Source organism: Hippoglossus hippoglossus, chromosome 7 (genome assembly GCF_009819705.1).
Source record: "Hippoglossus hippoglossus isolate fHipHip1 chromosome 7, fHipHip1.pri, whole genome shotgun sequence".
Classification (NCBI taxonomy): Eukaryota; Metazoa; Chordata; class Actinopteri; order Pleuronectiformes; family Pleuronectidae; genus Hippoglossus; species Hippoglossus hippoglossus.
This window is the reverse complement of record NC_047157.1, coordinates 5,681,687-5,753,775: the sequence shown is the minus strand read 5'-3', so window position 1 is coordinate 5,753,775 and position 72,089 is coordinate 5,681,687. Positions and strand designations below refer to the sequence as shown.

The following is a 72,089-nucleotide window of genomic DNA, read 5'->3' as shown; positions in this document are numbered from 1 at the left end:
TAGGTTAGTGTTGGGGTTAAACAAGTAACTATGGTTCAAGTAAGTCTCCAGGAAATCAATGTAAGTCAATGTAAGTCCTCTGAAGTTCTGGATACACAACTGTGTGTGTGTGTGTGTGTGTGTGTGTGTGTGTGTTTGCTGCATGGCACACAGGGGGCCAGTGCTGTCTGTACAATCACTTTGGGCAATCTGTGACTAAGCTCTCGTCATCATTTCTCTCCGTGGTCGTTGCGCTTCCTGTCTCCCTCTCCGACTCTGACTCTCATTTACATTTATTACGATTGTGTGAAGTGACTCAAACAACTTCTCAACAGGGAGATGAGGTTTGTTCCAGTTTTGAGGAGGTCGGTGTGCTGTATAACTACAGCAATAAACTTCACTTATCAAATGTTTTTATTGAAGTTTGATGGAGAAACATTTTGCATTTCATCAAAGCCAAAATAAGGGATATTTTTGCCATGACTAATAGACAAAAGTGTGGCCTTGAATCATATGCTATATATATCGTCTGTTCAGATGTGAAAGATCTAAGTTGAACAAATCTCCTCTTGTACTGATCTTGAAACACAGGAAGAAAACAGACTATAAACTGATGTCAGTTTTGTAGTAAAATGTACAAACAAAAATGACTAAGAGAGTTACATTTTAATTAAATAGTTCCACAAAACCCAGAAGTATATTATGATTTCAAAGATTATTAATTGTTATTCATTGTTATTCATTGATCATCCATGTTATCACATGAAGTGTTGAACAAACTAAACTAAAGTATACATTTACATTGTTCCGTTTTAGTTAGTTCTTATCATACTGATGCTGTTCAAAGGCTCATGTTTCTGAAGTTTGGTTTTGATTAGTTATTTGATGCTAGAAAAGGGAAGCGGATCTTTATTTATTTGCCCTGCCTAGACTGAGCATGGTCTAAATCCCAAATAGTTATTCCTTTGTAATAGACAGGAGCTGTTACTTTTCTTTCTATCTTTTCCGTTTGTCTTTCAAAGTCTTCTGAATCCTCAGATGAGGGCTTGGAAAACACCCAGACAAAATAATGTCCGTTTCTAATCATCCCATCCTTTGCGGTCACGTCTTTCCAGAAGAATATAATTAGAAATCAATAATTTCTTCAGTTCTACTTTTGCCACCCGGGTGTTTGAAATGCCTCAACCTCAGCAGAGCTGAAGTGCCGAGGGACGGCTTGGGCCTGGGGGCCACATGAGTCAAACTGTATACTGGGAACTATTCAAGTGGTTTTACTGTGGTTACACAACCCATTTGCAACATGTGCAGTGCGCTTTGACCTTCCAGCAGAAGAAGCTGAAGCTCTAGGGATGAAATGCAGAGGCATTCCTCTGCCGTGGGCTCCTCCAACCATTTGGATAGGTACAAGTTCTTTGATAATTTGCTGTGTCAGTGTGGAGAACGGCCCCGTGACCAGACATGCCTCGCCGCACAGCTTCCACTTCTCTGTGCACTCAATGACCATGGGTAGAGAAATCACAGGCCCAGTCTGCACACTGTAACTTCTCCAAACTTGATTACATCAATTTAATGACATGCCCTGAGCCCTGCTATTGATGTGGCATCATAGAAAGTACCCAGGACATGACTGCCAAGACTTGGGCTCTCATTAAAGCCGGTGTGCCAAACCATTAGCTAAGAAGCAGCATGTGGAAGTACTCAGGCTGTGTTAGGGATACTCTCCTCTGAGGATCACCTAACCATGCTGGAGCACAGCAATTACTGCAGAAGAGATAATCTTGCATTGGACCACAAATTTCTTCAGCTTCTGTACACTTTCTGTGTTTGGGTATAAAGTCCAGAGTTTCACAATTGTCACAAAGAAATGATATCACAGCTGATAGTGTTTCTTTCTCCTTATACCATGGTATGAGGGGTGTTCCAACAGAAAACGGCGATCCCAATTTTGTGAAAACTTCTGTGATCGGCTATGTGCAGGAGACTGCAACGAAACCACCGCACACCCCCTAACAAGGCCCCATGCCTTAGCTTTCTGCAGAACCCATTGCAATTTAGAAGTTTGGTGGAAGTTTACTCTACTTACATTACAAAGATAGAACAGAACACTGTCACATTATTACAAGATAAAACACAGTTCTGGTTGGTCCATACCTTGTAATATGTATTTGAATAATTTAGTGTTTTTACTTTTATTCTTTGTCTCAGTTACCTCCTGGAATCATCATCGTTATAGGCATCCTCTCTGTGTCTGCATTCATTTCATCAGTGTCAGCTCTGTCTTTGGTGAAGAAGTGTTAATAGTGTAATCCTGCAACACGGCGATCCAGCTGCAGAAACACAGGCCTGTTACAGGTTGAGGTCATATTTGGCAGATGCAAGTCACATTGTTTAAAAATGTTGTTAGAAGGCACATGGTCGGATATTGTGTTGAGTTGTTGTTATTTTCTGTGGCCATGTTTGTTAAAGTGATGTAAGGCAGAAGCCCAGGGCCGATTGAATATAGGAATATAGGATTTCCCCCATACAGTGAGTATAAACAGTGTCATAAAATCACATCATAAATCTGAGTTGTAACATGTTTGGAACATGTGTAAGACTTTTACTTGAAGCACTTATTGTATAAAATATTTTATACCAGTGCTACCACAGATAGTAAAGACTTCACAGGGAACTGCAATTTATAGCTGTTAAAATAAAGGGTTTCAATGGCAAGTGTTTAATATTTTCCTTTTATTAGGCACTGTCAACTTGTGTGATGGTTTAGGCTGAATTGTTCCACCATCACGGGTCACACCATCAACATGTGCTGAGAGGAATGTCCTCCACTCAGGAGAGATATAAAAAACACATTTTCATTTCAATGCACAACAAGAGGAGAAAGTGATGTGAGTCTTTTGGTGTCTCCATCGTAATGTCATCATGATTAAAGGCTGCGTGTGGAAGAGGAAACACCCACCCTCTTCAGCAGTCCCTGGATGAAGAGCCGATGAAGATCGGAATGTAATAATGAGTGGACTCTGCTGGGCTCAACCGGGGAACTGGATGGTGAATGGGACGACAGCAGAAAGGACAGCTGACAGCGAGAGAGAGGGGCATTAAGACTACAGAAGGAAAGACATGTCAAATATATTGAAAAAACAACAAATTGATCACTGGCTACATTCTGATTACTGTACTGTAAGAACAACTTTCTCTCCCTCTCTTTCTTTCTTGCTGTGCAATTGCTTCCAGCCAGGAACTACATCTCCGACTATTTTCGGGAAAAGGTTTGGGATATCAACTCCTGACTATGTTTCAATTGTGTAAGAGCCACTACACTACAAACGACTCATGACGAAGCTGATAAACAAATAAAAACACAGCCCAGAACTTTCAAAGCATGTCAAGTACAGCTTTCTCAGAGTACAATTCTCATATCTGTTACAAGATGCTAAATGCATTTTCCAAAATGCCAATTTTTCTACGGATCATACAAGTGAGATAAGGCTTTTTAACTGCTGATGTTGGGCTTGCATGGGTAGACTTTGGAAGGGCTTGCTCTTACCCTCTGCTTCCAGTCTTAAACGTGAGCTGAGCCAATTGCCTGCCGGCTCCAGATTCATATTAAACAGACAAACACGACAGAACGATAATTCCTCTCAAGTAACTCTGGCAAAACATATCGTACACATTTATTTGCCAAAATGTTGGAAGACTTTTGAAACTCAAACCTGCCATGGAATATTTCATGTCATAATGGAGATGGTGGAGAAGAGAGTGACAAGAAAAACCTCAGAAAATGTAAAGATTTGGAATCTATTTCTACGAGGTAAAACCGGCTTGTCCTTGAGTTTATACAATTTAAACTGTAATTGTCAGTCTCAGTTGGATTCTATACTTGTTGCAGAACTCAACAAATCATCTTGCTGTCTTCGCCAGAGAACCAGAGCCAAAAATCTAATACAGCACATAAAGAAATCCTCTGGGAAAGCTTTTATGAGGAGCGAGCATTCAGTCTACAGCTCATAGAATTCCCAAGATGGTCATTTTTTCTACATTGTGGTTGGTAGGATTTTAAGAACTCAATAAAGTCTAATCCTGATTTATGTGTAAGAGAGGGAAACCTCTGTCCTTTGCCCGGTCGCCTCCTTAGTTCGGTATTTTCATAGTTTATCTTTCATTGGGGATTTTCTTTCGCACTTGTGATAACAGGATCAACCAGGTATTTAAATGCCAATTCAAATGCCATATTTTCAACACTGACAGCTGGGCTTTGAGGAGGAGAGCACAGGAAGGACTGGTGGAGAATCATGTGGTGCACGTCGTCGTGGGGACCATGCCAAGACCTTACATTGTGTCAATCACGTTTTCAAACTGACTCTGAAACTTCTGTCTGTCATTAAAGATCTCGAAAAAAGGTTTTATTTGTGTTTCAGAGAGTTGTTAGAGCATTCAGAGCCGGACAAAAAGACAAGTAGCGGCATAGGTAATTATTATAGCTAATAATTGCGGCATAGGCATTGTGTGTGTGTGTGTGTGCGTGTCTGTGTCTTTGTGTGTGCTCTTATACTGCCATGAATGAGGGTTATAAATTACAAAAAACACTTTCGAAAAATATGGAGTGGGTGTACAAAGAGCTTGACTTTGCTTCTATTGGTCTTCATTTATTTACTACTGTTGAAGGACAGTACTAACTGATTCAGCTTCCACCACAGTGGAATTTGCAATGCAAGGTTAAATCTTGACTCATTTTGTTGGCAGGAACACAAGAAGCTACTACATGCTGAAAAGGGTGAGAGGCTCTAAACCAAGTCAGACCAATCAGTCAAACAGGACAGTCAATGCAAACTTCTACAAAAAGTGATGTTAACAGATGCTTCTTGGGTTTGAAGAGAAGAATACATTTCAATGAATATCTGCTGCCATTGACTTTCATAGCTGCAGAGCTGTCAGCGCATTATTCTTAGGAAATACATTCATATTGGATGTTTCTGCGCCTCAGGATTTCTGTCCACTACCCACTTTCAGAGCCAATACCGGAAACAGTTTGCCCATTTTACAGTGAAGTGGAAAGGGAGGGTTTGGAGGTTGATCGGCCGATGGGTGTGACACCGCTAAACTTTTTTTTGCTGGTTTCCAGATTTCTAAGAGCATGATTAGAGGCTCAGCATTGTGAAAGTCTCCTTTTTAACATTTCTGTGAAAGAAACTTTCCCGCTGATGGAGCAGATTCATTATGTTAATGGGTGAATTTCTCACAGTAAAAGAGGTTTGGGATGAGAATGCAAATATATTCTTGCTTATTGCCACAGAATGTAATCTGTGGTTTTGAAGAATTCAAAGACATGAGCTGGACACCATTAGAAATGTCTGGGAGAAATGCAGATTGAGTGTTTGGCAAATTAAACATTACTTTCCTGAGGGTGAGGCGTTGGATGGGCCCTTCGGTTGTTTGTCAGACAGGATGTACTGACTGAGCTCATTTCCTTAGAAGTGAAACTCAACACTGGCGTAATGCACCTGCCTCTCCTGCATGCTGAGCGGCAGCAGCTGTTTGAGTGCAACTCTTCTAACTTTGAAAACCTCCTCATGCTCCTCTCCTTAAAATAGATGGCAAGTTAAGATCATGATACTTTTAACAATAACAATGGTGTAGATTTAACAATGTATGAAATAGCTGCATTACCTTGTCTTAACAAACAGTGTTGGTATTGGTATTCTTCTATACTTTTTGTCCAGCATCTCCTGCATCCTGGACTCCATCCTGGAGAGCAGGGAGCGGTTCCTCTCAGCGACGTCCTGCTCCCTCTCCTGCAGGTTCTGCTGTAGCAGCTTGTTTGCGTCTCGCAGAGAGGCCTCCTCCTCTTGCCACTCATCTAAATGGACCTTCAACAGCTCCTGTGTTTTCCTCCGGGTAGCTGCTACTTCAATGTTCACCTTTGTCAGGTTTTCCAGCTAAGCACCGTAAGAGGCTTTGATTGTCTCAAAGTCTTAATGAGCTTCAGCTTCAAGTCGTTTTTTGAGCCGATCAAGTTCACACTGTTTCTTGCAGTATTGTTGCTGTGATGAAGCTCAGACATTAGTTCAGTGTATCTGCAGCGCTGACCTTCTCTTTCAGCTGCTGGATTTCCTCCAGAGCGTTCTCCCTCTGTACGATGGCTGCCTCCTCACACAGCTGCTGTAGCAGTTTCTTTGGACTTAGATCAGCGACTTTGTTTTCTGAACCCCAGCTGTAGCTGACAAAGACAATGTTTCTTTTGTCAAGACAAAACAAGTAAAAGAAACTAGAAAGAGCTAAAAAAAAAAGATATACAATACTGCATTCTTATGTGTGAGGGTACTGCTTCATCATGCTGTGATGAATATAGTGCCTTTCATCCTTATTTCGTATATATCATATATTTGGTGACACTGTCTGTATATTGAGTTGAAAAGACAATGAATTTCATCACAGGAAATGTCTGGCAAACATGTGGTTTTAGGTTGAGATTGTGAATTTGAAGTAAAAATAATAATAAAGAAATATATGTTGGAAATGTCAAAAAATAAATGTAATATTCGATGATATCTTGCTTTATTCTAACTGGCTCCAATAAACCTTAATATGGGACATTTGCCTCTGCCAACTTAGTTAAATCTAGTCTCATATATGCTTACAATAAATATGCAATCAGTCTGTTTGGTATACACCAAACTTCAACCTGCCACCACCACCCCCGAGGAAACGCAGGGCCGGTCTGTTCTCACTAAGCTCATTCATGGTGATTTGAGTCTTGGTGGGAGTCAGCTACTGCTCCTAGTCTCCCAGGGCGACAAATGGCCAGCAAATGGTTTTGATGACCATGAAAACAAAACAGAAGAAAAACACATGGCGGCTCAGATCTCGACCCAGCCGAACACTTCACAAAAACTCGGCCTTGCCACGTGAGAGATGGTATTTTTCAGACGTCATCGACAAAACATCAGATGATGGCTTTTGGAGGGATAGCCTTGTGCCCCTCCAGCTGAGTTTCAGACACATATTGAAGGTGTCCTGGCATCTTTTGATAGTGCAGCACCCTATTAAGACATGTAATTCAGTTTTGTTTTGGCACTTGTCTGCGAGTTATAAAAACACACAGGTTTATGAAGCCTTCAAGAGAAAGACCCCAAGGAACTGTTAGCAACATGTCTGTGGAGCTGTTTGCTTAAAGTTGTCTACTTCAGCGTTTAACATGCACCATTATACCTATAACAGCTGAAAGGAAATGAGTCTGCACACACGCGCGCACACACGCGCGCGCACACACACACACACACAGTGATTCATGCTTTCCATGGTGCAAGTAATGGGTCAATAAAATTGTTTTCACAGTCTCTCTAATCTCCTATAGGGCAACTAAACAGCCTCATCAGATGGAACAGAGACAGTAAAATGAGATCGGGTCACAGCTGTTAACAGTGGTTGGAGACCTGGGGGGAGGGGGGTGTCTGGACCCCAAAAACTTGTTTTAAGAAGAATCTACTGTAAGAGGGCACCAAGTTCTACTCCACTTCTTGGGTTGTATATTCATAAACATATTACTAAGTTAATTATAAGTTAAGATCTTACCACTACGAACTGGTTTAGTAAAACAGTTAGCAGAATTAAAACCGAGCTGGTAAAGCATATGTAAACTGGTTCCTAAGAAACATCGGAACTGTACAGATGAATTCAGATTTGACCCCAAATATGCTGAGTGATGGATTATTCTAAAACTGGGTCAATTTTCTGCCGGATCAGGAAGTGTGGTTGGCTTCATTCAGTGTGAGCGTGTATGATTTCCCTCGTGGCTGTTGTCAAAAGATGCATCATAAACTGTAGTCAGCTTGCTTCAATATACTACAGTTTACATGTTGTGATACAGGCTAAAACACAACTCTGCAGCAGACAGTATTTGTCTGCACTTCTCATTCTCCATTAATGGTTAATCAACAAACGCTATCCCGGCCTGTCTCTCTTTTGTCACAGTGTCATTTTGCTGAACCAAACAAATAGTGTGAGTAACAGGTTTTTGCTGGTTAAAATGTTTTGTACATGTACAACATGAAAATACCAGTGGCTGCTCTGCTTCATGTTAGCGTAATGTTGTTTGGTCATTTAGTCACACGATAATTTGGGGGTGAGCACATTTTTTCAGTTTACACTATCATTAAACAACATTTTGGTCAATAATAGGTCAGACTATGTACCATATATGCTTGTTGTACTCTTCAATCCACTTACGACTTTATTTCCGCAAGCTGATGTTAGACATAAGCCATTTTCAGAAATGAACTCCAGAATGTGTGATTTCTGTGGGGGTGAAGCAGCTCCCTTTACTACAGACTTTAGTCTTTTTAACTTTTCAGACATTTTCCATACACAAAAACCTACATCACACGCTATACCACACTGTCAGAGGTAATGAAAAACAGAGACAGAGGCAGGTTCAGGCCCATGGTGTTTAACGTGGAGGTTCGATACACAGGAATGTGTCCAGAAAAGCAGAAGTACCAGGAACGAGGAGGTTGAAGGTCATACACATAGGACATGACAAACAAAATGCTGGACCGCTAAACCCTAAGGTTACAAGACGAACTGGCAGATATAAGAGAGAAACACAGAGAGTAAATATTAAAGGGGAGGGGAGACAATGAGACACAGCTGTGACACATGAGGACAGGAGTGGGTAACAGAGGAGGGGGAGACACGGGAGGGAAGGGACCTGAAAAAAGACCAGATGTGAGTTTCTGAATAAAACAGGAAACAAGTCAACAAATCTGAGCAATGACAAAAAAGACACTTAAACTAACTTAACTTAACATAGGGATGTGACAACGAGAGGAAAGAGAAAGACTGAACAAGCATCATATGTTTCCTTTAACTGATCATTAATAAAACAATATACCAAGTGTGACAAAGCAACCCCAACACGGTCCAATACAAAGTGATTATTTCAGTGGTGATGATGCACCTACCATTAAAAGTACTCAATAGAGATGCACGGTTCGGCTCTGACGTCCTAATCCGCATGTATGCTTGACTCATCCACCCATCACCCACCCAAAGGAATTATTTTCTCTAATTTAAAGACCCACAACCGCATGAACATTCCAAAAATAGAGTAGCATCCACTGTGCCATGGTTTTGGGGACTCCGCCTCACCTCAATGATGCACCGGCTGCGCTGAATGAGCACTCACTTGCAGCATTTGTTGCAGGAACGCACAAGATTCACTTAGAAAAAAGTGCTGCAGCCGTGGGAATGAGCGGCCTTGTTTCTCCCAAAACGAAAGCAAATTGTCATCCAATTGGCCTATTTCACCAAGCCAAACCCACCCACTATTATTCAGATATGTTCATTTTCACGAAATTTCCCACCTGACCTGCGGATCAACCACGGGTAAAACTGCAATCCGCTCATCACTAGTACACAAACTAGATTCAAACATGAAGAGAAGACCTACACAGTGTTCGGTAGGATTTTAACCCCTATGACAGATGTGACAAAGACAAAGCCCCTGCCAGTGTTTCAACATGACGCCCACATGTGCAGCAGGGCCCCCTCTGCATGTTACATGTTTACATAAGCAGAATATTTTGGTCGTATTGATGTTGCCCAGATTAGTGGCTTGCCTGCATCTGAAAGGCACATGGTCATTACACACTGAACATTAAGTACAAGCAAGGTTGTTCTTGTCATGGGGTTTTTGTGGGAGTTTTTTTCTTCTTCGTGTTCTCACTTTGGCTCGGAAGAAAAAGATTGATTGAGGGAGGATGGTTTTAGGGTTTTGAAGCACTTTGAGTCTGGAAATGTGAATATGCAGTGAACCTGATTTAGACTAGCCTTTCGGAGAAGTGAGTATCAAATTAAAGCGAGGCCAAGAGCTATGGTCAGCCGACATTGTACAGTGTGATGACAAATCTACAAAATGCCCTCTATGTCTCTCTCACTAATGTGACCAGTTGATGGCTGTTTGAAACACTGCAGTTGGTGTATTACAGGCTGCCTTCACAGGCTTATGATTAAATCTTTTCTAAAACGGACTCATTTTCATGTCCAGGAAAATGTCCCTGCTGTGAAGCTTGTTTGAAGGCTCTATTATTGTCCTTCAGTTTTACATGGGATGTCTCCACACTAGTGCCAGTCAACCCGGCCCATCCCAGCACCACAAACAGAAAACCATATGAGATCAAAGGCTGGTAATGAAGTCGACCGCCAACTGCAGGTCTTACTTCACGAGTTGGATGGAAAAATGCAAACGTTTACTTCAGTTAGGCATAAATTAAATACACTTTAAGACTGTGATTTCTCCCAGCTTGGATTCATTGATGTGCAATCAGGGCTCTTAAATGACAAAATTGCCAACTATATTCCACCTTTTATTTCTTCAGCGATTTGGGGCTTTTTTTCAACTTTGACTGATTGTCTATGTGTACGCATCATCCATCTTTATATACAGTGTGTGGTTTGGGCCTGGCCAAGACAAAGAAACAACACGATCGGAGATGGAGCTGCAGTGTCAAGGTCTCGCTGGTACGCACGCTTGGGCAATCGCATGTTAGTCTTTGCTGTTAATGATGAACTTTCACAAAGCTTTGGGTAGTCAAACCACTGTTTGGTAATAGTTGTGTGGCAAAAGCTATCACTGGCCCAAACAACTACCTACTTTACAAGTTCATCCATAAAAAAGCCCGTCTCATTCTTAGGTCTGGGATCTCTGTTATGTGTTTCCAAGGAACCCAGCAGGCACTGCAGGTTGTAGGTCTAATGACGGGCGTGTGGATAATTACAGCATTCTTAGATATGGCAGCATAAATGGCTGTGTTACCCGCTGACCTGGCATTGGCTCTGTTTCTGCCACGTCTGGGACTTTGAACAGGTTAAATCCTGCCTCAGGAGTAAGCAGTTTTGTATTTAAGGGTAAATCCAGTTCTGACACTGACATTGCAGCGCTACAGTACATCTTACTACAGTACATCTTCTTCACGAATGAAAAGAACCGCAGTCTTTTGTGAAAATTTGAATGAAAATCAATCTTCTTCCATACCCTAAAGCTAACAACACTTTGGAATTTCCAATCATTTTCTGTAGATACTCTGTGCATTTCTCTTTGTCCAACTGCTTCCCTGTCTATCCTCTCATAGACACAACAGTACCAAATGTTTATTGACAGTTGTAAACATTTAATGATGTACACAACAGGCATTTAAGTGCCACAGCAGGAAACAATATAACCTGTTTCATGAACAATTGCATCATTCGATGTCTGTCTAAAGGTGTTTTTCTTGTGCAAAATCTGTGTAGTCACACACACACAGACACAAAAAAAACGTGTTCAGTGTTTAATGTTTGTGACACTGTTGTCACTGTGTCTGAAATATGCTATATTCAGTTAATTAAACTGACAGACATGATATGTGGGTAAATGGGGTAAAGGGCATTACCCACTTGAATCTTGAAACAGTTATTGATCACTCTGACAGATTTAATCTACACATTGATTTCTTTGGGGTCATTTGTCATGATCCTCCATTATTGATGGCTTACAGTTTGTCAAACACATTTCCCTCTAGTGATGATGGGGTTGTAAGTGTTTGCAGTGTGAATGCTGCATTAATGTCACTCAGACCTGTGTATGTGCTCATGTTCAGAAGGGAATTATGATTCTGGTATAAAACAGCATTTGAAGTCTAGGAATTGTATGGTTCTTTTGTATTGATTTAGCATGCAAAGACTTTCCACTGCCTCAAGACATCAATGTGCCTGACTGCTCCTCATTTTAGGACCAAGATGCTCCATATTGGTCCTAAAAGGTTTATATGCTCATGTGCGAGGGCATTTGATGTAACAACATTGATACTGGACTGGAAAATGGTAGTTGTGTCAGTCTGAAATTAAAGCAAACATTTGCATCCTGCTTTACACTTAAGAAGCAACTTATGAACTCTAAGCAAAAAAGGAGTTATTAAGTTCATCATCATACAATATTTGATGTTAGTAGGCATCAAATGTCACATTGAATGATGCTTCCAAAGCCAGAGGAAAGAACTGCAGCCATTGTTTATGTTTCTAACAGTGACACACCAGGAGCACACACTGTTCCCTGCTGCCTCTGGGAATACAAAATAGTTTAAAATGTGACTGACATGGATTAGAGATATCTGACATATTGAATTTCACATCAGGTGAAAGCCTAGACCAGTAGTGAGCGTATTCACATAAGCTAATATTTTAGTGTATGTTTAATATGGAAATTTCACGCAGGTAAATTTTTAGTAATTCTTCTCACTTTTACTGCCAATGACTACTAATACTAGTAGAGTAGTACAGAGCGCGTGAACTGTAATGATGCCTTCAGGTGCTCCTTAAACCAATGCTTTTCACCTCAGTTTAGCTGCAGACTGTAATTTAACTAGCCGACAGTGGGCAAACTGTAACTTACATATATATAATGTAAAAATGTATAATGTATAAATACATATGACTGTTTTTTCTACAAACTAGTGACACATTTTCCTTGCGCAGTGTTTTAGATACACAAAACACCAAAGAGCTCGGTTGAATATATTCACAATCAGACTGTTTAACCCGAGCGACAATATGTCCGACCGTTCTTGAAGGCAGCACAGCGGCCGGTGAAACGGGCAGAGGGCGCGCGCGAGAGAGAGAGAGAGAGAGGGGTGTGTGACGTCATGGCACGGTGCCCCCTCCATGTTTGAGAAGTTTGAGCCGCTCCGACAAACAGAGAAACTTCCACACACTGAACCCTGTGTCTCCTCGGGACCTGTCATGGCAACGCGACGCTATTTCATGTTTCATCTAAGGTGGCCTCGCTTCGTTTGTCATTATTACTGAGTCAACCCGGTCCTTTTGAACCCGGCACAGAGCGCAGCGGGTCCTGGACTCATGCCCCCACACTCACGTTAGAATTAACGGATAACTAACGTGAAGTTGCCCGGTTCAGCGTGACTCCTGGGCTCTTGGTGCGTTTAACTTCCCCCGCAGTCAACTATTGGGCTCCGTGGTTCCTCGGAGAGTCCCCGCATCCTCGGCCGGCTCGTCCCGCATGAACCGCGTCGAAGCAGCGACGAGGGGTCGGGGGCTCCGCCAGCAGAGCCGGGCTTCAGGATGAAGATGCCCCGAGGAGGACGCCTGTTCCTGGCGACGTGCCTCGGCTCGCTCCTGGTTCTCGTGCTTTACTTCCAGAGCATCACCAAGCCAGGTGAGACCTCACGTGCTGCCTCGAACGCATTAATACAGTAGTAACATGATTTAAAGAGCACATCCGGGCGGCTTTAGGAAGCAGGGGGAACAAAGAGGGTTGAACTGTAGGGTCCACGCTCAGGTACGTCTGCTTCAGGTTGTAACTTTAACTTCACCCCTGTGCACACAGAATGCTTTATTGTGTTGAGTGCTGTCAGTCAAAGTGCATTTATGACTATAACATTATGACTTGATATGATAATATTTCATTAAATTAGTGTTATATGGCTACTGTACAATATACAAGTAATAACTACTTAATACTATAGTGTAGTGGCCTTCCCTCCACCTTTAATGCAGCATTCAGGTTTTTAAATTCTTGCAAGGGTTGTGCATCTGGGGTAAAAGTTAATATACAAGTGTGTGCGCGTGCACGTGTGAAACTGAGGGCATGTGCACAGACATAATGAAACGTGAATGAAATAAAGTATGAATACGCTCACTGTGAACAGTGGAATGTTTTGAAACCCCCCTCCCCTCGACCTCCTGCATTCCTCTGCTGCAGCCCTCCTCTCTTCTCCTCTCCTCTCCTTACCTCTCCTTTGTTTCCCGGGCTCAGCCCATTCTGGACATTGACAGACAGATTGGCCCCCGGGGGAAAGCTCAGTCAGAGAGAAAGATAGGAGCGGTGGAGGTGATGGCGTTGTGTTGACCACACATGCCAGAGCAAAGTGGTACATGGATAAGCAGAAGAGAGGGAGGAAGAGGTGTTTGTAAAGAGTACAGAGGAAGAGGAGATGGTACAGAGGGTTAGTCAGTATGGCTTTTTGCTGAGATGGAAAAGTGTTCTGATGAAATCTGCACAGCATGTTCAGGATGATGTTTTTCAAGGGAAACACACCCTTATACAGAATCAGATGTGTCAGGTATGACAAATAATCATTAAGGATGTTAAAAGCATTACCCCCATAGTTTCTCTTGAATAGTTTCCAGCTGGAAAAGCACAAAACCACAGTAATAAATCACTGAGCATACGGAGAAACCTACAAGTAACACACTTACGCACTCCCATTGACACCCCCACCCCCATCTAGGTGCATATATCCTTACTGTCTGACCTGTTTAGGCTTGTCGGATTTTCAGCCCCACCAGTGGCCATGCAAGCCACATAAGAGAGGACTAGTTCAGAGGATAGCAACAAAGCACAAGGTGTCCTAAAATTACTGTATATCTAGTCAGACTGGCTTTGAAAGCCAAATTTCTGGTTTACTTCTACTTTATCCAATTTTTTGTATTCCTTTCAATTTCCCATTTCTGCTCTGTTCCAATTCACTGTGACTGGAGTACAGTGTACTGAAACAAGAAAGAAGGAACCAGCAAGTAGTATAATAATATACACTGTATCGTATAGGTTATATCATAAAATGTATTCCTTACTAATAAAAATACATTTTATTCCTTGGATTTTAGATACATTTCAATAGATGTTTTTATAGTTATTCATGAGGTATCAAATTTTTCCATATTTGAGATTCAGACCACTTTCTGTCGAACCCTCCTGTATAAGTTATATCCAGTATAAGGATAGAATACACAAGTTAGAATCATAAAGGAAACTTTTGACAGAGGCTTTTTTGAATTGGAGACCTGACACCAACACCTGATACTTGCTTTCACTGTCACGTGTTGGCCCATTATATCCTGACCTTGACATAGTGTCACAGCCCAAACTGGAAGATAAGTTAAACTGAGTAAGAGTCAAGAATATATTTCCTTTAGGTCTGGAAATGTATATTTTTAGTGTGTTCATATGCCAGATTCTCATACATCTTGAATAACCACACAGCTGTGATCAGCCTTAGTGTGGGCGCCACATAAGCAAAAGAGAAATGTGAGTGTCCTTTCTGTAATGTTCCCTAATGGAGTCTGCAACTCATCAAGCCTCTCTAATTGTGTCTTTGAAGAGTTTACACATAGCGATTGGCAACTGCAGCTCGAGTGCATATCAGGGGCTTTTGTCTGCGACCAGCAAAACTCGTGGGCGACTGGTAAATCGGGCTGAAATCGTGTAACGTGAACTAGGCTTTAGCTGTCCATGCAATACTAAGGGAAGTACAAGAGAATTTAAGTCCTCAACCAGATAAACAGATCAAGTTCACCAGCTTCCTCTGGCTCCTCTCTTCAGGCTCATTTTGAGATTAATAGTCAGGCAGGACCTGTATTTACATAAACGTGATTTGATTGGCTAGCGTCTGCACTTGAATATTTCTTCAATTGTGATTTGATTGACTTGTACTTGCACTGTTGGCAAAGTTTAGTTTTCTTCCTCAACTTCTATCTCATGCAGCGCAAGTGTGCAGTTTGATATTTCAACCATGTGAGAAGGACTATGTTTAGATTGCTTGAAGGTAGTCTTTTTTTTCTTTAATTGTGTTTATTTGTGTTTAAACTGCAAATTAGTTTCCCAGTTACCCAAACATAACCTGGTGATGAATGACAAAAGCTTGTCAACTATATGGCAGGACTTTTCCATTGTTCCTATGTTCCTCTTTTGCGATTTCATTGTCGTCATAAAATTCCCCATGTAACACTGGGCTAAAGCCTCCCTTCCCAAAATGAGAGTGATACTTGCTGTTGCTGCATAGACATACTCCTGTTTTTGTAAGTTGAGCACAGGGACATTGTAGAACTCATTTGAAAATGCCCTAATGTTTCCAAACTACTTATCTGACAGAGCCACATCCCCCAATTAAACTCACTGTTTAATACCGGACACACAGCAAAGAGCATATTATTTTGCTGCCATTGTCTGACTTCCTGGGTTTGGCACTTAGGAATGAAATCCAAGTAATGTCTGTTGTGCTGTTATAAACTAGTAAGTTAGAAGATGTATGTGATGTTAACTTCAAGTATCTGCATTAGTGCGATTCGGATGTTAGATTATTATAAACTTTAGTTAACATAAGATCAGTTATGTTCAAGGTACTCCTCACATGGATGGCTAAATAAAAGACGTAGCATGCTGCTTAAGGCTAAACCAAAACAAAAAACATTTAAAGTATACTGAAGCTCAGTTACAGGTCAATGGTGTTGGTGAACTTCTTGAATATGGCTACAACCCCACTGATTCGTTTTACTTTGAAACACATCATATGTGCTACATTTACCATTGTTGTTCACACTGCTCTGGAGTTTTTGAGGTCATATAATGGAGGCTTTTGGAAATGCTGCTGGGCTAGTCCCATTTTAGTTTGAAAACCCTGGGGTTTGCGTTTTAGTCTGCACAGACAGAAAGATACTTTTGCAAATGTTGACACAGACACTCTCCTTTGCTTCCTGGTTCTTATCAGTAATGACTAGGGTTGGGTACCAGAACTTGAGGGAATGGTAACGGTGCGCACACACATCTCTCTCTCTCTCTCTCTCTCTCTCTCTCTCTCTCTGTCACAGACTCTGCTAACGTATCTGATCTGCTACGTTTAAACATTGATTTGTTTGAAATAATGACACAATATCACCACATAATGATCGATACTTTTCTTCAATGAGTCAAATCTTTGTCATAGCTGCGCATTCATTCATAATTCAGCTCGTCACTCACGCTGTCACACACTCACACACACACAAACAGTGTGATCGGACCCATGTGTAAACTCAGACTGGGTAAAAGCAACAGACTTTGTAAACTTAGTCAATGTATGGAGGGCCAGAGGAGATGGGGGCGTGCTTGGATTGGCTCGAAGTGGTTGGCTGCGCGAAGCGCGAATGATAGAGACACAGAGGGGAGCAGTAAATTACTGACAGGGCAGGTAAAAACTTAAAAACAATCCATTTTATACCATCCAAACATGTATGAAAAGATCCAAATAAAGACTGTAAGCGAACATAGTGGAGCTGTGCATGGCTCCCTGGGTGTCTGCCTTGATGGAGCTGTGGCCGGGCTGTGTGCACTCTGACGGCCCCTGGGTCCATGCCCTGGCGCCGTGCATGGCTCCCTGGGTGTCTGCGCCATTGACTCACCATTGATCTGACTGTGTGCACTGATCAGAAATGAGCTTGGCTTGATCACCTTCCAGGGGTGAGTCACATGGTCTTGCTCTCTCTCCCTTTATTTAGCATATACTCTCTCCTTCACTCTCACTCACGTACTCACAGGTTCAGAAATTTGGCACCGACTGATTTAACATGAATGGGTACCCGGTAGTATAGATGTAGTTCGGTCAGTACCCTTAAAAGTACTGAATTCAGTACCCAACCCTAGTAATGACTTGTTGATAATAAATTGCCAATCTTGGCACCTATTGGCATTCGTCCGACAATGAATTTGCCTCTGGGGCAATGGCCAATATTTTGGGGCTTCCATCGTAGACCATAGAAGGCTTTAGTTATCATAAGAATAACTAATAGTTAATACAAAAAAATTATACTATTTGCAATTATTATTTGGGCTGCATACTAAGCAAATCCTGTCTCTTTCTCTAACTAGTATTTTCAGTGTAATTAATTTGAAATTAGCTGATTAGCAGGTGTTGAACATGGTTTATCTAATTTTAACTTGGTGATTTTTTTCTAAGGTTACTGAGGGAAAGAGGGAAAATGTTTTAGACATAATGAAGAAATCTCTCGAACATGTGCCATTTCCTGTCAGCCTCTCTTATTAGATACATCATAATTTGAACAAAAATAGAGATGCACACCCACTCCCTTTTTCCTCTCACTCTTTTTTATGTGGTTGTGTTGACCCAGCAGAGCTGTGGTGCTGTGTCGTTCGAGTTTACGTACTGTATGTGTTACTGTGCCAAGTAAGTTTGTGGAAGGGTGTGTGTACAGTGTGGGTATTTGTCAAAGATGGAGTAAAGTTGTCAGCATTTAAATCCACACTTGCTGTTTGACACAGGAAACCATTTTCAATCGTCCGCCTTTTGCACCAAAACCAAGGATTCTAACTTTTAAAGTTGCAGTGTGTAGAATTTAGTGACATAAAGTGGTGAAGTGTCATGTTGCAGCTGAACACCCCTCACCTCATCCTCCCCTTCCAAACATGAACGAGAACCTGTGGTAACCTTCAGTTTTCATAAAAACTCAAAGGGTGTTTAGTTTGTCCAGTCTGGGCTACTACAAGAAACATGGCGGCTTCCATAGAGAGGACCCCCCCTGATGTAAATATAAAGTATTTCAATATAAAGGGCCCATTCTAGGGTAAATAAAACAACAATTTGTATAATTTAGATGAAACACACTCGTGAAAACATCACTAGGACTATTTTATATAAAATGTCTGTCAATAGATCCCTTTCACCTAAATCTTACACACTGGACCTTTAAATGTAGTCTTTCTATCAAATTTCTAATTTAGTTAAAAAACTGGAGAGAGAGTAAGTTTAGTTTAAGAGGACTTCATTCTTTTGTCTGAGTTAATCAACCTTGTAGTCATCATATATGTAGATACGGTGTAGTTGCCATCATTAAAATAAGATTGTATGACATCACATGGCTGTATAAAACGTCTCCATACTCAACTCTTGCAATGTTTTTTCTCATGTGGCGAACCTGTTACTACACCTGCACCAAGCCATGTGTTGTTGTTATTGTTTACTCTGTCTGCCTTCCCCCTTCTTCTTGCCTTTGTGTTTGACATCAGACAGGATCTCTCGCAGGTTTCACATCTCCAGTACCAACCACATCTGTGGTACCCTCAGCTGCCACGATACCTTAGAAAAACAAGCACCATCATGCTTTCAGAATTTATATAACAAAGTTTTGCTTCACTAGTTTGTAATGGTTTGTTCGCATCATGGCATGAAATTCAAACTGACATTAAAAATGTTGCTCTTGACCACAGCTAGGGCTTGAATGTGACTGAGGGTTGTTTAATATCTTGTTGGGTTCATTTCTGAATCATGAGCATATTCTCCGTTGATGGTGCAGTTTGCGCTGCATTCACCCTGTCCAGCTTTGCCACTTCATTTGTTAGGCAGCTGTACACGACTTCAGATACTAGAGGGTGAGAAAACTCTTCCTTCTCTTTCCCAGCTATGAGAAACAATAGCGATTTGTCTGATCAACAAGCCAAACTGCCCGCGGGCACCTAAATAACATATTTTGAGGCTGCTTTACACCATGCCAGTGTTGTAGGTCTCAACTGATCTATCACAACTGTTGTCACATACGCTGATCAAATGTGGGATGAATTAAAAAATGAAATGCCACAGATGACTGGCAGGTTTTTGTGGGTGGTTTTGCCAGACGTCTTCAGTCTGCTGGTTCCTCAGACAGCGACGGAGTCCACCTCTCAACTCTAAGCAGAGACAACATCAATGCCTGCTCTGATGTGTTTGCCCACACACAGTCTGTGCACGATTCACAGTGTAATTTTTTTTTGCTAAACCTTTCGAAGGCACACAAACACACTGTAATCTCTGTCACTGAACACATGTATTTACCCACAAATACTTTTACTCACCCCCGTACATGTCTGCTCATACACTGACACGGTATCATCCTGTAATTGAACACATCAGTGCTACGTTATGGGCATGCATGCATATTGCCATTTGTAAAAGACAAAAAAGGTTGCGATGCCTTTAGGGTCTGTGCAATGCTGGCAGCTTTTTAGAGCATGCTGTACACCACATCCTAAACCTACTGGCTGTTTGTCCTGCGTCATGTTGTCAGATCTCTAAAGGTCTATTTGTTTATATGTCAAACATGCTCTCTCTTGTAAATCACAGAACCTTCTGGCTTCTCCATTTTTTTAACCGACAACACAGAGGGTTTTGTGAAGAGGAACAACTAAAGCACTAGTTGATTTATACGCAAAGATAGGAACTGGAGGCTTGAGTTAGTGGTTGAAGATGATATTGTGGTTTCAGTGCTTAATGATTTGGTCAGACTCTGCCTCTGGTCTTACTTGTTCTTTTAAACCAGTAGCACTGGCTGGGATTGTCACAATTTATTTTGGAGTGGAGCTGTTATCTCTTTGTGGCAACTTCTATACTTTGTAGCTTCTCTGTTATTTCAGGTATGAAGGAGTTTAGAAGGAGATTATCAGGGAGTGTTATGGTCACAGCAAAAAAATGGACTCAATCTTGTGACATGCTTGAATGCATCCATTATCTATACTGCTTATCCTCTTGAGGGTCGCAAGAGGATCTTGAGCCAATCCCAGCTGACATTTTGAGAGAGGCAGGGTACACCCTGGACAGGTCGCCAGCGTATCGCAGGGACACCATGTAGAGGCAAACAACCATTCACTCTCACATTAACACCACCACACAGTTTAGACTCTCGAGTCAACCTAACCGACTGTGGGAGGGAGCCCATGAAGACACAGGGAGAACATGCATCGAACCCTGGTTCGGCATGAGGAACCTGGAACCTTCTTGAAGTGCTAACCACCGCATCACTGTACCATCCAATGTTTCAAATTAAACGTTATTGATTTCTTTAATATCTTGAATATGACAACAAAGAAAATAGCTCGACAGCATATTGACAAATAATGACATCAGAGAAACAAAGTTATTTTCTCACCAACCCACAGTCGTTAAGGAACAGACAGCATACCTCTGAACATAGGCAGAGCAGAGTTGACTGAGTAAGTCAACACCCCAGGAACAAACTGCAGCACAGCTATGGGTTTAAACATATCATCACACATGCTGTAGTTTTAGAATAAAAAAAAAAAGACATGGTGCCAACAGGTACCTTCAAAAATGAATGACCCAAACTAGTATGAGGTGTGAACAATTTACACTTTAGAATATTTAAAGACTTATGATTAGACTGAGATTATAAAAATGTCATTTTATTTTAATATACTTTAGTTGTTTAAATAAGATTTTCTGTTTGTAGCTCACAAAATAGGTCAGTGTTCAAAGGTTGACTGTACTACTAGGTAATTTTAACTGACACCTTTAAGCTGAAATAGTGACTTAATTATTGTGAATACAGTGTGTTTATTGATTAAAATGACACAAATTACATAATAATTACATAATTACCTAAAAAATCAGTTACAGGCATGTTTCCTTCTGAATTTTTAACCCATTTTAAAGAATTGTGGAAGTGAACATTAGAAGGGTATGAAGGAGACTAAAAGTAGGTTCCTGTGCCATTACTAAAGGATATCACTGATCGTTAAGTCAGCCCATCTTGTTGCCCTAATTACCACCAGCTCGTAGCCTTTGGATGGTGTGACACTTTCAAATCAAGCTATGCCCAAAACAAACAGAACGTCTGGCGGCTTGACTCTCCTAGTAACCCCCTTTTTCTTTATTCCTTTCATTTGTGTCATCTTATTTTCTCTTTCAGTCACTTGCAGCTTTATTTTGAAACTTTTGCATACCTCAATCAAAGTAAACTACATCGTGGTTTTGTTTTAGCTCATGGAAACTTCCATCACGTGGGCCTCATGAAAGATAGTTGTGCAGTTAAGTGCAGTTTTACTTAATTGATGTCACAGAATCCTCTGCTCCGTTGTCACATAGGGGAAGACCAAAGCAAAAGAGATTATTATTATTTGCCAGCAGAGGAGAGCAGAGATGGTCTTCAGCTCTACATCAGCTTAAATGTTTTAAAGGATTTGGACCCACACGATCAAAGTGTTTTAGTTAAGTTCTTGGCAAACAATGTCACTGCCTTCCTGTCAACTGATTAGTCATTAGATAGTGCTTTCTGTTTATAACAATTCAGACCAGTATACAGACTTAATGGAACCTTGTTTGTCTGGGAGTATAACAGCAGTGCAGCCTCACACGCCAGGCAGACCGCAGGTTGAAAACGTTTGTCTATGTGTAGTGAGACTGGGGCCTCTTGTGCTCTTCGTCAACTGCCAGTTGTTGTGTCACTTCCTGGAGTCTGAGAGGAAGTGGTGGTTTTCTGGCGTATGTGATAGAGCATGTAACACAAAAAAATATGTGGTTTGTGATGAGCAGATCAACAGAGAAGATGCTGACAATTTAAGTGCAGGTAAAAGCTTTGATGCATATAAAGGATACGAAAAGTCTTTCCTGAGTTAAACCTTTTATCCAACAAAAGATAGCATTACTAATGGAGGTAAAACTCTTGGCGGGCATATAACTTGTAGGGCCACTAGCCAAAGAAACATTTATGTATGCTACATTTCAAGAGAAAGGATCAGTGAAGCTAGACTTTATAGTAAACTTTGTAAAGTTATAGATCCACAAATCAAGCACCATGAGAGAAAGAAAATCCCTCTTCAAAACCGGGACAAGATGCCATCCACCCCTCAACAAGCCCACTCATTTACACCTATGTACACACGTTGAGAGATGTATCCAGACAACACACAGCTGGTGTCACAATCAGAATTATCTGCACCCAACATAAAGAGTCTTTACACAGTGTCAGTTTCACCACCTTAGTAAAAGCAGTAAAAGATAAAAGACAAAAGCTGTTTCCCAATTCAGGGGCCGGATCCTTCGCAGGCAGAGCACAGCGGTGCAACTAGTCAGTTCCCTTCTTAAGGATCCTCCAAACATGGCCGACAAATGAGTCCTTCCATTCCTGCAAAGAAGGATCCAATGAGGGGTGCTTTTTTGGTCCAATCTTCCCCAGGATTCATTGCATGTGGGTGGAGGCAACATGATATCTTTGTTGGCAGCTGAGCTGCAGTAATTGCAGCGGCCCAAAGTAGTTAACGATGCAATGATAAGAGTAGGACAAGCTGGAGATGCAAATAGGAGACCAGATAGTCTAATTTCTGTTAAGCCTTTGTGGTCTACTAGGTCAAAAAACTAAAAATGCCTCCATACTGCTCATTTGGTGTCATACAAGTGTCCGTAAGGCCGACATTCAAATTCTACTCGAAACAGCATCATTTACCCCACGTGTTTAGCCTAAATGTTCGCTGATATCCTCCTCCTAGTTACTGCTTCAGTTCTCATGAGAGCTTGTGAGCATCGCGAGAACTCGCGATAGCTGCAGTTACTGCTGCACAATGCCATTTTGAGTCGAAAATGAATGTCAGGGCTTACGGACACTCTATTATTACTATTTTTTATCACGTTTGAAGAAGTGGTCGCCAGTAACTTCAATTGTATTGGATTTGGCTGCAACACTGTTTACCCCTGAAACTATAGTGTTTTGTGGACTAAATCACCTCACCCACCCTCCATCAGTGGTGAGTAGATAATGAGTTTTTAAAAGAGAATTTTCATTTTTTGCTGAACTATCCCTTTAAGGTGGCTAAAATGTGTTAAATCCTTGGGTACTTTGGGAACTGTTTTTCCTTTTTAGGATTCCCAAGAGATTAACACACTCAAGCACCCATGTTGTCGGTACCAAGTTAATGGTCACAGGGTGATGGGAATTCTCCACAGGCTGCTACTACATGGAAAGTACAAGCTACATGACTTCCTCTTCTTTCGGAAAATATACAGATTGGGGGACAGCGTGGTCGAGGTCCAGACAGGATGTGAATTCAAATGTGATCCGCATTTGACACACTCGTGCTTATGTTGTATTTGTGTGCAGCCCCATTGGAATATGAATTTTGTTCCTTTTAAATGGATCATTAGCATTTTGAAAATCACTACATGTTTGTAACTAATTCAGTCAGAACCAGGCAGACATGTTACACAAGAAGATACATAAATAATGAATGACCGCATGGTGGTGTCATGTAGTGATTTTGTGACAAAACCAGTGTTGTTCAAATTTTAACTATGTTACCTATACCGTAACTTTGAAGTGCGGAATGTTTGACTTATTCGCCAAATGGTGTATTTGTCTTAAACTACTCAATCTTTTCAATCTTTTAAAGAAAAGTGCTCCTCTGGTGACTTCAAGTGATATCAGCTCTGTATGTAACATCTACTCTCCCCTGCCCCTGTCTTCCCCTGATGATATCAGTATGAATGATAAACGTAGATGTTTCCTCTCCATCGTGTAGTGTTTATACTTGAAAACAGACAATAAACCTTTCATATGAGCAGAGCCTTTAAGTGTCTCTTGACCTACTTTTCCAACTTCCTGAGGAAGCGTCTTGAGTTTGCTGAAGGCTTTTCTGCTTCAGATGTGAACGGCTGTGCTGTTGACTGAGACCTTAGCTCTTTCTTTATACTCTGTGCTACCTGGCGATGACTTTTCTGTCTGATATGCCTCTGAGTTGTTGCACTGTCACCTCTTTCCTTCACCATTTTGTCCTAATCATTGCTTTGTTTCTCGGAGTGCTGTAGCTTATATAAATGCATGTAACTGCGTGTGTGCCCTGTTTAGCCTATGATGTGAATTTTATACGTATCAACTAAAGCCTTTCAGCGGGGCCCAGCGCGACTTAGATGTCTATCTTTGTGTGTTCAGATGATGTGGCACAGCTTTACCCGAAGGAAGCTGAGGATTTTTGGTGATTCAAGTGTGCTCACGCAGAGGAAGGATGGTCAGAGGCAGTATCCCGGCAGTCTCAGGCTGACTGTCTATCTCAGATCCTCTTTCATGACACGCTCGATCCATCTGCTGACTAACCAGCTTTCTGATTGTTCTTCTTTTCATTTTGGTTTGTTCTCCAAAATGGCAGGAAGCTGTTATGATTTAGAGCTTGTCGCCACAGTCCCCAAGCCAACACAGAGGGTTACTGTGATTCTGTGCCATATCAAAAAACATAATTTTTTAAAAACCAGCCCAGCAGAGAAAAGGGACACTGAGGCAGACACACAGCCTCTGGTTCCTTTTAGATTCCATTCCTCTATAGAATAACCCCTCACCTTTGCGTTTTATTGGCAGCTGATATGCTTTCCATATGAAGTACTTTCCATGTGAAGTGGTTTCCCTCATGCAAATATCTATATGAAGCACACTCCCCCCATCTCCCTGCTCCCCTTTCTCATTCCAGCTTTGTGTAAGATGTAAAGAAATCCACATGTGCAAAACAAATCACTTTGTGCTCAGCACCATGAGCTGCAGACACCAACACTGACTGCCATCAGGCCTGGAGAGAAGGGGGATGGGAGTTGGGTGGTGGGGGGGTAGTGGCAGGAGAAAACAGATGTGTTTATAGAGGCTGGAGGAGGGAGGGGACATGATAACAAGGTCCCCATCCTGATATTTTAACCTTTTCAACCCAGCAGAGCCTCTAGCAGGTACCAACATTACGCATGCTCAAACCCTCAGCTAATCAGCAATGCATATTTATTGTTGTTTGGTTGTGTAATGTTAGGAAATGGGTGGTGGGAGTGCTCCACATGTGCTTTGTTTTGTTTTGTCCTGCAGTTAATTTACTGTGGATGGTTAAAATAACCTTAAAAAACTGATTAAGACAAATAAGTTGCAGCAAGATCAGAGAGAGACTGAAAGGAGGAGGAGGCGTGTAACTTATATAAGAGCTACAGAAAGAGTTTGGAAGGAACACAGTGTTCCTATAATGGAACCTATAGATGAACAGAGGGAGGATTTTTTTATACGAAGGATCACGTCATGACAAAGGCAGAGCAGATGGGTGGAAAGTTAACTCTGACCGACCCTCTGCAGAACTCCATCTTTACAGTGTCATTCAAACCTGCAAATCCATGAGACATTGTGTTTCTCATTTGTACTTTACTATGAGAAGTGTGAAATAAATTTCAGTTCATTATTTAACTGATGTTGAACGCTGGGCTTATGAAAAGCACCAGTCATGCGGTCAAACTTAAATCAGTCATGACAGCGCTCACGGTGAAAATCCACTAGACCGGTTCTCTTGTTGACATAGAACCAACAACATGTAACACATTTACTGTGGTGTTACCATTTCAAATTAGTCGCATCAGATGGTAAGGACCAAAGTGAAACACTTTTAAACACATTGTGTAAGGTTGTTTGTCTGATGCACAGCAAAGAAAAATGAATCTTCCCCTGTTCAACTGTAGAACCTGGTGTGAAGACTGTCAGCAGACCAGGGAAAAGCAGGAGAGGTCCACTGCAGACCCTCTACAATGGGGAGCAGGTGAGAGCATAAACACACACACACACACAAACACACAACCTATATGTCTGTTTCTTCGGGCCAATTTATAACTCTGCATTGAATCATTGCTGTAGTCTGACATGTGCCTCCCTTGAAATGTAACAACACATCGTGGTGACACAGACCAAGAGAACTGTGATCGCTTTGCTTGGTTTTAAGTCTCATCCATATCTCAGTGGTCAGAAAAAACAGCAAACCTCACCCTCCTTCTGCCTCAATCAGTTCAATAGTCGTACACATCATTCCAACAAAGGCATAGGCTACAGCATTTGAGGGCAGATTGCATCACAGTTGCTCAACTAGGCGGTCCCATTTCGAAGGATCCTCCAAATTCGGCCGACAAATGCGTCCTTCCGTTCCTGGTTCAAGCTAACCCAGATTCATTGATGAGACATCCAATGCTTGCACTTCAGATGTAAGTGACAGGCTTCAACCCAACAGCTAACGGTACTCATGTTAAAAAACCAAAGGGATTTAAACTGCAGGTCTGTTGCTAGGCGGCTTCGGAAAGGGCGGGACAAGCTGGTGACGCTTATGGAAAACTTTCGTAAACCAGACCTTCTCATTTCAGTTCGGCCTTTGCGATACACACACCCCTGAGTTGGGACACAGATTCTGTGTTGATCCTACACAGAGATGTAAATTGGCAGATCCTACCAGCTTTGCATGAGCGAATAATTACTGGTCACACCACAAATCCTCACACAAACCCTGAATAATAGATGTGTATTTTCATTTAATGGGTCTGTTGTCTCCAGATCTTTATATGTCCTTCACTTGTGCTCTAGCAGAATCATTTTCAGTTTTTGGCAGCAGATACCTGCTGTGATGCCTGGGTTTATCTAATTCATATATGCCTGTTTATGCTCTTACCCAGAGTTTGATACCCTCTTACGTCTATAGTTTCTTCATATCTTCATCACATCTGTGAAGCTACAGCTAGCAGCTTAGCATACATACTGGAAACAGAGGCAAACAGCTATAGCCCGGCTAAGTCCAAAGGTACCTGCACCTGTAAAGCTGATTAATTTACAAGTTGTATCTTGTTTATCTGCTATGTACACAAAACTAATGTGTAAACGTTTCAGCCTGGAGCTCTTTGCAGATGTTAAACTCAAATATTACATTTCCTGTGGAACAGACGTTGACATAGGAAGAGAAAGGGTTTTAGTACTTATCCTAGATTTCTCTGAAACTATAATTTGATGAAAGATTTGGCATCTTAGTGAAGGTCTCAGCTGTGGCATATGAACATTGAGGATCACAGGAACTTGAACACTGGTTATCTAATGATGCTTATTGTCACGCAGTGGATGGCTGATTGGATATGATGGGTAGAACAGATTCAAGGCCATCACAGAGTTCACGCCGCAGCCTGCCAGGCTGGTTTAGCATGCAATACGATGGAGAATACATGTAGCCATCACATTAAATAACATACAGTCACAAGCTGTAAATGGATTCATTGGTATATTTTTCTAAATTTGTCAGCTTTAATGAGAGAAGGGCAGATTATGTGTGTTCCAGCAGTTTTCTGTTGTTTAATATTTTTTATATTAACGGAAACTTGGCATATGCAGTTTTTATACATGATTTAAAATTATATGTAGATAAATACATACTCCTCTGGACTGAAATTTCTAAAAGTTGTTTCTGTTTTTTTGCTTCTTCCTCCCTCTTCGGTCCCTCTTTTCCTGCACACTACATTGTCCTCATCCCAAGCAGCTGGAGCTGTTGGCAGCTCAGAGGTCCCTCCAAGGCCGCAGGGAGCTGTTGGAGCAGGCGTGTCTGAGCAACATGAGGAAACGCCGGGTACTCTCGCCCGAGGATCTCAAACACCTCATTGTGGATGATAAACACAGCCTTATTTACTGCTACGTCCCCAAGGTTGGTTAACATGAAGAAGTGCAGCCAGAATTCTAGACCGCAGGTTTTTTAGACCGTGTTAGATGGGGCTGGGGATGGGGAGGGAGGGGAGGAGGGTTACATGCTTGATATCTAATTACAAATGGATCACAATTATTGTGGTTTGGATGTATTTGAGACTCTCCCTCTCAGAGCCAAGACTTAAATCTGAACACGATATATGCATATTGTTTGTTCATTTTGACTTGCACTTCACAAGGTTCATGAGCCTGCTTTGAAATGATAAAAAGCTGCTTCTTAAAAGAGTTGAACTTGCTTGTGAATCAAAGTGAACATCCACACACACTATACTACAAACAGAAACTGCTAATACCAAAGCTGATCTGGCCATTTACAAAAAATGTGCACACAGAAAAAGAAATAAAAAGTTCAGAGTTCAAATTGTAGCCAAGAGTGTTAGCCTGTTAGGATTAGGGATTAGGGCTGTAACAGTATCAGATATTCACTTAGTAACTACAGTGTCCAAAATAATTCACAATTACAATATCACAGTATCAATTGAAAGTATTAATAAAAGACAATGATGCTTTCAGTCAATTTAATCTTTAACATAATTTTTTCCACCAGGAGGTTGTGTTTTCAGCCTTATTTGCTTGTTTGTTGATAAGATTACACAAAAAACTACTGGACTGATTACTATGAAACTTGGTGGAAGATATGGTTCAGGTAAGGGAAGAACTCAATAATTTTTGGTGCAGTTTTGAATCGGGGCAAATCCATGGCAGGCACATCTATGGGACTAAAATCAATGTGAAATTTGGGGCAGCTTGATAGAATTTAAGGGGACTGTTGGGCCTTAGTGGTGGTATGCGCTTTCCTGAGGGCCATTCTACTTTATTGTGGGTTTCATTATAGTTTTGGTAAATTAATTATCTTCAATATACAACAAAATACTACAAAATACTCATACCTACTGGGGTTGTGCAGATAGATGATGCTCTCATTGATGGTCAGAGCAATTATTGTTGTTGTACTGATTAACACTAATCATTGTTTTATCAACATTATTTAAATAATGAATTTTTTTAATATAATGATTTTTTTGTCAATATGTAGATATTATGACATCTCAGTGTGGTGCAGTGAATGAAAACAGCAGCTTTAAGTGCCTTGATACATAAATGAAAATGTTCCTCGCTTTTATGACTTCCAGGTAGCCTGCACAAATTGGAAGCGTGTCCTCATGGTCCTCACTAGTGACGGTCGCTACACTGACCCCCTTGCCATCCCTGCCAATGAGGCGCACGTAGCTGGTAACCTCCGCACGCTGTCTGAGTTCTCAGTCTCTGAGATCAACCAACGCCTTCGCAGCTACCTCAAGTTCATCTTCGTGCGAGAGCCCTTCGAGCGTTTGGTGTCCGCTTACCGGAACAAGTTCACACGTCGCTACAACACAGCTTTCCACAAGCGCTACGGAACCAAGATCATCCGCCGGCACCGGCCCAACCCAGAGGCAGAAGCACTGGAGAAAGGGAATAATGTGTCTTTCCACGAGTTTGTCCAGTATCTCGTGGACCCTCGAACCCAACGGGAGGAACCCTTGAACGAGCACTGGGAGCGAGTGCACTCGCTCTGCCACCCCTGTCTCATCCACTATGATGTGGTGGGGAAATACGAGACCCTGGAGCCCGATGCTCAGGCTGTGCTCAGTTTGACTGGAGTGGAGGGAATGCTTCAATTTCCAACATCTGGTAAGAGCACCAGGACTGATGGCAACATGGCTGCAAGCTTCTTTAAGCAAATCAGTCCTTTCTACCAGAAGAAACTGTTCAACCTGTATCGCATGGACTTCCTGCTCTTCAACTACTCCACGCCAGAGTATCTCAGGACTCGGTGAGTGACAGAGAACAAGTGACGGACGTCAGTGCTAATGATGGATCGGTCGTGATAGATTTCCTTTCACATCTCATTCACACTTTTTTACCTAAGATGATTTTTGCACTTTGCGGGTCCATCAAAGACACAGACTTGTAACTACTACTCTCCAAGAGAAAAACTGACTGGCTGTGGAGAACTTGATTTTTTTAGTTTTCTATTTTTTGGTTTTACTGAACTTTGTAAGTGGAACCAAATTTCTTCCTGGGAATGAAAAAGACAATTTGTGCTTTTATCTACCAAGAATATGTCTAATTTGCTGCCAAGGGTGTAAACTTTATTGTTTAGATTTTTAGCAGAGCAGAATTTAGACAGTGTTCCCAAAATGTGTTTGAAAATGCAGGTGACACATTAACTTCCCACATCTTCACAAGCAGGCCCTTCCTGTCAGGGCTATAGGTTCTGATAGAATCAGTATTTATTTTTTTGCCATTTCTCGCCTAGAAGTAATCGAGCAAACCTTTCTCTGACTTTAATTTTTTTAAATATCTGTTCCAAGTGGTTGTGGAGTTGGTGTAATGTGCCCTTACCCTTGCAGCCGTGTCCGCTGCAGGAAAAAAAAAAAAGTTTTCCCATGGCTTGGTTTTCTGAGCCATAAATTCAAGTCCCACCTCAGAGGAGCAGGTTCTCCTCTCACATGGGTTTACAGGTGAATGTGCTGACACTGAACGCAGCAGATCATTTCAGAGCACCAAGCTTGAATTACTCTGGAAGGCGTTTATTTATGTATGTCAGAGCATGAAGTATTTATTGTGGGAACGTGTGGATTTGGGCTCCTGATTTTGTGAAAATGAATTTTATATGAAATGATGAGAATTTATTTTCCTCAGAGTAAACATTTGCTTGCATGGAAAGCTACTTGCTGTCTTGGCTTTTGCACATAAATTGATGCCAAATAGAAATCTTTCAAGCAACTCTAAACGTATCACATGACAGTCTTATTTTTCTGATCAAACCAAGCTGGATAACTACATCCAGAGTGTCTTGCTTTCAACAGCACTCATTGACACTATCTGATATTTCTATCTGAGTTATTTCCAGGGAAATACAGCCCCCGTTGAGTTTCAGTAAAAACTTGCTGCCATCCCTCCTCTATCGCTGTCTGTATTTAGCTCTGGGCAGGTAGACTGAACAAACAGCTGCATAGCTGTGGTCGGGGGCCGGGTCCAGCCCAGCACAGCTCCTGCTCAGAGCTGCCCTTGTTAGGGTGAAGGCTCTGGCACATGACGGGTTAATCCACACAGTCATGTCCACGGCTCTGAACAGCCCCGTTCAGCAACTGAACTGACTTTATGCTAATAGCTCAGAGGTGAATGGAGGAAGATGTATGTTAATGACCTGCACTGCAGGAATATCAGTCTGAACAAACAGCTGCATACAGTGTGAATGTTTAAAGGGAAGCTTCAACAATTTTACACATCAATGTGTGTTGATAGTGGTGTGATACAGAGTGTAAAGCCTATTGTCACTCAAGGCCACGTTAGCCAAAGGCAGCATAACATTCCTGAATCTCTGATTAAACTGTCAATGGTTGAGTTGCATTGTGAGTAATGCAGGTTTTTACAAGGAAGAAGAATGTATAGAATAAAAAAGATGATATCTCTTGTTCTGCTGCATCGTGTTTCAGACTGTCCTTTTATACTGATATCATTATTTCATGAAAAATGCAATATGTTTATGTAATTTCATTTGATGCAGTCATATCTGCTGGTGCATGTGCAAAACCAATATCTTTTAGAAAACTAGTGCAGTTAGCTAAGCTACCTTGTTTTGACTGAAAAAAAAAAAACAATCAAAGAAAGTTGTTCAAGGACAAAACGAGGACGAAGGTACTGTTACATTTTTTTAGTGCTGTAAATTCCTAAAAAACGTGCCAAGGTTTTTTTTATATTTGTGACTTAGCACTAATTGTGAGCGAAACAGAAACAGTGGCTCCAGTGAATTCAGTTCAGATCAGTTGAAAATGCAGAAACTGTTGTACAGGAGAGAATGAGATTCAACCTAAAAAAAAGATTTCCAATAATAAATGAGTGATGACTAAATATCAACTTGGGTTAAAAAGAACTGTCTTAACGAGGAGATTCTCCGGAAATGCTTTTGAACTAAATTAAAGCTTCAGTGTGTAAGATTTAGCTGAAAGGGATCTATCGGCAGAAATTGAATATAAAATAATCCTAATGATGTTTTTTCGAGTGTTTGATCATCTAAATTGTACGAATTCTTTTTTTCTTTACTCTAGAATGAGGCCTTTATATTTAAATACGTTATATTTACATTGGGAGCAGGTCCTCTCTACGGTGGCAGACATTTTTTTTTACAGTAGCCCAAACTAGACAAACTAAACACCACAGGTTCTCTTTCATGTTTGGACGGGGAGGATGAGGTGAGGGGTATTCAGCTGCAACATGCAACTTCACCACTAGGTGTCACTTAAGTCTACACACTGAACCTTTACCTGAAGTTCAGGTAAAATCCAGTATGAAAGATTTGTCTCTTTTCCCCACAGTTATTTTGAAAAAAAATTGCAAATCATCAGGAACTAAGGGAAACGCAAAATACTGTTGCTGTAAAAATAAAATGGCATGGCATGGAAACACTATCTGTAATGATCATTCGTTTTTACTTTCTTGTTTTGCAGGGAAGCGTCATATCTACTTTTCTGCAGCATGTGTCTACATCTAATATCTGTAACTAACTAATCTGGACCTGTCATGTCTGTGTTCAGCTTGATATTCCTGGAAACAACAAAAATCGATGAAATCATACATTTGCAGCATGATCAGTGTGAATAATTGTGCTACTGCATGTGAAGACAAGTCGGAGCAGGTCGGCACAGGTCCACTCTGGAAACATTATCTGCAGGAAGCTGCGATTTGCCAAAACCCAATCACACCCTTAATGTTTCTTCTTCTTACTGACTATGATGATATGCTGCACAAAATATATGTTTTACCTTTTAATTTCCTTTTTCTTTCCTGTAAAATACAGAATACAAATAACAGGTCATTTTCTCTTTGATTACACATTCTGTATTTCCATGTCATTTCCCAGACGCTGCTGTGCACACGCACAGCTAAGTCACACGTCTCAAGTCGTTTACTGTTGAACTGTCTCTTTAGTCAGACCAGTGACTTGGTGAGTCATTGTTTAACACACCCATTACTTGTGCCATGAAACTGTGAATGTGTTAACCAAAGTGCACTTGCTGATGTGGTGATTGACTGGCTGGTTAACCTTGAAGTCTCAACAAATACAATCTCTGAACAGCAGCATCGAGCGTCTGTCGTCTTTTATCGTTTCTCATTACAAACACAGATATTCTCTCCTAAACAGTTTACTTCCTTTGCTAATGATGGAGGAAGCTTCTAATTGACTTATAGTGGACAAAGATAAATGCCCTACTTATGGCTGCAGCTTGCAGCATTGGACTAATGAATCATCCTAAGAAAACCAAATCCATGCATTCCAAGAGCCATGTTGCATAAAATATTTTTTTCAAACTTTTTTTCTTGTATAGTGTAGCATATTGTGATAAAATCACACGATTTAAGAGATCTGCAATTTATCATTTATAACTCTTATTTAGAGTGTGAGTATGGCATCTTATTATTATTCTGACAGTGTAGATGTTCATAAAATAAGGAACAATCCCCAACTAAAAAAAATGATGATCAATTGGTGGATTTTGATTTTGCACCCACACTTGGGCATAAAAATCTGAGAAATCACTAGAATATTGTACAAAACCTCAGGTGTTGCAAAAAATGTGGCTGAGGTGTAAGACTCGTGTATCGATCATCGATAAAGCAAATTATTGTTCTTTAAGACTTAAAAGACAATGAAAATACACGAAACAGCTGCAGATAAATGTGGAGCAATAATGAGAGTGTGGCCTTTCTGAAATGAAAACAAAACAAATATAATAACTGTCTCCATCATATTTGAGTCCATGGTGCACATTGAATTACTTTTCACTTGTTGCAGCTCTTTGTCTGCAGGGATTTAAAGAAACGTGGCTGTGGAATTAGTGCCACAAGCTTTTTTTCTGGAAATGTGCTTCATTTTGATGGAAAACTGTGAAAGTAATAAATTATAAACCATACACAGGCCAGTAGTGGCTTTAATGTCTAACTTGTGTCTTGGCTGATCCAAGTGATGTTGCCACAGGAAGACAGATGTCGTAGCACTGTTGGTTTTTATTAAAATATAATTAATCGTAGCCACAAAGTCACAGAAACACTCACCAAACACCAACATGTTTTTGACTCCACTCCTGATCTTTACACAGACTCACATAAAGACAGTACAGCCGACTGTAGCTGTGGAAGCTCTGGTGACAGTGAACACAGCGAGATTAGAATATAAAGACATTTGAAACGCCCCTTCAGTCATCATGTGGCAGTGTCAACACTGAGGTACAGTACAAAGTTTTGCCTAAAGATAAAGGACTGAAGCTACTAAGTTTTAACATTGACACGGTTGTCGATGATGAGATTTCAGTGAAGACAGTTGACATTAATTTTGTTTTCAAGGCAACTATTACAACAAAAGTGAAAGTTTGCAATTAGCCATCACACTCCTAGATGTAGTGACTGACAGGGCTGGATGATAAACCTCATATTTTAAAGGAACCTTTTGGGAAACGTAAAATGCGACATGCAAGACCCATCTACGGTGACCAGAAAGAACTCGTATGTGTCTTCAGCCAGTGGGCAGTTGGTTTAGATAACTTTACTTAGCTGACCACCAAACTGAAGGGGGAAACATTTCCAAAGTAAAAAAAAACATTTGACCAATAAGTACTATTTATCTTTTTGGTTGAAATGTTATAGATTGTAGTTTTACATGAGTTCCATGCTGGAGCTTTTCTCAAGTGACTGTGTATTACAACAACATAGTTACAGCATGAAATGTGGAAAAAAACACTGCCTGTGTCCTGTCTTTTTAAAATTTCCAATCTAGGTTTAGCTAAACTTCACTCCGAAATCCAGTTAAACTCAGCTTTACCTTAGACTGTTTCCAGTCTAGGCTTACGTATCTAAACTCCACTCCCAGAATCAGGCTAAGCTAAACAAGATTATTATTAGATTAGTAATATGCTCAGCTAATTGCACATTGGTACAATGGTGTAGAAAACCAAAATGTCTGGGCTACCCTCTGTTCCACGATGAGATGTTCATGGGGTTACATCCACATCAAAACTCCTAAACTGTTCCGTCCATATGTGCTGCTGTTATTACAGAAATGGTTGAGCGAACCACACAGCTCAGAACCACATGGCCTAGTGCTTCTGGGACATGGTGTAGCCTATAGTGTGGCGTATAGTACGAAGCACTATATGTGTAGAAAGGCTATTCCTAATCTGAAAATGTAGTTATTTGCATCATTTGATATGTCAATGGATTTTCTTTACTAATGGAGCAGAACCTGAAGTTGTGCTTTTCTTTTGGCTCTCAGGCATTCGTCTCTTCTAAATCTTGGCAATAAACGAATACACGTATTTCCCAAACAATGAGCTATTTCTTTAACCTTTTACTATCTCCATGACAACACTATTCCATGTATATAATATAAGAATAACTACAGAAACCAATAAGCTACTGTATGTCCTGAGGCCTAGAATCTATCAGATGTGACCCAACACAACAATGGAAATAAATCCATTGATGTATTTAAATAAATATTACATTCATTATCTACAGATTTCAGGTTATTTCATTCAGCCGCACTGATTAAGACACACTTACTGCATGTTCTGGTACACGTCTAGTTATCACAGTATCACAGTTAACATTTGAATCTCATACAGGAAGCTCAAGTGAAATAAACTGTGATTCAATTAGTACGTAATTCTAGTAGAAAGTACTGTGTAACAGTGTCACAATAAAAGCTTTTACCAAAGCAATATTCACACTGAAATACCTCACATACATATTCAGTCATTGACGAGCAACGCCTCCGATTTCAGTGTTTATGAGGTTTGTCTCTAACAGCGAAAAGGTTCCATGTGACTTCATGAGTGCATTTCCACTTTTGTATTTCAGTTATTTCCAGATACTGTGTACATTTTTTAAATGAAGCTCATACACACTAAGAAATGCAAATATGCGAGTACCATAGCGAGATAGAGATGTGTACTTCAGACTAACAGTACTGGTTCCTAAATATTATGGTTTCTGCTGTAATGGTAATCTTTTGTGTAGTCAAGGGACGATTAGACACATTTTTACCACAGGATGGTGTCAACAAATGCGTAAACATCTGTGTTGAAAAAAATCTCTCAACCTTTTTCCGGGGTCAAATCTAGGCAAATAATGCAAGGTCAAAATTCACTTTCCTGTCTGTCTGAACACCCTTGAGAGTAACGTGTGCACGTACATGCACTCACTGCAGCACTGATGAGGTTTTATGGTTCATGATGAGCAGTAAGGCAGGAAGTGAGGAAATACCCAAGATCCTCAGCAGCTAGACAGTCGATCTAAACACATAAACCTGGGCTGATCATCTGAGTGGCAGCACAAAATTCACTATAGATAAAATACTGCTAAATATGTTTTGAATATTGAGATTGCTATACAAACACTGGGAGGTGTTGACACATTTTTTGGGAGGGGGGGTGTGCGTTGGAAAAGTGTTGAGGCCTTTATATTTTTATGATCTATTATGATGTACAATCTGAAAAACAAACTCATTGCTTATAAGTATTACTGGTATTATTTGCATGTGCCCGTTTAATGGCGTTATTATACATGTATCTACTCTATGTGCAAACTGAAAGCAACATATCATCTGCATATTAGACATTCTGGAGGTCGTGAGGCCTTTCAGTCAGAAATAAGGACACAAAACAAACTTTCTTCAACCTGTGATTGTTTGGTGTTTTGGTGACTTTGCTGTGAAACTGATTTCTGCACAGTGTAAGAATTAAGAGCAAGCTGGGACTTTGTGCAAAGGAAAATTAATATAGCTTTACTAAGGGATTTCTACAACGCACAGATCCTGTTTCAAACCTTCAAGAAAAAGTACTTATTTGATTTCTTGCCGAGAGTAAGATGAGACACTGACACAAGCGTACACTCATCCTTGGAGAGTGGAATGCTTATTAGTTAACATGTTATATGTCCTTGCTTTATCCTAAATCAAAAAACATAGACCAATAAATCATCCAAATGTTGTTTTTACAGCAACAAGATGCATGCAAAATTTTTAACTTAAAGGGATAGTTCATCCAGAAATGAAAATTCTCTCATTATCTACTCACCACTATGCCATTGGGGGGGTGTTTGAGTCCACAAAACACTTCTGGAGTCTCGGGGGTAAACTTTGTTTGAGCAGAATCCAGTACAATTGAAGTCAATGGTGAGTCCTTCTTCACATGTAATAAAACAACAGAAAAAACATAAAATGCCTCCATACTGCTCGTGTGGTGTCATCCAAGTGTCCGGAAGCCCCGACGTTCATATTCGACTCGAAACGAGTTCATTAACATCGTGTTTTTAGCCTAAAGGTCCTCTGATAGCTTTAGACGAGGTGCATTCAGGCACCGTCGGAAATGGTGACGTTCGCTAGCTTAGCCACTTCTGGTGGAATTTTAGGCTTAAACACGATGTTAATGACCTCGTTTCGAGTCGAATATGAATTTCAGGGCTTGCGGACACTTGGATGACACCACACGAGCAGTATGGGGGCGTGTTATGTTTTTTTCTGTTGTTTAATTACGTCTGAAGATAGGTCACTAATCAACTACACTGTTTACCCCTGAAACTCCAAAAGTGTTTTGAAGACTCAAACACTCCTTTAGTGTAGAGCCATTAAGCGTTTTCATTCTCCTCATCTAGCTCCAGCAAGAAAACAGATACATTGATTTTCCAAAATGTCAAATAACTGGATTTAGATTTTATTGCACTAGTAAGTACCATCAGAACAGCATTTCTAGTCACAAACACATAAGCTATAGACGTCAAAAACTTGCTGGTGTATGCCCCACACTAAAACAGTCTGTATGGTCAGTTTTGTACGGCTCCTCATCTCATTTCACAAAAAAATAAACAAAAACTGATGTAATGGTTCTCTGACAAACAGAGTGCATGAAACTGCAAGGAAAGATGTGAATCCATTCCACTCCAACCACACCTACTTAATAATCTCCCTCCTAATCACACTGTTTCCACTGAGCAGCCAGGCCATTTGGCTTTGGCCCTGAAACTACCTCATGCCATCCGTCTGTTACAGCAGCATCTCAAAAAAGCATAGAGGGGAAAACTTAGGAAAATGAGGGATTTTGTGCATGAACACAGCATCTCTCGTGCATGAAAATTCCAGTTGGCTACTACATACATCAACCTCTGATCTTAAGGTATAGGACAGCCCGTCTAAATGTGGACTGCTTTAATTCTCTTTGTTCCATACAAGTTCCAACTAATCTCCACAACTTCACCACTTTTTCACAGTGCAGGCCATTTTAGATAAATCTACAGGCCAACACATTTGATATTCTGTCATTACGCCCTGCTGCTGTGATGTCAAAGTTGGTACATATTTCAGAATAGATAAGCTATGAGATGAGGTGAGCACAGAGCCACCAAACTCAAATCTAGTTAGTGCAGCAAAATTAAAAGACGGATGAATAAAGAGGAATGATTTTTAACTAACTCCAACATTCTGTAGTAGATGTACTGAAGGATAGAGAACTTAAACTTCTCGTTTGCACTCGAATAAAAAAAATCGAGACATGTTTAGGGAGCAGACCCTGTTCACCCAGACGATGGGTGTAAATGGGTGGGTGTCACATGTGCTGTCTCTCAACCAGTGTAAAGGTTTGAATTTGTGACAAGGAGAAATCGCTTGGTATGAACTGGCCCAGTGATCAGAAAATGCTTTACCGTCCAATCAAAAGCATCTCTGTGCTAACAACACTCGGTGCAACATGACAGTGGCTGGCTAAGAGTTCAGGGTAAAGGGGTGAACATTCATAGGCCCAGGCTCTGAGTCCATGAGACGCAGCGGAAGCACAGGGCCAGGAAGCCGGTGCCCAGCAGGTCCCCCAGGGCGGTCAGGTATGGGATGGAGAAGTTGTCAGGGTCCAGACTCCTCCTCCACATGAACCGGACTATGAGGTCAGCAAAGTAAAGGAGGATGGCCACCTGAAAAAGAGGAGAAAACAGAGGATGAAAGTGGAAGAAAAAGAAAAGTTAGATTTTTGAAGCTGCAAGCTCCAGCATATACATAAAACAAGGAGCATGGAAACGTGTGGCTGTCATGTAATTGTGCATTGAAAAATAATGAGAATCTCAACTAATTTGAGGGAAAAAAAACAAATTATGATTCAATCAATGAAAAATCAACATTGCATATTTATGTTAAAGAGAAAAAAAACAAAAACAAATCGGCCTGATGCTAGTCAGTAGCCTAGTGACAAATGATCAGCTATGAGCTACAATCGGCCTATTTAACAGTATTTCCCATCAACCTGATTCAGTGACAACAGCATCACACCACATACTGGGAGTGTGTAAAAAACAGATGGAAATAGTTACTCAAGTAATGGATCATGGTTAAAATAGGTCAATACAGAAAAATCCTTCCCACATCTATTAAGTGTCAGGTGGAGAATGGGCCTTCCTGTTGGAGACCAACAGCCACCCCCCAAGATGGCTTCTCTTTCTCTTTGTATCAGATACAATTTGCCTGATAAAGGTCTAGTATCGAAACGTTGCAAATAAATATTACACTGTAAGTAAAACAGTGTGCAAGAGTGTTTTCGAAAAAAAGTTTAACAGCAATGGATAAACATTTTGATTGGATATTGAAGGTAATGGACAAATTGAAATAGTATTCAACTGGAATTACCGCACTGTGGCTGTATCCCCCCGCCAACCAGTGCAGTTTACGTGGACATAAGTTTACCTTTGACCAATGAAATCTAATCAGTTCATCTTTGATGGGTTAAAAAGTGGAATAAATTCCCTCAAAGCGTTCTTGAGAAATCGCATTCAAGAGGCCAAAAACATGTTTAGGGAGGCCTCGTCCTTTGACCACAAAAAAGTTAATCAGTGAGTCCAAGTGAACATGTGTGCCGAATATAAAAAAGAATCCCCTTGAAGGATATTACATTCACAAGGCCAAACATGTGTTTTCAGAGGTATCAGTAACTTTGAGCACCCAATTTTTAATCAGGTCCTCCAAGTGAATGTTTGTACTAAATTTGAGGAAATTCCCTCAGGGTGTTCTTGTTCACGAGAAGGAAACGGACAGATGTACGTGTGGACAGACAACCCCCAAAAAGAATGCCTCTGGCCACTGGCTGTCACGAGCACACAGGCAGAATAAAACCCTCTAACTAGTGTACCTCTAATTGTGTATTTCTATCTGCACCTTTGTTATGTTTCAGGGGTGTTATGTCATAACAGACCAGTGATCTCAGTAGCAGCTCCCTATGAATCTTCCAAGCAGTGAAATCATTCAAGTCAACTTCTGAGTCAACTTCTCAGTGCAAATAAGAAACCTGAGTTTTATTTGTGTGACTGACTGGATACCACACAACACAACATCTGAGCTAACTCTGTATGTTTGTGTTATCACCAACATCGAGCAGCTGAGATAATGTTATATTGCGGAGGTCATAAAGGTGAGTGTGGCCTGAGTGCAGTGCACTTTTGGTTCTGTCTGGGAACAGATCTCCATCTCACCGAGCTGCTGAAACACCAACATCTGGCACTGGTCATTTCACAGTTGGGTCACAAGTGGCAGCGGGCGATTTTTATCAGGCTGTGCAAAGTCTTATAATGTACGCTCTGATGACTGGTTTCCACAGTTTGTATCAGAGGGTGGTGTGAAACCTCAGGGCCAATGAGTTCATGAGAAACAGCCCAGGGCCCAGACAACCAGTCAGTTTACCTGTAGCAGAGCAGCGCAGAGGAAGCAGATGGTGAAGGGTACAGAGATTGGCGCCTCGTCCCCCTGCAGCAGAGAGATGGCGTAGAGGAAGACCAGGTGACCGGGGACGACCAGCATCAGAAGCACGCGGCCTGACTTGGAGTTCACCCCTGGGAGACACAGAGAAAAGAAGATGGTTCATTTATTTAGGTAACATGATCCCTTTATGCATCACTGTATTCCCTTGGTGTAAGCTCAGCTCCATCTGGATGGATTTTGGTGTTCCATTGTTCCTGTGTAACATGATCCTCAGGATGCGTGTCAAATCCTGTTACCCACTGTTCACCAGGGTTTAGACTCCAGCAGAGGAATTCATACATTATCTTAGAGGGATGACTAAACCTTGGCTCATTATGTGTTCTCTAAACTAATTACTGTAATATAATCAAATGACAACTGATTTGTTGGCTACAAGGAATCAGCAGAACAAGTTAAAGGCACAACATGAAAGCCATTTTCAGACATGAACTCCTGAGGACGTCCACACAATTGGGTTCAGAATTTGTACGGAGTTTGCATGTCACACATGAAAAAGCAGCAGGAGATTCTCCAGTTAGATGGAACATCGTCAGCCCTTATCATCAAAAGCTCTCTTGACATCTTCAGCGGCCCCACGACACGTTTGGCACCTCTTTTTCATCTTGGGATATTTGTCATCTTTTTATTATTATTTCTTTTGTGTCTCTCGTGTTTTGGAAACATAATCACGCCCCCACTCACTTGTGGTGAATCCTGCAGAGAATCTTCTGCTGTGTTCTCACAAGGCCTCACTCAGACATTATCAAGAGTTCTTACTAGGTGGCTCGCAGGAGAAACTCTATAGAAACTCTGCAGCTTCTCACTCGGACATTTGTGTTCTCACATGCAGCCCCTCCAGAGAAAATCAGGAGACTATCTGGAGTTCAGTGCATGTCTGAAAGCAGCTTAAATGTTACCCATCATATCATTATGCATATGTTATCAATACATTATGCAGCAGGAACAGATCATTTTGAAAGTAAAATTTCAACTTATTACTGGTGATTGCCTGTCCATTATGGCAGTATTACCTGAGGAGAAGAAGGTGATGCAGGGATTGGGCCAGTGCTGCCTCATCTTATAGGGCAGCACCCCAGGGATGCTCCAGAAGTGCAGGTAGGTCGAGATCCTACTGGCCTGGATGGCCACCAAGTTACCACCCACCCCTGCACACAGGGAGGAACAAATACAAAGGACAAAAGAGACAGAGGAGGTGAGTAAATCAATGAGAATATGAATGATGTTGCAATACAATGCAGAGAACATTTAATCAGTGGTTGTTTGGAGTGCGTCTGTGGCTGAGGGGATAGGGCGGGCCTGGCCGGTGAAGTCACAGTAAGTAAAAGACCAATAGAAAAAAATATAAGAGCACAAGAGCAGCAACACTTCCCTATAGAAAGAGGATGAACCACATGAGACCATATGGATCTGAGGCTGAAATATGACTCCAGCAGAACGTATCCTCTGAAGACTCTGGTAGACAGCTGGTTTCTGACTGACTCTGCATCATGATGTCTTATCTGTCTGCCGGTTCTGATCTTTAAATCTTTCCCACATGTCACAATCTTCAAATCCACCAAGCAGGTTCACCAGGTTTGAACGTCAGAGATGTAAGATGTTATCAGTGGCGTTCTGTCAGGGCATGTAAGACATGCAGTGCTTCAACTGTCAAATCTCAACATAGACCTCAATGAAACGACATGTAAGTGTTATCTCCATACATCTGATCCCAAAACAGCACTGTACCTCATAAATGATCCGGTGTTGCCTGTTTGCATTCATTTTCAATGAACGCCCTCTTGTGGTGGCAGTGAGTAATTCTCTCAGGAAGCTAGCTTGGCTTGCAGCCGCTGCATCTATAGTTTCTGTCATTTTCGTGGATGTGACTGTGTCCTGTTGACAAAAGCCGGAGCTTGTAAAGTGAAGGGGAGAGCAGCTGGTTCTGGACTTTTCCGTGTGCATATTGAGGATCGAACCTGGGATCTCAAAACCTAATCACCCCCCCCCCGCCCCCACTGCTCTGTGTAAAAGTCCCTGCATGCCACTGGATTCTGTCCTTTTCTTCAAGAGTGAGGAAAGGCAGTTTCTTTTTTTTACTTCCTCAAAGCCTTTTCTACATCCCACCGGCTTTAAAAATTTAAATCCATTTTATTTCTCCTACTGACAACGTATCTGCTGCGCCTAATTCAGTTACATCAAACACCTTTCCAAGTTACTTACCCACCAAAAAAAATGGGGCACAGATGTTCTTTTGTGAGATGGAAAAAACTGGGGTAAAACATAATAATGGTTTGTATGCGAGCCGGCGAGGGAAAATGGGAAATTCAAACCAGATTGGTGAGTTCAGAATTTCCCAGAGAGAAAGAGAGAAAGAGAGAGAGAGATTGAGAGACAGCAGTCAGAAAGGAAGAGACAAAATGAGTTGATGATTATTAAAGGCCCTGTCAGCTGTGCCTGGGTACTTGATGTGCACCATTAGTGGTTTAAATCGACTCTCCAATAATCAGTGGATCCCTGCGTGCATCAGCTCATAGCATAACCACTCATTTGGAAGGCTGCTGCTTTTCCTTCCATTTCTCTATGTCTGAGTCTATCTTACATCACTCTGACACAGCATTAGGTGCAAGTATAATCCATTCTCTGATTTATACAGCTGACGCAGATTTTCACATGGAGAAGAGAACTGCATACAAATCCAAACAGTTAAGTTAAACTTGTAAATGGGAGAGTTTACAGAAATCTCTGTTTCCACCTCCTCTCTAACTATCCATAACTTCATAATCTGTGGATCTTAAATGAAAAGAAATATGACTCTTTTTTAGTTGGTAACCATCAATATGCATGAGGGCATAAACAATTCTGCAGTGCACTGAATGTTCCTGCATGATGAACTCAAACTGCTCAAAAAGGTCTCTTCTCACCTCTCTCGGTCTTGGTTACGTCGATTTTTAAAGATTTTTGAAAATGGTAGCAAACGGTAGAGTAACTCCCATGTTGCACAACACGGGGGGGGGGGCACATAAGGAATTAAACACAGCTATCTCAAACTGATTTTTACTCAAGAATAGATAAGAGGACAACCCGCTTTACCCCCTGAGCCAGGTGTATTTTAATACACACTTTTGCAAACTACATTTAACAAACTTGCAAAACTGTAACTTCCCAGTGAATCATGAAAGTGGTTTGATGCTCCACATGTCGGCCTTGGTGCATCTGAAATAGCTGCTGCTTCTCTAAATGTTCCAGTGGTTTCAAAGCCTCATTGAAAACCTTTGGCAGCTCTGCATGTTTGACTCTATCGACTATAAATCATGCAGACATTAATATTAGAGACAAAAAATTTCCAAAGAATCACAGATGATTTTAGACAGACCTCCTACCTCCCAGACAGCCACTGGTTTTAGTTCAGTTCATAAATGGCAATTTCAATCTACTCAGATTTTCCTTCAATAAGAAGATAGACTCGCAAAAGTTGTGTACTTCTTAAAAATGTAATAAAAGGAGGTGAGCTCCATACTGCAACACCCACAAATTAAAGCAAGAGTCGTGACACACTAGATTACAGGGCTCCGGCAAATTGGAGTAATCCCAGTTAATCTGGCACATTAATCTTAAAAGTATAAAAAGGCTCTGTCATGTAAAAGCAGCTGATTACTCATCATTAAGAGAAAAATATAACTGCATAATAATATAACAGACAGGATAGAGTTTGACCATATGATCTAGTGTGTCTGACTGAAATCAATGTTGTTATATTCTCTGTTTACTGATTTACCACCCAAACTGCACATTTCTCTCTACATGGCTCCTATTTGCTGCTGCTGCTGCTGCCTCTCCCACATTTAAACCTCAGTTATTCCTGTTTTCAGATCAATACAATGTCAATATCAATGCAATAGTGATGGCATCTCTTACCATGCTCTATGAACCTCCCATAGACAGTGATGTGTGTTTGTTTGGATTCACTTTGGGCTCAAGGGGCTCATTGCTGAATCTTTAACATTCTGGCGTATGTGAGGAGCATGTGAATGTGTGTGTACTGTCAAACACTCATTTAACCACTTAACTTTATGGACCAATCAGCTTACCGTTGATGACGGGTGTAAAGACAGCCATGCCCTCGAAGTTGGGATCATTCACTGTCTTGTCCAGTATAAGGCCTCCAAAACTGGAAGTCACAAACACAGAGTTAATCAGAACCACACACAGTCATGGCCAAGTGAATGTTTGTAGCGAATTTGAAGAAATTCCCTCCCATGAGATATCTGGTTCACGAGAGAAGGAAGGACGGACAGATGCACAACCTGAAAACACGTCACCGGTGCAGAGACATAAAAATACATCAATGAAATATAAAAAAAATGTGTGGGATGTAGGAGGAATCAGAAATGGCTTATATGAAAACCACACCAAAAATATAACAAAATAAAATACCAACATACAAAATCTTCAATACAAATTGTATATAAGAATCAAGGAGAATAAAAATACAAAAGGGATGAATATATGCTATAAATACAGTATGAGATTAAAATAGCTAATTTTCATTAAAAATCAACTGTTTAAACAACAGAGCATTTATAAGTCTCTTTTTGTACATGAACACCGACACAGAGGAATCCAATAAGTGTACTTATTAATACCACAAAGTAACATTACATTAAAATAATATTTAATGGGATGGGATGAAGGTATATTTATAGTTAATTACAATTAATAGTTGCCAAAATAATACCGAAAACAACAAGTCTGACAGTTTCAAATTTTTCAGCATAATTATAAATCATCAACCTTAAACATCAGTATAAAATTCTACTTAATAAATGAATGTGATAATCAACAATTCAAGAACAAAGGTGAGTGTGTGATGATACTGTGTGTGTGTACCTGCTGATGGACATGGCCACTATAACAGGCTGCCAGCCTGAGCGGAGGACCTCCCTGATCTGAGGGCTCTGTCGAGCCACCACCACCCAAATGGGGATCAGAGCCAAGAAGAGCAGACACACCAGAGGAGACAGGTACCATATATCTGCAGGAACACATGGAGGGTGGTGAGGACACATACTTCTGTGCATTATCATGTCTGTGGTCATCAAAGGGTGATGATCAAGGCTTTATGATCTCGGTCACCTCAGATGAAGTTAAGAAGAAGGCATCCCCTCATCCCACCCTTTTCTGCTTATCAGCCTGCTCAATTTCTGAATGCCCATATATTCGTGGTTATGTTATTGGATCTCATATGTACTCAACAGTTGACCAAAGATAGCCTGATATAAACAATGAACTGTTCTAGGTGATCTTATTTTGATAAATTCTCATATTTCTTTACCTCCATTCACTGAGCCTCCCATGAAACAGTTTGAAGCCCACTCTAAGGAGAACCATACCCCACTGGTTTATTGGCTTCATAAGGGTTCACCTCTGTATTACATGTGTTAGCACAGAGGTCATGGTTAGTGATGGTGCTGTGCTGAACTACAAACCCCTCATGTGTGTATAGAGGACAGAAACTTAGAAACACCTCTTTATATAATGTGGTCCACTAACATTTAACTGTGACCTCAGTAATGAATGAACATTATGAGCTTTGATGTTATAGCGCGACTGTATCGCATTGTGTTCAAATCCATTCAATAAAACCGATATGCTCCACAGATGTAGTGGTTATTGTAGTAATTCATAAAGAATATGACTAGAAACACACACACACACACAAACAAACACACTTCCGCAGAAGTACTGGGAATATGGAATATACCACATCATATTCATAGAGCTTGTACTACAGTACACACACACACACACACACACACACACACACACACACACACACACACACACACAGGCACACACACACACACAGGCACACATGAAGAGATGTCTGCGAAGACAAATCTGACTTTTGCTGCCACCTTGTGTTCTATATTTATCATCATGATGAACACAAAATGTCTCTTTTATGGGGAAAAACAAATCACAAATCCAGATCTGCCAAGTTGAAGGAAACCCATAAAATGTCATCATATTTAAAAGTCGTAGTAGAGGTACTGAATTGACTGATGGCCAAACAAAGCAGAGCAGCACAGACAAAGTGAGACACAGAATCATAAATCAGATCTGAGATCTGGTTCATCTCCCTCGTGGCTCTGCGTCCAGTGTTACTTTATCTGCTCACCTATGTGATTATAGAGCGTGGTGCTGACCCCGGCCAGCAGGGACAGGGTGATCAAATCCCCCAGACTGGCAGCGATGGGGGTGGCCACGTTGTCGGGGTTGATCCCCACCTTCCTGGAGCCGATGATCACTCCGATCATCACCAGGCCTACACGTTGTTGGGGGAGTAGAAGAAGGAGGTGAGTGAAAGTGAAGACAGGAACAGATCAGTTGGTGTCAGAAGACAAAAACAGAAAATAAGACAAAAGAGAAATAAACACAACTGCCATTACTTTTCTGAAGGAAAGATTCAGACAGAAAGACAAAATCTGATGGGAGAAAACATTCATTCATGACAACACAATGCTTTCAGCTGGAGTGTGTTCGGTTTTCTTTCTTTCTTTTCTCTTTTCAATAAAGACTAATTTCCAATTATGCTCAGTGTGACACATGCTGCAAAACAGAAAGGCAGTAAAACGAGCTGCATTAGGAACTGAGCAGAATTAAAAATGTATCGTACATCGGAAAACTAATTGACAAAGAAGTGGTGAAATGAAAGAGAAATGAAAAATGTAAAGAAAGGGATGAAAGCTAGAAAAAGATCAGTCCCAAGATGACTCAGAACATTTAGGACACGTGTCCAGTCTGTTTAACAGCAGCAGGGATACATTACAGACAACACAGTGATTACATGATGGGAGGGGTATATATATATACATGCACAGTGAAAAACCTGCTGGGTCTGTACGTTGGGAGACACGTGTCTGTTCCTTTCTATTAATCCATTAAAAGGACGTTTACCAAACTGGATCATGTAGAAGATATAGCCTGAATCCAATGGAAATGCAGAATATATTTTAAACACTTCAGGTTTAAAATAATATCACGTCTGTAATGTATCCCTGCTGGTGTTGACAGACTGGACACGTGTCCTAAATGTTCTGAGTCATCTCTCAGCTTTGTAAAATCAGTCATGTAAAATGTATCGTAATTACAATTTAAGTTTTTAAAGCTAATTTTTCTCCTCATTTCCAATAAAATAGTGACATCCTCAATTTGATACTTTTTACAGTTTCGATGAAAATAAATGTTAATTTAAGTTTGATAAGTTTGAAATTTAGTGATAAAAATGCTGTGATGCTGTCATGAACCTTAATTACCTGAGTGTCACATGACCTTGTTTCATACATTAAGATGTATATATGTAGTTTGTTTCTTTTCAGTAAATTTGAACCAGCTGCATTTGAATCTGGAGACCGTGTTGATGTTTATCATGTGAAGCTCCTGCCACCGCTCACTATCTTAATGTACGATCAATCCCTATCAATCTGACTGCCTTTGTTACTTTTTATCTCTATAAATTTACATTTATTAAAACATTTTCTCCATTACACATTTACCTTTGTACAATTCAAGGTTATTTACATTGAACAGCTGACATTTCAATGAAAAGTGGTGGAAGGGAGTGTTCTAAAACTTTTGTATGCGTGTATTGCAGGTATGTACAATATGCCTGTACAGTGTATGAAGAACAATAAACGTGTCCCCGGCCACTGACCTAGAGAGAGAGCAGCGACGAATGCAGTGGTGATGCTGCTGGCACAAAGAACAGCTGCCTGGTCTATTTCTATACCTCCTCGAGAAATTGCCCCTAAGCACACGGCTGCCACCGCAGCGAGGAAGCCCACCACTGTGGCCTGAACCTGCACAAAATCGAAAGAGACAGAACACATTAATCATCTGCAGTACATCAATGAATCTGACATACGCAAGTGTGTCATCTACATAGGGCAGCAATGAACAATTCTTTTTTATCATAGATTAATCTGATATTACTCAATCAAATGATGAATAATTTGGTCAACGAAACGTCAAAGAAACACCCAAAAGTATTTATTTCTGTGTTCTGTCCGAACAGAAGTCCAGGACCCAAAGATGATCAGTTCACAATAAAAACATCAAGCTATGTAAATACATACAGTTGGTTACCTGTATTAGAGCCAGGTTGCTGCACACCATGGTCCATTGTTTAGCAGGGTCGTCCATTTGTCCTGTGTTGGACTGAAAACATGGAGATACCAATTTCAAAAAGGCACTGTCAATCGATGACATTATATAAATTCCATATTTAAAGTCCTGAAAAACTGTGACAATTACATGTTAGTGTGGAATATTTAGAAATAATACTTAAAGGGATAGTTCACAGAAAAAAATGAAAATTCACTCATTATCTTCTCAGGGGTAAACAGCGTTGCACCCCAATCCAATCCATTTGAAAGAAATTATGAATGGTGTTACCCCATTCACCTGTACCTTCATGTTTGTCCTGTTATAAGTTCCAAGTGAGTTTGAGGATTGTATTTTTGTAATAAATAATTGTAATAAATAATAATCAAACAGAAATATGTGGGCTGATGAAATTGAGAGTTACCTGAGTTTATTTTTACACAGTGTTTGTGCTTGTGCCTGATTTTTTTAGCGACTCCTGTGCCATCTACCGAAGCTCAAGTACGACAACATAACTCTGCGTGTTATATTACACATGACTCTGTCAAGTCTTACTGCAAGAAACCATTTAGAGTTAAGTAGTTAACATGATGGACATATTTATGTGCAGCTAAATAAATATACCCTGTGATGATATTTCACACTTCATAAAAGGTTTAAAAAATACTGTCCTCTAAGTGTGACTTTGAACTGAATCAATTGTGCATGATAGAAAGTATGTAGGGAAATAAATGTAAGTACTAAGGATTAGGGCTGTCACTTTCTATCCAATATTTGAACATTTATTTGAACGAGGCGGAAACATTTCATGTTCGAACTGTAATGACCCGTTCAATTTCAAAATATTAGGTCTAGAAGCTCATCAGACCGGCTGAAGTAGTTTGCCTCCTGATCCAGCAGAGGGCGATCACTCGACCTAATGCGTGCCTATCGGGGGAAGACAATGTGACACCAGAGCGTGAGAGAAGTGGCATGTGGAAGTGTTTGGGGTTCTACACTGTAAACATAGGTGAGGCTGTTTGTTGACTTTGTACCATGCATTAATCTGTGAGCTCACCCGTTAACTTTCCACCAAAGTGAGGCAGCGGAGGAGGCACGGCAGACAAGCGGAGGACCATTGGTTCATCCTCATTTGATTTGTGTGTGTGTGTGTGTGTGTGTGTGTGTGTGTGAGGGTGGGGGAGATATTTAAATGTAGTTGACCTGACTGCGTGTCAAATCAAATTGGTTGGAACTTGATTTTTAGAAAAAGTGACAGTTCTAGTAAGGATATAGTGAGATCTCCTTCTATGTCTTTGGACGTAAAGTTCTCAAACAAATATGAAATTGCATGTGGACCTTAAATAATTAGTTTATTAGGTTATTCTTACAGCAGTGGAGAGTCGGGCAGCCAGGGTCATCTCCAGGTTCCCTTTGAGTCCGACCAGTGCCGGCACCAGGATGAAAATCTCTGTTATCACCTTAAACACCTCCCAGTGCTGCAACACATACGCACATAAAACACACAAACATACAGCACATTCAGTGAATTACAATTCCTTCCCTTCTTCCATCTTAATACTGGAATATTACTATTTTAAAAATCTTCAGTGTCATCGTAACCACCATTGATGAACTCTCTGAACCTGCCCCCCTTCCTGATACACTTAAATAAGCACATAACATATTCTGGACTAACCCAGTAGCCTACTTTCTCCTGTTTCCACATCTCTGAGCATTGTGTGATGCCACGCCATAATGCACAGGCTCACTGGGTTTAGAAGACGTACAGTTCACAGAGTCTGCCTCATATTCTCTGACTACAATTCCAGCTGGCAGGTCCGGGACAGTTTAGATCTTTAAATAGATGCACGTATAAAAGAACAACATGGCTGCCAAGAGCAGAGTGATGTGGAGCAGAGGGAGGTGGGGAATTAAAGATGAGAGGCCGGATGTGGAGGAAGGAGAAAATAAGTTTTGTTGCAAAATAATAGAAACACAGAGAGTTAGTTAGTTTCATCAGGGACACGAAGGAGGGAAAATGAACACCTTCAATATCATAGTATTTTCTACCACATAGCCTTTAGTAAGCAGGCAAGATTTGAAATGCATATATTTGCCGAACAAGTCTGTGTACAGATGAGAAAATATTGTCTTTTCAGAAAATGTGTCCTCCTATGAACCTGGTATGAATCTGAAAAGTGAAAGTTTGGTAGTGAGTAAAGCTGCCTTCAGAGAGAAGTAAAAACACAAAGAAATGTGTAAATATAACGAGATATGCTCCTTACTTATCCAAGATTAACAACACATAGTCTGTATATTAAGACGGATAGCCAAAATATCCCAGATATGAACGCTGCCTTCTGGTCACATTTGGAGCCAGAGTCCGTGCATGTATCGATCGGGGGTGGAGCTACGGTCCCGTCGAAACACGAGTTCGGCCAATCGTGAGTCAGTCTCAGCTGTCAAACAAGATGTCTGACCCCACCTTTAATAAATTAATAAAACCAAACTTACCAGAAAACTTATCCTTTGAACATACATCTGTGTGATAAGATCTAAAATGACAGAAACCATCTTTGAGAATTATTTTTTTTACTTTTCAGTTTGGTCCATGTATCATACACTAGCATGGAGGAGGTGGGATGTATAACCTTTACTGCAGTCGGCCACCAGGTGGAGAAACTTTGGCTTTACTTTTGGAGAGCTACCATGACGACCATCTTTATACGCTAAGGCCCAATCCCATTTCACCACTTCTCCCTACCCCTTAGCCCTTCCCCTCCATTTTGTGCGTTCACGCGTAGGGGTAGTGTGTCCCTCGAAATGGAGATTTTTCACAGCGAGGTTACTGAACTTAACTGCTCCTCTAATGACAATTTGTCACTTTAGTACCTGATAGCAAAAGCATTGGTTTATTTAAAATCTCAACAACGTTATTACAATGACATCCTTTGAAAACCTTTTGTCGCATCTGTTTACATCAACGACTACTGATGACGTGTCAGGTTTCCGCGACGACCTCTGATGATGTAACGGCTTCTTGAAGGGCTGTCCCAATTTGACCCCTTGTGACTCCATTTAAGGGGCAAACAAGTGGTAGGGCCAAGGGGTGAAATGGGGTTGGGCCTATGCCTCAACGTCACCAGCTCAACAGGGCTCATGGGTGAGTTGAGTCTAGATATTTTTGTGCGAAATAAATGACTCAAGTGAAAATGCTTTTCAAAAAGTTGAAATGTCACAAGCAAGTTTTGACTTGGCTGAGGTGTAAAATTATAAAAGAGGCAGATGAAAACGTGAAATGTGTGCGGAGCAATGAGGAGATTATAACCTTACTCAAATTAATACAAGAAACAAACATAAATGCAATATTTCCATGACCAATGATAACATGTCTGCCTTCTGACTTCAGAGGACAACTAGCAGGTCCAGGATGGAAGGATAAATTGGAATAGTTCATTAGAGGTGTGTGTTTTGTGCTTCAGTCTGTGTGCTCCTGTGTGTGTGTGTGTCTGTGTGTGTCTATTTATACACTTCACTCTCACTTTGTGGACTGGAAGGTCTAGCTGACGCCTGTCATATTGGGAGGCTATCTTGGGACATGGCCTGCTTCTGCCATAACACCGCTGCTGCTGCTGCTCGGCTGCGACGGGCTAGAAGCCAAGACACTGCAATTCTCACAATATCTCAGGAGAAAAATCTACGCTTATAATTAATGATATTAATTCTGGAGACACCATTACTATATCATCAGCCTGTGCACTTAGTTATAATCATCATCAGAACACTTTGCACAACACTTTATATCTACACTAAAGAAGGAACTACTTGAACTATTGGACAGTGTGGACATTGCTTTCAGAATCAATGTCGTTACACTTTATCTCTGTCCTGCTTTCATCCTCCATCACTTATTAGATTAACTGTTCACTTTCATCCCAAGGCTCTCCTCTCTCTCCCACATCCAAATCTGATTTGGTAATCTCAGAAAGGCGGATGTTAAAGAAGGCTGCACATGTTGTACAGGAAATAGTACTATCAATGGAGAGGCTGGCATGTTATAACTAATATACATATTGCATCTTTTTCAATATTTCCATTCATTCATCCGTTGATCAATCCTTCCATTGACACGTCCATCTATTCACCCGTTCCAGTTATCTGCTTGTTTTAAAGGAAAAACACTCTCTTTCCTCTTTCATCCTTTTTCGCAATAATTTCTAAATTCTGCCTCTGTCGTCCAACTCAACCATCAGCCGTCTTTTTCTCATCACTCTCTCCACCTGAAGACAGAGAGCTGCCTGAGTTATGAAGAAGTTAGACGAGGCTGATTTATGATACTTAATAAAAGTCAGATGTCGGTCTGACCCTTATTTAAACATGAGGATGAAATGATGCCAGCTGAGACCACTCTCAACTCAGCAGAAGGTGAAGTCCATCTCTGACAATACTACTGTCATTCTTCCTACACCAAAAGTCAGCAAGTTCAAGTCCATCCTTCCAGGGATGCTGGAAGTTAGCAGCTGGGGGGAAAAGTGGCATCAAATGCTTCCTCAGATTGTTACTTATTCTTTGACACTTTCCGATTCAAATAAAATGTTGCCAACTTTAGACCATTTTATTCAAACTTACTGTAGGTATATTTGTGTTCACCCATCTTAGGAATGACATCCATACTGGGTGAGTCCTCCTCACCTCACAATTAAGGTCAACATTCAGTCCCAGTGGTGGAACTAGTAATGCATAATACAGTAGAAAACAAGGGTGTTTGAGTTCAGGATGGTGGACTGGCAGAGCAAAGCAAGAACAACTGTCTTGTAGGAAATCGGTCTAAACCAATTGACTTTTAACACCAACCATGATATTTCCATAACCATTTTTACAAACCCTAACCATGTCATAACTAGAGTTCATTTGCCATAACCTCAATCTGTCCCTATGTATCCCACTGTGCAGATGTTAAACAAAGTGTACAATTTTAAATGGATGTTAAAACTGTAAAAAGGAGATTGGCAGAAAATGAGTTACAACATGTTATAGAACTTATCATATAAAGTATCGTGCTGGTATTGGTAACTAAATTTGGATATCAAACTGACACTAGTATCAAGTATTTCAGCTAGTAGCCAACCCCATTCATTGGCCTGTCAATCAGTGTCTCACAAAATATCTTAGATTTCATTACTTGTATAAGATCCATAATGATGCCAGCGGAGACCATTCCGAGCCCTGACACCAGGTACGGCACCATGACCTGAGCAGCAATCAACCAGGAGCTCTCTGGCAGGAAACCATGTTCGGATCGAGTCAACTTCCACGTGACGCCGCGCAACTTTTTGCCCTGGTAGCGCAGCTCCAGCTCCAGACGCGTCACCACCATGTTGAATGAGGGCTTACTTAATCACATAGAGTTGTTATCCCATTGTTAGTGTAACTGCGATCCAAACGGGATGAGTGGAGACAAAAAACATCAGCTTCTGATGCTGTATATCCAAATGAACTTAGTTTCACTGCTTCGGTTGTCTTAAGAATGGAGCAGGGTGAATGCTGAATAAGAAAACATGAAGACTAATTTTCCATTTCTTCAGATCAGGCAAAATCAGTCAAATTAAAGGCGTCAGCACAAAGTTGAGGGTTAATGGAGTGTGTCATCTTTGGCCCATTGGTGAGTCAGCAGTGATGACGTATCCATTTGTCAACACCACTGGGGAACACAATCATTAAGACCAGTTGTGATTCATCGGTCGTAATGATCTTCCCAAGCACTGGTAGGCTACTCAGTCTCAGCTTCTCTTCAGCTTGATGTCCACGAACCACACCATGGATAGTTAAAGAAGTCTTGATTAAGTCCAGTTTCTTTGACCTCGTAGAGGATCCATTTCATGTAGTTCAAAGTCCTTTCAACTGAGTTGTAGCTGTGAATCCGTGTGATCCAGTGTAGTTGGCCTACAGTGTAAAGGCACAGTCGTATCCTTGTGCTTGCCGTGACAACTAAATGACTGACAGTGAACAAGAAGATGATGGATTGTCCAAAAGCTCTTGAAAGGAGTTAGAAGCAGAGTGATCCCTGTATGTCTTTGACGTTCCGGCCTCTTCCTCTCTTTCTGGCAGGGTGAAGTGAAGAGGAAAACAGAAAGAGCTCCATAACGGCAATAAGTGATCTGATAGGTCCACTGACGGAATGCAGCAGCCAGCTCCTGCCAGGCTGGTGTGTTTCTATCCTCCTGTCAGCATCAGGGTAGTCCTGCTCCCTGTGCTCTGCTCAGCTGTGACGTAGCAGAGAAAGAGGCAGGACCGTCTGCGCTGCCCGACGTGCAAACTCATGAGAGAAACGACCGGCTCACCCCCTCACACTCTCCCTCTTGCTATTTCGTGCTGCGTGTCTGTCTCTCGTCCTACCTCCCTGGAGCCATGTGACATCCCCTTCTCTATGTCGGCCAGTCTTGCTGCGTTTCTCTCTCCATCATCCCTCTTTTCCTGTTCTCTCTCTCCCTATATCGTGACTCATTCTTTCTCTCTGTGCATTTCCTCCATCTCTACCTCCGGTTCACCTGCTGTAAGTGCATTTGTACTTCGATCCTGTCATAGCCCTGGTACAATATCTCCTTGTTCTCTAACGCCACAAGTAAAAAGCATTATATTATACTATGTGAATAGGATATTGCCCTGCTTTTTAGAAAATGGACTGAACTAAAATATTGCTTTCACATTACTTTTCAGCTCATGAGAATCTTCAAATGTCAAACACAAGCTGACTTGTTTGTTGAATCAAGGTCATGTGTATTATTTGCCTTACTATTATCAAATCATTAATTTGAACACCACTTTATTAGTAAAGACTTTTTGCATTTTGATTGATTTTTGTCCATTCACCCATTTAAGCATCAGTAATCAAACTCAAGTCATAAGATAGTTAGGGTAAAATGTTTAACTCATTTATCCACCTATTAATTCCAGAAATCAGTCTGTATGACTGTCTGTCTGAATGTGGAACACACATCTAAAGCCTGTTTATCTTATTGGCTTCACAATTGGCATATGTATCATTAAGGGCTCAAATAAGTACAGTGTTGGATTCTGTGAAATTTGGACAGATGATATTGTCAATATTAAAGGGGACATTGTATGCCCATTTTACCACAAGTTGATATGGTTCCTTGGGGTCTTAATGAAATGTCTGTAACATACTTTGGTCAAAATACCACAAGGATCATTTAAAACAGCACCCTTTTTACCCTGTATAAAACAGCCCTCCACAGAGTGACCTGTTTTGAGTGCCTGTTCCTTTAAATGCTAATGAGCCAGCTCCACCCTCCCCCCTCTCCCCGCCAAGGCCATGTAGGGAGACTTCCAGTGCATTGTTACGACACAATTACCAGGAAGCTCATTCCAGTCACTCAAGCATGACGTTTCTGACTTAGAGGAACCATAACAAAACGCGCAAGTGTTTTTTTTCCAGAGTTTTTGGGTTGGTAGACATGCCAGATACCCACATTAACGTGTAGAAGCACTAACAAAGTGGAATTTGCATGCTATGTATAGCATGCAGTGACCACTGCTCTGTAGCAGCAGGGACTAGGTCTCATCATTGTATGTGACACTGTCGATCACAACAACAGCGTGTTCACAACAACGACAACTGATTATGCAATTCGGGGCTCTGTGGATTGAGTCCAGCAGCAAGTCGCTTTTAGAGTTTCAGAAAAACAGCCCATTCCAAACAGACAGGTTTACAACTGGGACTGCAAGATAACGCTACAAGATAATGACTGCATTATCAAACGTTTATACAAGAAAACATATTCACTCCAGATTATGTTTGGGTTACAATTTAACTGTGGTTTGTGGAATTTTAAATACTTAGGACGCTAGTGTTATAATTGTAACAGGCACTAGTTAGTGTACTGGGAGGCTGACCCCAGTTTACATAGCATGTGATGAACATTTATTTGATCCCACAATGGGATTTATTTTGAAGAATGACAGATCAAGGAACACACTATGAAGGCCAAGTAATGGTATGGAGGTGTCATGTCAGAAATATATTTCCATTTATGATGCCACTTATTAGAAAATCGGAGTGAGCCATAACTTGCACAAAAATTACAAACCAGCGAAAAATGAAAACACGTGCTGGCGGATGCAGAATGTAGGACGTAACGTGTGGGATTAAAGGTGGAGGTACGACAAAGGCAATGGTTGTTTGGACAGGATCCAAAACCACCACAGGCTACAGTAATCACCCTAATTACTGAGAGTCAAGTGTTCTTATCTTTTCTCCTCTCCATGCAGACAGGATATTTTCCATGTCCTTCTATGCCCCCTGTGCTGTGAAACGCAGCACTCAGCCAAACTCATGACTAATCACTCTCTCCGTCAGACGCGGGAGGGTAACTGTCACCGTAGAGGAGACAGTGGAGGAAACACTGATGAGCAACAGATGGAGTGAAGGGAAGGAGGCGAATGAGGGCGGACTTGTGTTTATCAGAGGACGACGGAGAGGGAGTATTAGGGACCAGCTCCACACAAAGCAGACAGCAGTGTGTCTGATTTCCCTGAGCACAGATGGCAGGGACGCCTGGCAGAGAATAAAGACACAACGCGCTCTCACACGCACACACGCGCACGCACACGCACAGGTATTCGCTCCACATCAATTAACAGAGAAGACACAAGCTGTCGACTAAAGACAGAAACACACTCAGAATACACAGCGAGCCTCCAGGTGACAAACAGCAGGTAGAACAAAGACCCCCGTTAAAGCATTTACAACAGAGATAACATGGTTTTTAATGTACAAGAGAAATATAGAACGTAGATGAGAATACTCATTTTGTTTTTGAATCAGCTGCAGTATTAGACTACACTCAGTTTTCATATCAGATACAAAACTTTTTTTGTATTACAATTAAACACATTGCACAGGATGTTTAGGATGAAGTCAGGTTTTACTGACAAAATTATTTATGTCAGATATTATGAAAAAAAGCCAAATATTAGCTGGTTGCAGACTGTCTCATATCATGAGGTCCTGCTCTTTCTGCTGTCCTGAAGTATATTAGCACATTACCACAGTTTGGTCTGTGGTGATGCTGATTGTAGTTTTTTTTCTGAAACTGCCAAGGGGCCTATGATCAAACAGCTGATTTAATAGTTGGATTTTCTTTCTTACTGTTCAACTGTGTGGTTTATATACAGGTTTGAATGATTTACTGAACTGCAGTTATTTTTTCATACACTGCATGTCAGAGTTCTTCACACTTCACAATTTTTCAAAATAAAAGCTCTGTAATTCAGCTTCATATAAAGCATTGAAGCAACAATACCTACATAGTGCTTTTACTTTGTAGACATTTGCCAAAGAGGAAGTGATTCTATGAATGTTGTTGCCATGACAAAGATCAGCATCCGCCGCAATACTCGTGAATGACTGTGTCAGTCCGATGTGGTGATATAAAATATATCAAATTATTAAAATGACCTGTCCCGCAAGCTGCCAGTTGCCGTCCATTGCTGTAGTTATCCGAGGATGCAGAGAAGACATGTTCAACTCGGTCCCCAAGAAGACAAAAACATGTTTTTTGAAGCCACTGTGACCTTGACCTTTGACCACTGAAATCTAATCAGTTAATCAGTGAGCCTTTATACCAAATGTGATAACGTTTGTACCAAATTTGAAGTCATTCCCTCAAGCTGATCTTAAGATATCATGTTCAAGAAAAACATAAACATACTTTGTGAGGCCACTATGACCTTGATCGTTGACCTTTGTCTGCCAAAATCAAGTTCACTCGAGTCCAAGTGAATTGTAACATCTTCAAAAACTTTGCTATACAAGTTATTAAAGACATAATCAAAATATTGATTTGAATAGTGATTTCCTGTTGCTGCAGGACTGTGCACACTCACCTGAACACTGTCCAGCACCATGCCAGCCATCACCATGCCCATCCCAGCCAGCAGGTAGGGAAATACCACCTGAAGACAGATCGCTATGGACGACTCCTCGTCCATCTTGGCCACTGACACTTTCGGCCTCTCCTCTGCCTGCCTTTTAGGAGGCAGAGGCTGGAGGGCCGGGTTTGAGATGAGGTCATCCTGCCCCTCTAAGGTGCCTCCCAAGCGGTCACTGGGACTCCCACCTAATGGGCTCTTCACCTTGGAGCGTGACTTCTTGTTCTTTTTCCTGTGGCGGGGCTGCTGTGGCGCCTTCTCCTCACCGGGCATGATGGCAGTAGAGGCTGAGACAGTTGGGGTAAGGGGCGGCTTAATCTGGGGATACAGAATAAATGGGACATATCTCTTTTATCAAATATAGAGCCAAACATCTGACACAGGGAGTAAAAGTTAAGTAAAAAAACATAACTTCATAAAAAGTACATTCGGTTAAATAGTTCAAATGGAGTGTAAAAAAAACAAAGCTGTATACAGTTCATTTAACTTCAAATGAGTTATTATAATCCAGATAACATCTTATTATTTATTATTTACTTTACTACCAGTCAGTCGACTTTAAGATAGCTGGCCTAGCCCTACGCACACACGCACAAAACAAACACACACTCAGCTATTTATTGAGGGCACTCATAGGCACAATGCATTCCATAACCCTTTACTATCACCTTAACCATAGCTACTAAACACATAACCTGAACCTAACTCTAACCCTAATGCTAATATCAAGTCTTAACCCTCAAACAGGCCCTGACTTTCAGGAACATATCTGTACAAGTACACACACATTCTGTGCAAGAAAAACAGATATTATTTGACAGCAAAGACCCCAAAAACCAGGAAAACCAAGGAGCCGAAAAATAAATTGAGCAGGTGAAAGATATTGGATGTGGAAGAGTAAGATACATTTGTGGCTTGATTTACTGTATTGAATGTGTGAGGGTTTAAGGGGAAAGTATAAACGTTTCTTTTATTTTTAACCGACTGCATTATTGATGTAGTAAGTTATATTGTTTTCAGTCACTTGTCAACCCAAAAATGTATTATTCATATGACCATTAATCATCCTTTTAACACATGTATTAAAATGGTAACTGTCTAATAAAGGATAGCTTGTATATACAGTATTTCTTTTAAAAATCAGATGGTGTCTGTGGGTCTTAATATCTATGTTGTGTGTAACATGCTCGATTTCTTTCTAGTATCATCTTACCTACTTTGCTAATAGCCAACTATAATATCTTTGCTCAGAGGAGTAGCATTAACTGTCATCCACAGTTACAGTCTGTCGCATCATATCTGTCGGAAATTCAGGGTTTTCCGGACCGTCGAAGCTCGTTCACTTCTTATCGGGTTAAATCACCATGGTAACTTATGCTGAACGGCTAACCTGGTCTGGAGCAGGTTAAGTTGGAGATAAGAGATCAAGCAGTGTAAAAGCTCCGCCCACTTTCAAAGGAATTGATTGACCAATCAATTCCTTTGAAAGATGACATCAGCGTTCTCAGAGGATCCTGCGGAGCTGGTGTGGATAGAGTCTCTGAGGAGGACAAGGGTCTTCAGAAACCCACAGAATCCTTTGGCCTACCCTGATGAGTGTCTTAATGAAAGATATAGATCCTCATCAGAGGGAATGATAAACGTTTGTCAGCTGCTGGAGCCGAACATAACCAACCTGACACATAGGAGCAACGTGCTCACAGTAACACAGATTGTGTGCGTAGATCTACGGTTCTTTGCTTGTGGGAGTTAATGATATTGATGTACTGGGTGTGTTAGTGTGGGGATAACCAGAAATAGCTAAATACTTTATCCTTCCTTTCAAGTCGTTTTATCCTGTGAAATTAAATATATATTTATATATAAATATATTTGGACCGGGGGATAGAAACGTTACAGATTCACCTAGTGACAGCACTCACCAAAGTGACACTACGATGTTGCGTGGTGTGCACTCTTTTCTTTCATGTTTGGAAGGGGAGGTTGAGGTGAGGGGTATTCAGCTGCAACATGCAACTTCACCACTAGATGTCTCTAAATTCTACACACTGTACCTTTAAAAGGAAGGATAAGGGAAGTTTAAAACAATGTCTGGTTAGATAGCTCGATCTCTGTCCCTAACACACCCACTACATCTCAATCTCTCCCTGTTTCCAGATGCGCCAGATGCATCCTGTCACCTAGTTCCCAAATACGCACAGTGACGTTCCATGGGCCATGGCGCACACAAATAGAAGCTACATCATGTGATTCAGTGGAACGTTTCATTGCTCATCCAAGAGGCTTCTTCACTTCAGCTCCACAGATCTTGTTGGAGTTATTTATCTCGTTTCCACGCTTTATTATATCGTGGTCACGTAATCTATTTTTTCAAATGTCACAGGGCTCTGTAACTGACACATTAACCCAATCAGAGATGTTTTACCAGCTGTTCTTCCTCCAGTCAGCAGCTGTAACTGTGTTTCTTTTAGTCTGGATGATGTGTTTGTTCTCCTCATATTTTATAATATAACAGTTTGCTCCTCGTTGTTAAATGTGAGGCTCTGCTGCCAGTCAAACTTCTCCATGTCTGTGATTGGTCATACGCAGTAAACACCGCCCCTTTCATGTACATGCGCTCAGATCTCGATAAGGAAAACCCGGGTTAACTAAGTGACAGTTTAGCCTGACTGGGTTCGTTCGGTTAAGTTCAGCTGGATCTCGGGGAACATATCCTGGGTCTGTTGAACTCGCTTCGTAGTACAGAGCCCAGCTGTCATGCATCTGTTTACCCGATGGGAGAGTTTGTTTATCCACAGAGTCAGTTCTGCACGGACCTAATGACAAGAGGAATAAAAACATGAAATACACACAGAGTCCCGGAGTGTCAGCGATCATCTGCAGCTCCACGACACCATCAGCTTAGACACACACACACTCTCTATCCGCCGTGCAGCGCTCCACTGCAGGCTGCCATGTGTCCATCCCATAATACCCCAGTGCTGCTCCGGTAACTAATGGTTACACAACCAGGCGCTCTTCCGATTGGATAGAACCAGTAGTAGACTGTGTAGCACCGCCCCCATGTGGAGAGAGTGATTAAATGACGTGGGGGGATCCCAGTGTTAAATCAAGCCCTCACTCTTCAAATAACCATGACCATTGACCATGTATTTGTAATAACATTAAATTAAATAAAATAACATAATCTAAGAGGTTGAAGATCAATACATACCATACTGAGACCATAATACACATTTAAGAGCTATGTTGTAGACCCCTGATATTTCCAAAGCCCCCTGGTTTAACCACTGTAGGTAGTGAAATCACCATGACTGTAAGTCACACACTAGCTAAGTCCGTGGCAGGCACTGCTGATAATGAAGACATATGCTCAGTCAACATATACGCTCATTAACTAGTGGCTGAACAGCACATTACTGGCATCTCTCCAGGCTACCCAACAGAATTAAGCTTACAACACACACCCTCAGTGGATATAAGTGTCTGTTAAAGAGGCTGAGATTTGATCCATCGCCCTTACCTTTGTCTCCAGAGCTTGTGAGGCCGAGAGTGTGCACAGCTGAGGTGAACGCGAGCCCTCAAAAATAACTGGGTGTGTGCTTGCTATGCTGTGTGTGTGTGTTTGAGTGTAAATGTCTCCCTACGTTAAGGCTATGTGTGTGTTCCTCATTACGTGTGCTCTTGCATTTTTGTACATATGTCGCTGCGTTAAGCCCGTTCTCTGTGTGTGTGTGTGTGTGTGTGTGCGTGTGTGTGTGCGTGCATCATGGGGCACCGTCTTGAATTTCATGGCATTGGCAGATAGGGATATCCTCCTCCTGTCACTTTCCATCTCTGGCAGACTGGTGACAGCAGCTACAGCACTTTCACTGGTTCATTCATAGAAGGAACAGACTCGTCATATTCAGCCACTTCATGTAAACTACATGTTTAAAAAACCTACAGGCCACTAACCTGTATACATACACACACATATACCTTATCTATCATCGAGAACATGGCTGGTTTGTTGCTGTAAACTAACCTGTAAGTGTAACAAGGAGCAGTATCATGATCTTTTCACAGGTTACACTGCTTCTTTGTAATGTAACACCACACTGAGTGCATGCTGGGACATTTACTGTTTATGTCACACTGATGTTGTTAATACCTTAGCGGTCTGTGTCTAAATACGACTCTCACTGGTGTATTTCATTCACGTGGGAGACAGAGTGAGAATTTCTTCTTCTGCCTTGACACCGAAGACGTATCAGGTATCAGGCGGCTCTCACTGCCAGCTGTAAGTCATAACCGTTCCAGTAATGTGGAACTAATTGTGTCGGCTGCTGCACAGTGGTGGTATAGATACAATCAGAGCCAAATGCTATTTAAAATCTTATGTTTTATATGTTGTTTTCTAACAGGATGCCTTGTAGGGTATTCTTGATGGTGTGTAATGTGCTATTACATTACAGAACACTTCTTCTTACACCTCATATGTCTAAGAACTGGCAACTTTTATTGACCTGCCTGTCCGTCCATTTTATACAACAATAATATCTTTGAAAGAAAATGAAAAGACAAGATAAGGCATGATTCGATATGATATGTTACATTAAGATACAATAGGGCAGAATAAGATATGATACAGCACGATACGATACGATACAGCACGATACGATATGATACGATATGGCACAATCTGATATGGCATGATACAATATGGCACAGTAAGATAAGAGTGCAGTATCTTATCTTACTGTATAGAGATAAAAGATTTGTTACAGCATGATGTCCTACGGTACGATATATCCTACAGCACGATACACTACAAAGCAAGATAAAATACAATATGGCATGATACGATACAGCGCAAAACCTGGAGTAGATCTAGCTGTTATCATCCAAATCCATCACCAATGGTTGAAACTAGATCACTGTCATCACCATCCAGTGTTAATGTCATCCTGAGCATTGAACAGTTTGAGAGAATGGGAGATTAAATCATGTTTCACCATGTGAGGCCTGAGAGACTCCCCAGTCAACACTGCGGAGTCCTTCTGCTTCCTGGCCACCATCATCTCCCAGGACCTCAAGTGGGAGCTGAACATCAGCTCCCTCACCAAAAGAGCTCAACAGAGGATGTACTTCCTGCGGCAGCTGAAGAAGTTCAACCTGCCAAAGACAATGATGGTGCACTTCTACACCTGCATCATCGAGTCCATCCTCACCTCCTCCATCACCATCTGGTACGCTGCTGCCACTGCCAATGACAAAGGCAGACTGCAGCGTATCATCCGTTCTGCTGGGAAGGTGATTGGCTGCAATCTGCCATCTCTACAGGACCTGTTTGCCTCTAGGACCCTGAGGCGTGCAGGTAAGATTGTGGCCGATCCTTCCCACCCAGGTTACAAACTCTTCGAGGTACTTCCCTCCGGCAGGAGGCTACGGTCCATCAGGACCAAAACCTCATGCCACAAGACCAGCTTCTTCCCGGCTGCAGTTGGCCTTATCAACAAGGCCCGGGACCCCCACCTGACTTGGAGTCTTATCCCGCCCCCACGCCTCAAGTCTGTGTTACATTAACACACATTACATTACATTACATTACATTACATTACATTGCACATTGCACATTGCATATTGCACATTCACATTGCACTCCTGTTTTGCATTTTGCATTTTACTTTTTATATCTTTATTTTATATATTGTTTTTTTCTTATGTGTAGTACTTATTGTGTTTTTATGTTTTATGTTCATTGTATGCACCTATATACCAAGGCAAATTCCAGGTAGGTGTAAACCTACTTGGCAATAAATACATTCTGATTCTGATTCTGATTCTTTGGTTCTGTGAGTCACTGTCCAGAGGCAAGAAGCTCAAACTCTCGACACAGAGGAGGAAGAGGAGGACGAGGAGGAAGGGGATACCCTGAAATCCAGAGTTTTCTACTCAGCAAACAAACTGAGCTTCTTAAACTTTATCGGGCTTTGTTTTAACGGACTGGCTCTTTCACCGTGGGCCGCACGGCGATACAGTGGTGAGCACTGTCGCCTCACAGCAAGATGGTTTGAATCCCAGCTTGGCTATAGGGCCTTACTGTGTAGAGTCTCCATGTTCACTCCATGTTTGCATGGGTTTCAAAGACATGCAGTTTGGGGTTGGGTTGATGTAAGACTACTGCTGCAATACACTAGTGACGTGTCCAGGGTGTACCTCACCTCTCACCCAGTGTCAGCTGGGATTGGCTCCAGATTCATCTAAACCCTCAAAGGATAAGCGATGTAGATGGATGGTTCAGTGTATACACCAGCTTGTTACTGACCTTTTGGGTGTAGGATTGCTGCTGCTGAGCAGGTAGAGCACAGTGGGTTTCTACAAGAAGTATTTTTTTCTGGCAAGTTTGCTGATTAGAGCAGTGAATGACCAAATTCACTGCTCCAACACCTCAGCCCTGATAGGAGATGTTGAGATGGGTTCATCACTTCCACAAGGACCGATAAGTCAATGACAAAGATTCCACAAAACAGGTGTTTTGAGAAGAGAGGTGTAATTCGATTGAGGAGATGAGAGTGTATCTTTTACTCCACAGGGAGGGTGGGACCTCCCATGCCTGCAACACTCGGGCCTTGAAAAATATTCTTCAGGTTGGTCTCACGAGGACATGTTAGGTACCAAATGTACCGACCGACAGGGAACCAATACCAAACTGCACAGGAGAGAATGGCACAAATATGAATGAAAATGTGTGGGTTGCTGTAGCAGAACTGAGGATGTAACATCGGCAGCATCTGAGTCTCACAAAACTGTTTTAAGATTTAGGATATAGAGTGAAATGACATCTGCTGGGTGACCATATGGACAGGTCAACCCGATAAAACACACTGAATTTATTAACAGTTTCTCTTACTGACGTACAACATTACGAAGCAATTGGCTGTAGATGAATCAACATCCAGGGAGTTCTTTAGTAAACCATATGGAAATCATCTGAACTACGTCTCTGCAGAGAACTCCTGACTATACATTCCCCTAATGCCGGTTTATTATTATCATTTTTAAAAATCTTTATATGCTTATATTTCTACTCTTGCATGGAGCTATTGTAACCAACACAATTTCCCCCTGGGATCAATGAAGTCTTTCTGATTCTGATTCTTCTGTTGAGGCTGCAGGACATCCTCATCTTCCTCCTGGTCTTGTGTTTACAGACAAAACCAACAAACCAACATGAGAAACCAACTCCTGTATTTCTATTCTTGTTGCTCTAGGGTCCTTAAGTATGGCTGCTCTGAGGCGAACATTGACTTTTTAACCATAAGCAGGTGACACAGGTTACTTACTAACAGTACACAGTTTCACCACTAGGTGGTGGCATGGATTAAAGTGAAACATGTCCAGCTCATATCTTTTACTGTTAGAACAAAATCTCAACCACTTGCAACAATACAGTGAAGCTAAAACCAGGGACTTTATTTATATTTGAGTTGACGCGTATGAAGAGCAATTTTCCAAATTCTAAGGATGTATGGAAAAAGAAACTTCCAGGTGCAGTGAGTCTTGTCGGTATCAGCAGCACGGTGGTCTGTGAGGATGATCTGTCTGTCATAGGCTTTAAGTCTTATTTGAGTTTATAGTAACATGATCCATGTTATAGTTATGGGTTCCTATATCCTTCTATTCAGAGGTGGAAAGCCCCTGGAGGTTATGGAAATCTGGTTTACAGCCCCTCGCTGTTTATTTTCAACTCATATTAACTATAATCAAAACCAGGAAAGACTCAGATTGCCTTCCCGTGTGTACCATGTGTGTTTTGTGGTGCTATTTTTCTTTGGCTTCACATCACCATGGCTGTATGAGCGTTGGCATTTCCAGCACCTCATTAACGCCTCCTTGCAGATGTGGTGCACATGTATGCACCGGCACAACTTCATGTATGAGTTACATCATTTAGAAAAACTTAACAGAATTTTTTTTTTCATCACAGACAAGTGATACTGGCTCAGGTGGCAGAGTTTTTACTTATAGTTATTATAGCACTGCAATCCATAATCCTTGACTGGAGGATTGTCACATTAATCAGTTTATGAATAATACCTGGTTGAGATCCTGTTAATTTAACATTCCAGCAGAGTAATGTGAATCTTTCAGTCATGTATAGATGTAATGCTTCCTATTGAGCGAAATTAAAGAGCTTTTTTTTTTGTAAGTTGTGAACTTGGGACTGAAGGTTGTGTCGATTGCTTAACAGACTCTGAAGTAGCTGATATGTAATGTATGAAGAATATTACACTGGTTCAGTAAATCATTTAACATTATATAAAATCCACACAGGTGAATTGGTAAATGTTCTGTATTTATATAGCACCTTTCTAGTCTTGATGACCACTTTATAGCACAGTGCCATTCACCCAGATTCATACAGTGCATCTATGTGCAGCACTTTCTCTATCACATACCCCTCATACACTGCCGACACAGCCGTAAGGAGCAATTTGGGGTTCAGTATCAGCACTAGGGTACTGCAACTCAAGGGCACTTGAGCAAACAGAGTGGGGGAGAAGGGGATCGTACCGCTGATCATCTGGTTAGTGGCCATTGACAGATAAACCAGGACGGCTGAAAAGAAAGTGATGCTGCCTCAGGTGGCAGTTTTTATTTATAGTTATTATGTAGTAACACTGCAATCTAAATCCCTTGACTGGTTCATAGACACATGACCGCAACCCATAACACAGAGGTGGGTGAAAACACCTGATTCACCTGTGTGTGTTGGGATGACCATTGTACTTCAAAATGTACAGTAAATGGTGGAGATTATCACTGTACCAGCAGCAGGACAATCATTACAAATCGCTGAGATCAAACTGGTTTCAACGATACATGTATTATTACTCCCAGGAAAAGATCAAAATCCTCAACAAACCGATCTTAACAAGTATAAGTATCTGATATACTGTATCTTATTCCTCATCACCATAGAGCTCCACTGTTTGTCCAGAAGCTATTGCAGATAATTCAACAAGTCACATTCTTCTACAGTTTATTTTGAGTTGATTCAACATTTGCCATCCTGATGCTGTGCACACTCTCTGAATCACCACATGTGTATTCATCTGCAGATGAATGTATCCCCAGCGAAATGCACTGTGTCCTTCTGGGTAACATTCACTAATTCCTACATCGCCCAGTTGTTTTTGGGTATTTAGTGAGTCATCTTTAAAAATGAGACTACAGTGTACGTCTGTGAGCTCTCTTCAAAGAGGTACCACTGCAGTAAGGACAAATGGGAGACATACACAGGCTGCAGAGGTCTGGTAGTATCAGGAGACAGACGCAAACAAATGCTTTGTTTAGGTATTTTCATGGGAAAAAAAGAGCTGGAACAAACTGATACAAAATTATACACCGTGCATTATGTTGTCAGTGGGTAATAAGATTATTGTCCAGTGTTGAATATGAAAGGAAACACGGTGTAAAACAGGTAATTCTTTGTATTACTCAGCCTGTGGGTGGAGTCTACAGGACGGAGCAAGCGTGCATTACCACTAATAAGTATTCGTTTGAAAACGCATCTACTCTGAAACAGATATACGCCTGGCGTCCACAGTACTCTGGAGATTTAGAGCCGCTAACACGAAGAAGTATGGAAATGCTGCTGGACCCGTTTTAGTTTGAAAGCTCAAGGGGCTGTGTTTTATTCTGGACAGGCAGAAACTGAGATGTTGGAGACAGTGATGTAGAAACACACAACCGCTTACTGATTAGATCGTATCGGCATCGACGTAACATTCGCTGATTTCTTCAGGCGCCCATCACTTGATCTCCTTCTGGAAGAAAACAACCGACAACAGCTTCGGTAACCAGTGTAGAACGCAACATGGATAATCAATTACAAGAGTTGTTGCCCCCGTTGTCTTTGATAACAGCAACTGCAGTTAAATTCTGCATTTTACAATGAAACAACTGTTTACATGTGTAGGAGACGATCCATTGTTCAAGCAATTCCTGTTTTAAATGCACGTGTAGTGTACGTCCGTTGTCTCGTGATATGCATTTGCAGGCCTGTCAGTATGGACGGGGATTTAAACTGATTCAGAGCCTAAACACTTGTGTAGCCTGAGTGACGACGGTAGCAGGGTTTTCTTACAGTAGCTTGTGCTCGAGCCTAAATATTTTCTTTTACAGAAATCCTGTAAACTGAGAGTGTGGAGTTTAAAAGGAGCGAGCATAAAACAGGCAGAGAGGTTCTTACAAAAACATGTGCCTCAGTCCCATAATGGGGAGGATAGGATCCTGTGTTGGCGGCGCTTGACGTCTAGTTTTCATTTTCTAATACTGCTCCATGATGACTGCTCACTGCTCATTCCCTCTACGAGAAGAGAGAAAATAATTAACGGCGTGTCTTCAGGACAGCCAGAGTCTTGTGCCTTGCAGTGTTTTATAAGCTGCTGCCGACAGAGTAGCTCTGGTACTTGTGTGACGATAAGCGCAGGCGGTGAGAGATAGCCATGTGCATCGAGAATCTCTGGCCCGTGAGGTGGAAACTGTCGTGGAAACTTGTAATGTTGCTATAAATAAATGTCCCTGTCCACTGTTGCCAACCACACTATCAGTACTTCAGCCAGTCTGTCATTGGTCAGTGTGTGTTTCTCGCTCTCTGTGTACCTGACTCTTTATGTCTCTGTCAATATCAAACATTGGATCCTGCTCTTCTTTATACTACTTTGTGTATTTGTCTGTCTGTGTGTCTGCGACAGCTAATGCCTTCAAATAGCTTCACAAAACAGCAAGAGCAACCTATTTACTGTAGTTGTTTTGGAGGGAGCTATACATATACAGATATGCAGAAGTATAGGTATCAGCAAACTATATTTGTCTAAATGTGTCTCTCTGGTCCACCTCTGCTTTACCTTGGAGCACCTGTTACTGGTCACACCAGCAGCTGTTGGCCTTGTGATTATCCTACGCTGTCGCCCTGTCACACACACACACACACACACACACAATTTATTAATTGATTTATGTGACAGAACTTTTTATATATTTCTGTCTTTAAGAGCACAGAAGTTTGAGTTTCTGCTCACACTAAACCTGTTCTGGTGTTTCTTGCAAATAATTAAAAGGTCTTTCTATGCAATACAGGTACATGTCTTGTGTTTACCTTTTGACTAGAGTGTAAAAGCAAAGTTGAGTTAAATATTTTTATGGTTTAAAGATTTTAAAGGCGATTTAAAGTTCATAGTTGAGAAAAAACATTGTAACCTGAAAATATTTAGCTGCGATTATGAGTTAAATTTAAATAAGCTATCGTCAATATTATAAATAACTCTGTTACTAATTTACTACCTCTGAGTGCAAGACGATTCAGGTTACATGACTCTGCATTTTGAAATTATTGGGTTCAAGCGTCAAGGGTCATAGAGTCTTCTGCTTGGTATTTTGGTAGCTTGTGTGGGATGGGTGTCTGTCTGAGGGTGTGAGAGGTGTGATGTGTCCTGCCTGCAGGGAAGCAGTGCACAGCAGTTTATCTGGATTACTGTGCTCACACATAAACATACCTCTTGACCCCATTCTGGAAGAAAACAACTACCATTAGCCTCGGCTACGAGTGTAGATGAACAATCAATTTATGAATCAATGCTACAACGCTGTGCTGTGCAGAACCACAGACTCACCTTTGGCTAAATTAGGTTGTCATAGCCTGAACAGCCTCGGGGACAGATTCACGAAGAAAATTGTGCAAATCTGCAGCACAGTTTTTGTTGGGGTTTCGGTCTCGACCTGTGTGTATTCAGCACCTGATTTACTATGACAGCAGTACATTACAGTCAGCTGTTAGCGGAACCTGGTGCAGCCCTCCAGACGCACTCTGGAAGAAGCAGTGGGATTTCTCTGAGTTCACTTTGCTCAGAGAAGAAATGAGAGCATAGTGTTCTTGGTTTCAAAATATTTACTTTGGCCACGGATGAACTCCAAATGTTTCTGTTAAAAACGGTTGCTGCTACTGTAAATCTTTAAATTAAAACATTACTAAATTATGATGTGATAATATTGATATTATTTACAACCAGTAGCATGGTGTTAAAGGTGCCTAATACCTTATTACTGCAACGTCTATGCTCAGTTCCTGTCTGGGAGAACTATGATTAATGTTAAACTCCTTCCTCTTCACCTCTCTCCATACTTCCTGTCTCTTTATATTGACTGACAAATGAAAGCATAATGCAAAAAAAAATACCTCAGCATAATTATTAATAGATAAGGAAACAAAACAGGTTAATGGGAAACACAAGGGGGCGAAAGTGAAGTTTGATAGACACAAACCTGGATTACGGTCATCAGATACAACATGAAATACATATATGCAGTGAGAGGAGAGACTGAGGTGTAAACACACACAAATGACACTTCAGTCAAGCGATCGGACAAATACAATTTATATATACATTTTTTTGGGATGTTATTTATTTTTTCTAACAAAGTCTAACGTTCACATTTAAGCTTTAGATGACATAGACAGAAGGAGAATGGCGTAAACATGACCTTATTCATTACTGTGACTAGTCTTAATCCTGTTGAGTAACTGAGCGTTTGTCTGTGTGCTATGGAAGCCCATTTCCGCCACTGTGATGAAGAAAAAAAAATCCTGTATCTCATAATTAGGACTTAGTATCTCATTATTATGAGATAGTATCTCATAATTAGGACTTAGTATCTCATAATTAGGACTTAGTATCTCATAATTATGAGATACTGACTATGGAGACATAACATAATCGATTCATGTTTTCTGCTACGTTCATTGTCTTAGCGATGTGCTGCCGCTGCATAATTATAACCAGCGCTGCTCCAGGATCAGAACAGACGCTCATTAAAGGTCCGGTCATCCTGTATGTGTCGGTGTCTGTTTCCGCCTCACTTCCCCTCTGACCTGCACTCAATTTACACTTTAACAATAAACACCAGCACTGATCACAAGTTAGTAGGACACGTACAGGACTGACGGTTTACTTTGTGTTTGTTTGAGTTCATGAGACATGTTTAAACACCGTGTGCACGCAGTCCCCTGCTTCACACAACATGAGAAGTTACGTGACAGTCAGGACATCAGGGTTAAAGTGAC

General features: G+C 41.1%; 2 protein-coding genes across 8 annotated transcripts; one reads left to right on the top strand and one right to left on the bottom strand.

The window, feature by feature from the left end:
• The first annotated feature begins 12,651 nt into the window (after positions 1-12,651).
• LOC117764546 (carbohydrate sulfotransferase 11-like) lies at positions 12,652-31,931 on the top strand. Of its 2 annotated transcripts, XR_004614411.1 has the most exons (5): positions 12,653-13,183; positions 26,031-26,107; positions 27,851-28,015; positions 29,208-31,758; positions 31,808-31,931. XR_004614411.1 is itself a non-coding variant. In XM_034590417.1 (4 exons), the coding sequence occupies exons 1-4, from the start codon at positions 13,090-13,092 to the stop codon at positions 29,889-29,891; spliced, it is 1,017 nt and encodes a 338-aa protein (XP_034446308.1). In that variant the 5' UTR covers positions 12,652-13,089; the 3' UTR covers positions 29,892-31,521. The 2 variants fall into 2 exon arrangements, 1 of the variants encoding a protein (XP_034446308.1); XM_034590417.1 differs by lacking the exon at positions 31,808-31,931 and having other exon boundaries at positions 12,652-13,183; positions 27,854-28,015; positions 29,208-31,521.
• A 2,172-nt stretch (positions 31,932-34,103) lies between these two features.
• Positions 34,104-62,710, bottom strand: LOC117764544 (solute carrier family 41 member 3-like). 6 transcript variants are annotated; one of them, XM_034590411.1, is made up of 14 exons: positions 62,502-62,710; positions 61,894-62,023; positions 61,727-61,794; positions 58,934-59,297; positions 50,416-50,523; positions 49,028-49,099; positions 48,597-48,741; positions 47,061-47,207; positions 45,770-45,914; positions 44,971-45,050; positions 41,914-42,048; positions 40,826-40,974; positions 36,296-39,072; positions 34,104-36,089 (listed from the first exon to the last, which is right to left on the bottom strand). In XM_034590411.1, exons 2-13 carry the CDS (start codon positions 61,945-61,947, stop codon positions 38,899-38,901), a joined length of 1,641 nt encoding a protein of 546 aa, XP_034446302.1. In that variant the 5' UTR covers positions 61,948-62,023; positions 62,502-62,710; the 3' UTR covers positions 34,104-36,089; positions 36,296-38,898. The 6 variants fall into 6 exon arrangements, with proteins under 6 accessions (XP_034446302.1, XP_034446303.1, XP_034446306.1 ...); XM_034590412.1 differs by lacking the exon at positions 62,502-62,710 and having other exon boundaries at positions 58,934-59,296; positions 61,726-61,794; positions 61,894-62,074; XM_034590415.1 differs by lacking the exons at positions 61,727-61,794; positions 61,894-62,023 and having other exon boundaries at positions 58,934-59,296; positions 62,502-62,709.
• Positions 62,711-72,089: the final 9,379 nt, after the last annotated feature.

Bases quoted from the DNA above. Each gene is read 5' to 3' on its own strand.
- LOC117764544 (XM_034590411.1), bottom strand. From the start codon at position 61,947: ATGGGATGGACACATGGCAGCCTGCAGTGGAGCGCTGCACGGCGGATA. The intron at 59,298-61,726 runs GCTCTGTACTAC...TCTGTATCCCCA, and splicing joins AACAGATGCATGACAGCTGG to GATTAAGCCGCCCCTTACCC. The intron at 49,100-50,415 runs GTAAGAATAACC...CCATGTTTTCAG, and splicing joins CTGCCCGACTCTCCACTGCT to TCCAACACAGGACAAATGGA.
- LOC117764546 (XM_034590417.1), top strand. From the start codon at position 13,090: ATGAAGATGCCCCGAGGAGGACGCCTGTTCCTGGCGACGTGCCTCGGC. The intron at 13,184-26,030 runs GTGAGACCTCAC...GTTCAACTGTAG, and splicing joins CCAGAGCATCACCAAGCCAG to AACCTGGTGTGAAGACTGTC. The intron at 28,016-29,207 runs GTTGGTTAACAT...TATGACTTCCAG, and splicing joins TTTACTGCTACGTCCCCAAG to GTAGCCTGCACAAATTGGAA.